Here is a 72,089-nt window from a genome sequence, read left to right as displayed (position 1 = left end):
CACACACGCGAACCCTACCCCTATGAGCACCTTCGAGAGAGTGGGCCAGCATATATGATCTTGAGATTTTACGAAGTCACCATAGGTGCCTCGTAGTCGAGTGGAACGTCTCCTCCCACTGAATGTACATCGCCGGAAAATACTGAAATTAACACAAGATAAATGCGAGCACCGGGACTTTAACCTTGGTGGGCTCGAGAAACCACTCTCCTCTAACCATCCAACCACATGTTGGTTAGCACGACAAAATGTATGTGGTGACCGTGATGAGCTTATTCTGAAGTCCAGTGACCATATCGTGCTTTCGCTTCAAATACAATGACTGTAAGTGTCGTCAACAAAATACGGAGCACGCATCAAATGCAAAGTCCGTCAGTGTCATCAACAAAATATGGAGACGTATCGTGAGCTAGATACCGTTGTACTATTGTATATGCTTATTTCCTTAGTGGCCGATTGCGTGTGTGGTGTGGTGGGCACATCATTTCTAGTTGTGGTGGGTCAACATGAAGACTCATGGGTCGGTTCCATCCTGCGCCACATATAGGTTGGACCGAGACGTGTTATACGAAGACCCATGTGGAGGACTCGGCGTACAACACGAAGCTACCAGAGTCGCGGAGGACTCTATCCCCACTGGTGATAAGCCGACTATATATGATTTGTAACCCTAGGCCCTTAGTATGTTATACAAGCTTGGGGGCTAGTTCGTCGATAGTATACACACACGCACAATGCCTAGTATTCACGTGTACTTTGTACACACTCCTATCACTAATATACAGTACCAGGAGTAGGCTCTTTCTTCAACTGCAAGGGTCCGATCCAAACTAGGGTAAAACTTTGCCTCGTATTACCATCCAGCCTAACAGCCAGGGGTATCCTACCGAATGATATGATGAAATCATATCTGCCAACTACTAAGAGAGAGGTGTGTCGGGGGGGCAATGTGTGCGAGAGAGGCCTAAAGATAATGTGTGTGCGGGAGACACGTAGGCACATATATGTGCGTATAGAAGGCTAGTAGAGACCGTGCATGTGTATATATGCATGTGAGAGCAATAGTGTTTTCCAACTGAGATTAGTGAAAAGAGTGGTACATAGTAGTCAGAAAGAGGGAGAGAGAAACAGAGAGAGCATGTGTGTAAGACACCCCGACACCCTGAGAGAGATTGTGAGCATGTGTGAAAGAGAAATGCCGATGCATATAAAGTGTGTGCACTTATGCGTTAGATAGAGAGATATATAACGCGTTTGTGAGAACGGGGCGAGGCATAGTGCATCTACGTGTAAAAGGCGGTTATACGCATTAAATTAAAATATAAATGGCATTATTATTTTTGGATGAGATCATGAATTTTGCAAATTGCGTATGGACGAAAATCGGTCTATCAGACACCCATACTCTATTGAATTCTAGCATGTGCATGTGTTTATTTCATATTATCGATCCATAGAGTGAGAGCGGTTTGAAATACAGGCAATGGATGCTTTTGCAATTCATATATAAACATTAATTAGTCCACTCCATGTTGTTAGTGTGAAGCAGTTTATACATTTATCACTTGCATGGATACATTCCAAATTGCTAGCTACGAAATAGAATACATGTCGAATTCAACATAAAGGGGGTTTCGAAGATTCGAATTCATAGGAAGTGCATTCATCTATTTGAACCCGAGATAATGGTATTTGTAAATCAGATGTAAAAGGGGGCATCAATCTTTGTTGTGAGTTTGAACATGCTATATATATTCATATGCATATCTAACTCTTTTTTTTTGCAACCAAGGAGATTATATCTGGAACCAAGCATGAACTGAGGTAAGTTGCATATTTTTTAATATATACTCGTGTACAATGTATATTCAAATGTACCCCCTCCATTCCAAAATAATCGTAGCTTTAGGATTTTCAAGAGTAAAGATTTGTGAAGTTTGACAAATCCTGAAAGTTCAATTCAAGAGAACCGAAAAACGTTAATGCTTCTGCTCCCAAATATTGAACGAAGCGCCAAATAGGCCTCTGGTCACCCGAAACCGCGCGAGACTAATGTTTTGGTGGTAGGAAATTACTGTCCTGACTCTGGCCCGTGTAGCCTATCGGCCCGATGTCCAAAGGTCTAAACCGGGGTAGGTTTGTAACTTCACCAAGACGCCAGTCTCAACCGCCTCCGAGAAGCATTCATACGCCGTGGGCGCCTACCCATGCGCTCGGCCGAAATCTATCCCGCCCACATTTGGGACACCTGACATGATTGTCCTACCCCCAACCCGCAATATGTCCGAAATTTTAGATGGGGGCAAAGTTTGTAACTTTCCCCAAATTTCAAACAAGTGCGTCTCAAACCAAAACATTGTTCCCCCTTAGTTCCCCGCCTCCCTCCGTTTCCCCATTCATACTCCGTGGGCGCGAAAACGCCCTCTCCACCAGCCGCGAAACCCCAGCCTCCTCCGTCCTCCACCCCATAGCGGCCAATCCACCGCCGCCCTCCTCCATCACGCCGGAGCCGGTACCCCGACGTCGTCGTCCAACGCAACCGCAACCGCAACGCCCTCAAGGACTTAGCAGCTGAAGCCGAGGCAGAGCTGCCTCCACGACGCCGACGCCGACGTGCGCCGTACCAGAACCACTCCGACCACGCCGTCCTGCGCCTCACTGCTGCGGCTCCACTGTCGCAACCGTCCACCGCACTGGAGCTGTTCCCGCTACGCCGTCGTTCGCCGCCTCGGATCTGCTTCCCCGCCGCCGACAGACGGCCACCGCACCACACTCAACAACTTGGCCATGGGTTCGTCCAAGGCTGCACCGTCCTCCACAACTTCTGGTTTCCGGCGAACAACAAGAAGATCGTCGGAAAAACAGAAGGAGGACACAGCACTGCCAGCAGAAAGAGGTACTCCTCTTCCCTTATTCGTGCAAATCTTACGTCTCCGCTCACACCGTATTCATCCCACGAAACAAACTAGTTGAGCACTTCTTACTGCATCTTCTTCGTGATACTAAATGCACAAGGTTTCCTCCCTTTTACTATTTCACCTTTACTAGAGGTCAGTAGCCCGCCTGGATTTCAATTCAAGGTCAGTCGAACCGCAATTAAAAGAAGCAGCACCCGCTTAGGTGCACGGAGCACCTAGTCCGCCTGTTCCCCGGGGAAGCGGCGCATCGGTGTCTATCATAGGGGTGTGGGTCGCAGGAGCTGCTTGCGCCCGATCTGGAGGTCGGCGGGGCTTGAATGGATGGCCGGGGGGCGGTGCCAAGCACGGCGGTGCGGTGAGGTCGAGGGGAGCGCGCAGGCAGGGGAGGAATACTGGGCCGGTGGTCGCTGGCGTTTCGAGGAAGATCGTCAACACTGACTGGCTGGAGGTAGATGAAGGCGATCTACCCGTTCTTTGTACATCGGACGGTGCAGAAAAAATGGACTGACCTATTTGCTTTCAGTCGACTGTTATTTTCATAGAATCCTGTAGTAATTTAGTGTGCCATGCATGTTGTAGAGCTATCATATGTCTCCCGTCATTTATTTCTCACCGACCTGCTATCTGCTACCTTTACACTGTACTAATTGTGCACACACTTCACCCATACTCACACTATTGTTTTTTTATGCATGGGTATTTCAGACTCTGACGCAGTGTTGATGAATGCAGAAAAGAAAAGACAGAAGTCGCTCCAGTGTAATTCGAAGATAAGCACTAAGCGTTTCAGCGCTCTAATGGGTGCAGTGTCAGCAGTTGGAGACAGTAAACGTAGCTCTGCAGTTGATGATCTCAATTGCCACACACAACCATCCCAGGTGCTTGCTTTAACTTCGCGCTGTCAAATGTGGTTGCATGTTGCATATGGTGTCTAGCTTGTATTGCTTCCAATTTGGTTAAATTGCATCTGCTTACTTTACACATTATACCTTTGATAATGACATGCCTTCCTGTTTTTGATACATACTACATATGTCTATTAACCATGTTCGTACATCAAACTAATGCTCTTTTGTATCCCTCGTCAATCACTTATGATGAGACAGTCACCCGAGTGGGTTACTGTGAGACGCCCTACTCGTTTAAAGAGTGCAGTGTCATCCTCCCCACATGATTCTCAAGAAACAGCAAGGCTAAATGAAGATAGTCAACGTAGCTCTCTAGTTGATCACCGCAATTCCCCCACACCACCATCGCAGGTGCTTGCTCTTACTTGGCAGTGTGATATGTGGTTGCATGTTGCATATGGTGTCTACCTTGTAATGCTTCTAATTAGGGTAAATTGCATCTGCTTAGTTAACACATTATACCTGTGAATATGACATGCCTTCCTGTTTTTGGTACATACTACGTCTTTCTATTAACCATGTTCTTACATCAAACTACTTTTCTTGTGTATCCCTCATCAATGCTCCTAATTTGTTAAATTGCATCTCCTTAGCTTACACATTATACATGTGAATATGACATGCCTTCCTGTTTTTGGTACATACTACATCTGCCTATCACACCATGTTCTTACATCAAACTAATGTTCTTGTGTATCCTGCGTCTATCGCTTATGATGAGACAGTCACGCGCGTGGGTTAATATGAGACGCAATACTCTTATAAAGAATGCAATTTCATCCTCTCCACATGATTCTCAAGAAACAGCAAGCCTAAATGAAGATATTGAACGTAGCTCTGTACCTGAAGACCGCACTTCCCCTACACCACCATCACAGGTGCTTGCTCTAACTTCGCAGTGTGATATGTGGTTGCATGTTGCATACGGTGTCTAGCTTGTAATGCTTCTAATTAGGGTAAATTGCATCTGCTTAGTTTACACACTATACCTGTGAATATGACATGCCTTCCTATTTTTGGTACACACTACATCTATGTGTTAACCTTGTTCTTACATGAAACTACCTCTCTTCTGTATCCTGCATCAATCACTTACGATGAGTCACCTTTATTCGTTGCATATTGCATATTATTTCTAGCCTGTTGCCATGTATTGCTTCTAATTTGGTCAAATACATTTGTTAGGGCACCCTTTTAATTTGGCAGAGTGATATTGGTTTCATCTTTCATATGGTTTCTAGCTTGCATCGATTCTAACAAGTTCAAGCACCTTGTGCTTAGTTTACACTTTATACATCATACATGTCAATATGTCACGTCGTCCTGTTTTTCATACATATTCCATCCTCCTATCATGCGGTTGCCTTACATGAAAGTAGTGTTCGTCAGTATCATGCATCAGTGAGTTCTGAAGAGCAAATTTTATTCCTTTTTCTTGTCGGTTTGACTTGACAAGGCAAAATCAAGAAAGAGGAAGGAAAAGAGTAAGGAAGGCGATGATGGTGGTCCTCTGCAGCAACGTAAACGGAGCATCTGTACCCATTCTCCTTGTACTGATAGTGCATTACAAGGTCCAAGTCTCCGCTCCCCTACTCCACCATCCAAGGTGCTTGCTCTAACTTGGCAGTGTGATATCTGGTTACATGTTGCATATGGTGTCTAGCTCGTATTGCTCCTAATTAGTGTAAACTGCATCTGCTTAGCTTACACATGATACATGTGAATATGACACGCTTTCCTGTTTTTGGTACATACTATATCTGTCTATCACACCATGTTCTTACATGAAACTACTCTTCTTGTGTATCCTGCATCAGTCACTTATGATGGGACACCTTTAAGTTGGTAGTGTGATATTGGTTTGCGTCTTGAATATGATTTCTAGCATGTATTGCTTCTAGTTTGATGAACGCCACCTATGACGAGACAGTTTTAACTTGGCAGAGTGATATTGATTGCACCTTCCATATGGTGTCTTGCAGTGTTTCTAATTTGTTGAAGTGCCTTCTGCTTAGTTACCACATCATAGGTGTGAATATGTCAAGCCGTCCATTTTTTCGTACATATTCCATCCTCGTATCATGACTTTGCCTTTCATCAGAGTAGTGTTCGTCAGTATCATGCATGAATGAGTTCTGAAGAGCGAATGATATTCCTTTTTCTTATCGGTATGACCTCACAATGCAAAATCAATAAAGCTGAAGGAAATTGGCAAGGCATTGGATGATGGTGGTCCTTCCAAGCAACTGAAACGGAGGTTCTCTACAGATTCTACTCTGCCATCCTCCCAACAAGATTCGCAAGACAAAGCAAGGCTAGACAGTCAACGTAGCTGTGTAGATGATGAGCACATCTCCCCTACTCCACCATCACAGGTGCTTGCTCTAACTTGGCACTATTATATGTGGTTGCATGTTGCGTATGATGTCTAGCTTGTATTGCTTCTAACTTTGTTGAATTGCATCTGCTTACTTTACATATAATGCCTATGAATATGACATGTGTTCCTGTTTCTACATCAGACAACTATTCTTGCATATCCCGCATCAGTCACTTATGATAAGGCACCTTTAAGTCGCCACTGTGATATTGGTTGTGTCTTGCATATGATTTCTAGCATGTACAGCTTCTAATTTGTTAAAATGCCATACAGTTTGAACTTGGCAGAGTGATATTGGTTGCATCTTTCATATGGTGTCTAGCTTGCAGTGCTTCTAATTTGTTGAAATGCCTTCTGCTTAGTTACCACATCATAGGTGTAAATATGTCACACCATCCTGTTTTTCATACATATTCCATCCTCGCATCATGTGTTTGCCTTTCATCCGAGTAGTGTTCGTCAGTATCATGCATGAATGAGTTCTGAAGAGCGAATTTATTCTTTTTCTTATCGGTTTGACTTCACAATGCAAAATCATTACAGCTGAAGGAAATTAGTCCGGCAGTGGATGATGGTGGTCCTTCGGAGCAACTCAAACAGGGGGTCTCTACATATTCTACTCCGCCATCCTCCCAACAAGATTCGCAAGACAACACAAGGCTGGACAGTCAACGTAGCTGTGTAGATGATGAGCACATCTCCCCTACTCCACCATCACAGGTGCTTGCTCTAACTTGACACTATTATATGTGGTTGCATGTTGCGTATGATGTCTAGCTTGTATTGCTTCTAACTTGAATTGCATCTGCTTACTTTACACATAATGCCTGTGAATATGACACGTGTTCCTGTTTCTAGAACATACGTGTACATGATGAGCACATCTCCCCTACTCCACCATCACAGGTGCTTGCTCTTACTTGGAACTGTTATACGTGGTTGCGTTTTCTGTATGATGTCTAGTTTGTATTGCTTCTGATTATGTTGAATTGCATCTGCCTAGCTTACAACTTATACCTGCAACGATCACTTACCCATAAGACACATTTAACTTGGGACTGTGATGTAGGTTGCATCTTGCATTGTCTTCTAGCTTGTACTGCTTCTAATTTCTTGAAATGGCACTTACGACGAGACACTTTTTACCTGATAGAGTGATATTGGTTGCATGTTCATATGGTGCCTAGCTTTCATTTCTTCTAATTTTGTTGAAATGCCTTCTGCTTACTGTTTTTTCATACATATTCCATCCTCCTATCGTACGTGTGAATATGAAATGCTGTCTTTTTTGTATATATTCCATCCTCCTATCCTGCACTTGCCTTACATCAAAGTAGTGTTCGTCTGTATCATGCATCAACCAGTTATGCAGAGCTAATTTTATTCATCTTCTTGTGGTTTTGACTTCATAAGGCAATATCAGAAAATAGGAAGGAAAAGAGTAAGTTAGGGGATGTTGGTGGTCCTCCGGACCGACGCAAACAGAGACTCTAAATTTGCCACTGCTACTGCTAATGAAGTTGAAGTCCCAAGTCTACATGACGAGTTCATCTCCCATACTCCACCATCGCAGGTGCTTGCTCTAAGTTGACAGTGTGATAATTGGTTTCATGTTGCATATGTTGTCTAGCATGTATTTCTTCTATTTTGATTAAGTTGCACGTGCTGAGTTCATACGTTATACATGTGCATATGACATGGCTTTATGTGTCTAGAATACACTGCATCTATCTATCATACCATGTTCTTACATCAAAGTACTGCTGTTGTGTATCCCCCATCAGTCACTCATGATTGGACGCTTTTAACATGGCAGTTTGATATTGGTTGCATATTGCATTGATTTCTACGTTGTACTGCTTCTAATTTTTCGAATTGCCACTTATGACAAGACACTTTTAACTTGGCAGAGTAATATTGGTTGCATCTTTCATATGGTGTCTAGCTTGCATTACTTCTATTTTCTTGAAAATCCTTCTGCTTAGTTTGCACATCGTAGCTGTGAATATGTCATGCCGTCCTGTTTTTCTTACATATTCCATCCTCATACGGTTGTCTTACATCAAAGTATTGCTTGTCTGTATCATGCATCAATGAGTTCTGAAGAGTGATTTTATTCTTTTGTGTTGTGGGTACAGCTTGACATGGCAAAGTCAAAAAAGAGCAAGGAAAATAATATAGTAGGGAGTGCTGTTACTCGTCGGGTGAAACGGAAAAGGTTATGCCGTCGAGATTCTGCTGGTACTTATAGTGCAGTAGAAGGTCCAAGTCCACCAGCTAAATCTACAAACACAGTATCACCTGCTCCACCAGCTGCAGCATCCGCTTCAACTGTACCATCTCAACCAGTTACTCGTTCGTTTGCTCCGGAACTGGCCAGTTCCCAAGCTGCCTTCACACCTAACACTACTTCCGAAGCACTGCTGACACAACAGGACTTGGCAAGATCAGATGAACCTCATGAGCATCAACACCAAGGCGGTACCTGACCGAGTCAAGTTGCAGTTGCATGCTCCTTTATATGTACTCTCACAGTTTGATGTACACTAACACTTTCCATATTCGTTGTTGAACTAGCACCACGGCGCAAGCGGAAACAGACATCAGGGACAATGCTTGACAGATTAACAAAATCTAAAGGAGGAAGAATAGAGATCCATTTTGAGGCAGGTTTAAAAAGGCCACATGATGCTACAGAGTCAGCGAAGTTAGTATCAGAGGCAGCCGTTGCCGTTAGGTGTCATGCACGTATCCTCCCAACGTGGATCCAGTATAGGAATGAGAAAGACAATACCCAGTTTAACACCTTCCTTGACCATTTATCCGTAAGTAATGTTATTCATCGCAATTAGTAATATTGTCTTGCTCTGTCCCATACTTTCTAGCTTCCTCCTAATAAGACTCGCATTCTTTTTTCAACAGATGAGGTTCAAGTTGGATCCGAAAGATGATGCAACTAAACAAGCATGCACTCATGTTTTTTAGTCTGCTCCGCGACAGTATCGGTACCACCTTAGAAAATCTCACTTTGAAGGCAAGGCTAACAATGAAATCGCCCAAACATCTCCAGTGGAATATATTACAGATGAAGACTGGACAGGCCTCGTTAAACACTGGTCTGATCCAAAGTATCAGGTAGGCCATATGTATTTCATCAGACCACATATTGAACTTGTATTTATGTATGTGCCTTACAAGTGTATCTTCTTCTAGGCTAACTGTTTGAAGAACAAAACCAACCGTTCTAAAGTGAAATTCCAACAGACAACAGGATCTCGTAGCTACATTGCACACTGCGAGGCTCTTGTAAATAGCTGCTACTTTCTTCTTTTTTGTGCCATATTATCGTATCTATATTGACTTGTTCCAAATACAGAGAAAAGCCCGTGCGGACCAAAAAGAACCTAAACCGAATGCAGTGTAAATCTTCAAGGATTGCCACACCAGCAAGATGAAGGGCATGAGCACACCAGTTCAAGCCGCTGTTGTAAGTCCTTACTCCTCCTGCCTTGAACTGATTGGTACTGTGATGTGTTCATTTAACTACTTGGTTTGCAGCCAATGTCAGTTGCTCTGTTCACTTTTATTCACAGTTGTCTTAACGTATCATTTCACCTTACATGGTTTAAAAGAGATGAAGGATATTCTTTTGGTCTTGATCTGTAATCTAGTTGTTATGTTCACGTGCGCACACAATGATAAAATAGCCTGTTTGTTTTATATCTGTTTGCTCATGATATGAATGATGTCATACTATGTTCATCCTACTTTAAACCATGTCTCTTTATCCTTAGATGTCAACGAATGTGAGGAAATAGACAATACAGTAGGCATGCTACATGGACATATGTTCCGAAAGTGATTTTATTATGTAGTTGGCACTACAATACATGCTAATGTATTACAGTAGTTCACCAAAATAAGTTATGTATAAACGTTTAACCTACTTTGTTTGTTTTTGTCTCATTAGTAACTTATCTGGTACACTAATCTACAAGTTCAAACTTTCAGGAAGCTATGGAACAAATGATTGAACAGCCACAACCACCTGAAGGTGACGAGGCTGCTACAGGCACAATGTCACCTCTTGCTGCAGTGCGTCAGTATCTCTCCACTAACAGTGCAAAAAGCACCTTCCTGCGTAATTCTGGGTTGGTTGTCAAGGTAACCTCGTCCAAATCGCCTACTGAACAAAATCTTCCTGCTAGACAGAGTGATATATCTGTGCTCCAGACACAAGTCCAATCCCTAATGGACGTTGTTTCGGAAACAAGAATAGTGGTTGAGAAATGTCATCAAGATATAAATGGTTTTGAAACCAGACTATCAGACATTCACTTCGTTGTTCAAGATCAATGGCGGAAAAAAGGTGGAGATCGTGCTGCTCCATCAGATTCTACAGCCTGAAACATTAGCACTCAGGTCAAATGATTTGTGCTTCTATACATCTGATGGTGCTTTTATCTAGAAGGACTGTAAACTTTATGCCAACAGGCCTTTTGTTGTATGGTTGGAATTTATTTTGCTGTGATACAACATTTATGATGCTGCCTCAGGCTGCAGTAATTACGACGCTATTTTTGTATAGTGTAGGTTTATCTTAGTAATGTATTCGGCCGAAAGCTTCGTAGGAGCCCAACTGTTGGGGAACGTAGTAATTTCAAAAAAATTCCTACGCACACGCAAGATCATGGTGATGCATAGCAACGAGAGGGGAGAGTGTTGTCCACGTACCCTCGTAGACCGACAGCGGAAGCGTTATCACAACGCGGTTGATGTAGTCGTACGTCTTCATGATCCGACCGATCAAATACCGAACGCACGGCACCTCCGAAGTTCTACACACGTTCAGCTCGATGACGTCCCTCGAACTCCGATCCAGCCGAGTGTCGAGGGAGAGTTTCGTCAGCACGACGGCATGGTGACGATGATGATGTTCCACCGACGCAGGGCTTCGCCTAAGCTCCGCGACGGTATTATCGAGGTGTAATCTGGTGGAGGGGGGCACCGCACACGGCTAAAATATCGTATATCAAGTGTGTCCATGGGGTGCCCCCTGCCCCGTATATAAAGGAGCAAGGGAGGAGGAGGCCAGCCCTAGGAGGGGGCGCACCAAGTGTGGAGTCCTACTAGGACTCCCTAGTCCTAGTAGGATTCCACCTCCCATATGGAATAGGAAAAGAGGAAGGGAAAAAGAGAAGGAAGGAAGGGGGCGCTCCCCTTCCAATTCGGACCAGACCAAGGGGAGGGGTGCGGCCACCCTTGAGGCCCTTTTCCTTCTTTCCCGTATGGCCCAATAAGGCCCAATACGTATTCCCGTAACTCTCCGGTACTCCGAAAAATACCCGAATCACTCGGAACCTTTCCGAAGTCCGAATATAGTCGTCCAATATATCGATCTTTACGTCTCGACCATTTCGAGACTCCTCGTCATGTCCCCGATCTCATCCGGGACTCCGAACTCCTTCGGTACATCAACATACATAAACTCATAATAAAACTGTCATCGTAACTTTAAGCGTGCGGACCCTTTGGGTTCGAGAACTATGTAGACATGACCGAGACAACTCTCCGGTCAATAACCAATAGCGGGACCTGGATGCCCATATTGGCTCCCACATATTCTACGAAGATCTTTATCGGTCAGACCGCATAACAACATACGTTGTTCCCTTTGTCATCGGTATGTTACTTGCCCGAGATTCGATCGTCGGTATCTCGATACCTAGTTCAATCTCGTTACCGGCAAGTCTCTTTACTCGTTCCGTAATACATCATCCCGCAACTAACTCATTAGTCACAATGCTTGCAAGGCTTATAGTGATGTGCATTACCGAGTGGGCCCAGACATACCTCTCCGACAATCGGAGTGACAAATCCTAATCTCGAAATACGCCAACCCAACAAGTACCTTTGGAGACACCTGTAGAGCACCTTTATAATCACCCAGTTACGTTGTGACGTTTGGTAGCACACAAAGTGTTCCTCCGATAAACGGGAGTTGCATAATCTCATAGTCACAGGAACATGTATAAGTCCTGAAGAAAGCAATAGCAACATACTAAACGATCGGGTGCTAAGCTAACGGAATGGGTCAAGTCAATCACGTCATTCTCCTAATGAGGTGATCTCGTTAATCAAATGACAACTCATGTCTATGGCTAGGAAACATAACCATCTTTGATTAATGAGCTAGTCAAGTAGAGGCATACTAGTGACACTCTGTTTGTCTATGTATTCACACATGTATTGTGTTTCCGGTTAATACAATTCTAGCATGAATAATAAACATTTATCATGATATAAGGAAATATATAATACTTTATTATTGCCTCTAGGGCATATTTCCTTCACCAACATGCCAACATTCGTCAGGCCCATTCCAATTGGGCTAAAAACGATTACGGGCCGAAATTGGCATGTAGCCCACTAAAAATATCTGGGCCTAAATCAGCATAAGCTTTCATATTTTTCTGGTAGGCCTGTGCCCATAGTGGGCCTTTAACAGGCCTAAACATAATTTGGGCCCTCAGTAAAAATAGGTCGTTTACAGGTGTAAATATCTCGAGCCCATAAAAAACATGGGCCTTTAATAGACCGAAAGTGAGATTGGGCCCTGATTGTGCCAAATAACCCACTGGACTTAGCAGGCCGAAATGGTGGCCCATTTACGATGCTGATCTTTGACAGGTCGAAATTCGGATGGGCCGTAAATGCGCCGACCTAATACACGGGCCTTTAACAGGCCAGAACTTCGATCGTGCTAGATTATCGTCATTTTTATATGGGCCGTTAATGGGCCCGATATGACATTGGGCCACATATGGCCCATGGTTTACGTCCGGCGTTAACAGGTCGAAAATGACAACAAGCCGAAAGTGGCCCAAAGCTATAGTGGACCTCTAACAGGCCGAATGTCAGACATGGCCGAATATGACCCAAATCCTTCACGGTCGTTTATGGACCGAAAGTTTTGATGGCCTGTAAATGGGCCCAAATGAAGCCGGACCTTTAACAGGCCGGAAATACACCGGGTCGTAATTCGGCCCAATAACTTAGCGGACTGTTAACGGGCCAGAAGTGACCATGGGCCGCGTTGATGACAAGTTTAGGACAGGCCGTTGACGGGCCGATTTGACAGAGAATGTTGGGCCTTTAGCTGGGCCGGCCCATTATGGTCTGCAGAATCTTATGGGCCTTTAGTTGGGCCGGCCATTGTGGTCCGCAAAATCTTATGGGCCTTTAGCTGGGCCGGCCCATTATGGTCTGCAAAATCGTGTGGGCCTTTAGCTGGGCCGGCCCATTATGGTCCGCTAAATTTTGTGGGCCTTTAGTTGGGTCGGCCCATTATGGTCCGCTAAATCTTATGGGCCTTCGGTTCGGCCGGCCCATTTAAACTTTGTGGGCCACTTTTGGGCCGGTCCACGTGTCGGTCCGTCAGCCAATGAGAATTTTACACGTGGAAAATCGGCATTGGTCGTGGCTGTTAACGGGTTATCGGATCCAAAATCCGACCCGATAGCTTAACGGCGTTCCGTTACGGTGAATGTCCACATGTCGGTCACCCTTGACGAAAGCACTTCTGTGACGCGCGATTTATCGTCATGGAAGTGGACACTTCCGTGATGATAATTTTGGCAATGTTATGGAACACTTCTACGACAGCACAGGTATGACTATCTTGATTCTGTCATAAATTTGTCATTGATGTACATGCATGACAGAAAACGTGACCTACTGTGACAAACACGTATCATCACGGAAGTGTATTTTTTTTGTAGTGCAAACGCCGTGTGAGAGATAAGAATTCAGGGTGACATCTGCCTATACAATTAGTTTTCAAGGTAAACTTTTGAAGCAAGATTGTGACATAATCACATTCCATAGAATGAACATGTGATACTGACCGAAGACTTGATCAACTGCTTAAATATGCCTATGATAAAAATAGTTTATTCAAAACACATTTATCTAAGAAAGTAGTACGATTTGTTTAAAGTCAAAAATGAGAGATTTGGGTACATCCTAAATTATCATATATATTGAGGAATAAATTTCATCAACTCATGATCTAAAATGAAAGGACTTCTTATTAGTGGCATAAAGTCGTGAGAAAGCCATGTTATATGCACTCTATTATGTGTTGGAGCACAAGTGTGCTCTTTATCCCTCCCATCAAGTTGCCCCGGGATTTACAGCCCAACACACATAGGCCACTAATAATCTATGTATGCTCCTTTTGAACAGTGAATATGGCCCACATCCGAAGTCCATGAAACATGACTATGTGAGGCACTTTCACACCGGATCGAATGTCAGTCCACCATATGGGTCGTCCAAGACGAGATTCTGGACTAACAGAGTCATTTTCGAGCCGATTTATTATGTCTGACTCATGCAGGTGGCTTCCCTTCCCCTACACAACTCAAGCTCGTCCCTCACTGGCTAAAGCGAACTCCACCTAGATCCACCATTCCCCAGTAGTCAATTCTTCCTCATCAGCCATTCCCGAAGAGATCTTGCCGCTCATTCCTGGCTTCGATTGCGGAGAGCAGATCATCACATAGATTGCCCATAGTGGGGCGAATGCCGGCAATCTGCCCCCGGTCACCTGCAACCACAAGAGTCCCTTTAGTATGAATGAGATTCACACCATAACCATTTGCAACATTTCCAGTCCTCTAATCCAAGCACATCATAATTCTCAATAGTCATTAAAATATGGAATCAAAACAGCTAACAATCTATCATGTATCCAAAATTGACACCTATGCTTATCATACATGCCGGAAAAAAATAGCTATAATGTTGCTGTCAAGATAACATTTTGGAAGCATTTTCTCTCAAATCAGTATTAATAGATCAGGCACTGACAAAATGATTATGGTAGTGTAAACCAAACGAAATGACATGGCACACACACCAATCTATTCAGGAGTGTTACATTAATCCAACAATTTGTTAAGTTGGTTGCTCGCTCCATTGTTCCGGAGAACGGAGTCTTGGTCATCTTACCCATGAGGCATGGTTCGCACGTGTCAAATGATTCGTAATCAAGAGACTCCAAAAGTCCATCTGGATGGAGCTTCTTCATGCGCTTGACACCAATATGACCAAGGCGGCAGTGCCACAAGTATGTGGGACTATCGTTATCAACTTTACATCTTTTGGTATTCACACTATGAACATGTGTAACATCACGTTCGAGATTCATCAAAAATAAACCATTGACCAGCGGGGCATGACCATAAAACATATCTCTCAAATAAATAGAACAACCATTATTCTCGGATTTAAATGAGTAGCCATCTCGAATTGAACGAGATCCAGATACAATGTTCATGCTCAAAGCTGGCACCAAATAACAATTATTGAGGTTTCAAACTAATCCCGTGGGTAGATGCAGAGGTAGCGTGCCGACGGCGATCACATCGACCTTGGAACCATTCCCGACGCGCATCGTCACCTCATCCTTCGCCAGTCTCCGTTTATTCCGTAGTTCCTGTTTTGAGTTACAAATATGAGCGACCGCACCGGTATCAAATACCCAGGAGCTACTACGAGTACTGGTAAGGTACACATCAATTACATGTATATCACATATACCTTTGGTGTTGCCGGCCTTCTTCTTGTCCGCTAAGTATTTGGGGCAGTTCCGCTTCCAGTGACCACTTCCCTTGCAATAAAAGCACTCAGTCTCGGGCTTGGGTCCATTCTTTGACTTCTTCCCAGTAACTGGTTTACCGGGCGCGGCAACTCCCTTGCCGTCCTTCTTGAAGTTCTTCTTACCCTTGCCCTTCTTGAACTTAGTGGTTTTATTCACCATCAACACTTGATGTTCTTTTCTGATCTCTACCTCAGCTGATTTCAGCATTGAATATACCTCAGGAATGGTCTTTTCCATCCCCTGCATATTGTAGTTTATCACAAAGCTCTTGAAGCTTGGTGGAAGCGACTGAAGGATTCTGTCAATGACCGCGTCATCCGGGAGATTAACTCCCAGCTGAGTCAAGCGGTTGTGCAACCCAGACATTCTGAGTATGTGCTCACTAACAGAACTGTTCTCCTCCATTTTACAGCTGAAGAACTTGTCGGAGACATCATATCTCTCGACCCGGGCATGAGCTTGGAAAACCAATTTCAGCTCCTCGAACATCTCATATGCTCCATGTTTCTCAAAACGCTTTTGGAGACCCGGTTCTAGGCTGTAAAGCATGCCGCACTGAACGAGGGAGTAATCATCAGCACGCTGCTGCCAAGCGTTCATAACGTCTTGGTTCTCAGGGATTGGTGCATCACCTAGCGGTGCTTCTAAGACATAATCTTTCTTGGCTACTATGAGGATGAGCCTCAGGTTCCGGACCCAGTCCGTATAGTTGCTGCCATCATCTTTCAGCTTGGTTTTCTCTAGGAACGCGTTGAAATTGAGGACAACGTTGGCCATTTGATCTACAAGACATAGTGTAAAGATTTTAGACTAAGTTCATGATAATTAAGTTCATCTAATCAAATTATTCAATGAACTCCCACTCAGATAGACATCCCTCTAGTCATCTAAGTGATACATGATCCGAATTTTAACTAGGCCGTGTCCAATCATCACGTGAGACAGACTAGTCAAGATCGGTGAACATCTCCATGTTGATCGTATCTTCTATACGACTCATGCTCGACCTTTCGATCCTCCGTGTTCCGAGGCCATGTCTGTACATGCTAGGCTCGTCAAGTCAACCTAAGTGTATTGCGTGTGTTCCGAGGCCATGTCTGTACATGCTAGGCTCGTCAACACCCGTTGTATTCGAACGTTAGAATCTATCACACCCGATCATCACGTGGTGCTTCGAAGCAACGAACCTTCGCAACGGTGCACAGTTAGGGGGAACACTTTTCTTGAAATTATTATAAGGGATCATCTTACTTACTACCGTCGTTCTAAGCAAATAAGATGCAAAAACATGATAAACATCACATGCAATCAAATAGTGACATGATATGGCCAATATCATTATGCTCCTTTCATCTCCATCTTCGGGGCACCATGATCATCTTCGTCACCGGCATGACACCATGATCTCCATCATTGTGTCTTCATGAAGTCGTCACGCCAACGATTACTTCTACTTCTATGGCTAACGCGTTTAGCAACAAAGTAAAGTAAATTACATGGCGTTATTCAATGACACGCAGGTCATACAAAATAATAAAGACAACTCCTATGGCTCCTGCCGGTTGTCATACTCATCGACATGCAAGTCGTGATTCCTATTACAAAAATATGATCAATCTCATACATCACATATATCATTCATCACATCTTCTGGCCATATCACATCACATAGCACTTGCTGCAAAAACAAGTTAGACGCCCTCTAATTGTTGTTGCAAGTTTTTTACGTGGTTTGTAGGTTTCTAGCAAGAACGTTTTCTTACCTACGTATGACCACAACGTGATTTGCCAATTTCTATTTACCCTTCATAAGGACCCTTTTCATCGAATCCGTTCCGACTAAAGTAGGAGAGACAGACACCCGCTAGCCACCTTATGCAACTAGTGCATGTCAATCGGTGGAACCTGTCTCACGTAAGCGTACGTGTAAGGTCGGTCCGGGCCGCTTCATCCTACAATGCCGCCGAAACAAGAAAAGACTAGTAGCAGCAAGAAGAATTGGCAAACTCAACGCCCACAACTGCTTTGTGTTCTACTCGTGCATAGTAACTACGCATAGGCCTGGCTCATGATGCCACTGTTGGGAATCGTAGCATAATTTAAAAATTTTCCTACGTTCACCAAGATGCATCTATGGAGTCTACTAGCAACGAGGGGAAAGGAGTGCATCTACATACCCTTGTAGATCGCGAGCGGAAGCGTTCCAATGAACGTGGATGACGGAGTCGTACTCGCCGTGATCCAAATCACCGATGACCGAGTGCCGAACGGACGGCACCTCCGCGTTCAACACACGTACGGTGCAGCGACGTCTCCTCCTTCTTGATCCAGCAAGGGGGAAGGAGAGGTTGATGGAGATCCAGCAGCACGACGGCGTGGTGGTGGATGTAGCGGGTCTCCGGCAGGGCTTCGCCGAGCTTCTGCGAGAGAGAGAGGTGTAGCAGGGGAGGAGGGAGGCACCCAAGGCTATAGGTTGCTGCCCTCCCTCCCCCCCCCCCCTTTATATAGGCCCCCTGGGAGGGGGGGCGCTGGCCAGATCCCATCTAGGGTGGGGGGCGGCGGCCAAAGGGGGAAGGGGTTGCCTTGCCCCCCAAGGCAAGTGGGAAGCCCCCCAACCCTAGGGTTCCCAACCCTAGGCGCATGGGGGGAGGCCCATGGGGGGCGCCCAGCCCACTAGGGGCTGGTTCCCTTCCCACTTCAGCCCACGGGGCCCTCCGGGATAGGTGGCCCCACCCGGTGGACCCCCGGGACCCTTCCGGTGGTCCCGGTACAATACCGGTAACCCCCGAAACTTTCCCGGTGGCCGAAACTTGACTTCCTATATATAATTCTTCACCTCCGGACCATTCCGGAACCTCTCGTGACGTCCGGGATCTCATCCGGGACTCCGAACAACTTTAGGGTTTCCGCATACACATATCTCTACAACCCTAGCGTCACCGAACCTTAAGTGTGTAGACCCTACGGGTTCGGGAGACATGCAGACATGACCGAGACGCCTCTCCGGTCAATAACCAACAGCGGGATCTGGATACCCATGTTGGCTCCCACATGTTCCACGATGATCTCATCGGATGAACCACAGTGTCGAGGATTCAATCAATCCCATATGCAATTCCCTTTGTCAATCGGTATGTTACTTGCCCGAGATTCGATCGTCGGTATCCCAATACCTTGTTCAATCTCGTTACCGGCAAGTCTCTTTACTCGTACCGCAATGCATGATCCCGTGACTTACGCCTTAGTCACATAGAGCTCATTATGATGATGCATTACCGAGTGGGCCCAGAGATACCTCTCCGTCACACGGAGTGACAAATCCCAGTCTCGATCCGTGCCAACCCAACAGACACTTTGCACCTTTATAGTCACCCAGTTACGTTGTGACGTTTGGCACACCCAAAGCACTCCTACGGTATCCGGGAGTTGCACGATCTCATGGTCTAAGGAAAAGATACTTGACATTGGAAAAGCTCTAGCAAACGAAACTACACGATCTTTTATGCTATGCTTAGGATTGGGTCTTGTCCATCACATCATTCTCCTAATGATGTGATCCCGTTATCAATGACATCCAATGTCCATAGTCAGGAAACCATGACTATCTGTTGATCAACGAGCTAGTCAACTAGAGGCTTACTAGGGACACGTTGTGGTCTATGTATTCACACATGTATTACGATTTCCGGACAATATAATTATAGCATGAATAATAGACGATTATCATGAACAAAGAAATATAATAATAACCATTTATTATTGCCTCTAGGGCATATTTCCAACACCTCCATCCTCGAGTTACCTGCCCACCATATGGTAGCTCTTCTCCTCCATTTTGCTGCTCCATGTGGTATCCTTGAAAATGCTAAATTAGATTGTGTCTTTGCTTTGTATGTAGTCCTGAACAATCACACAAATACCTAAAAGCAAAGAAGAAAACTAAAGTGAAATTGCTAGAAAAATGAGAAGAAAAATAATGATCATAACCTAAATAAAAACATTGCTATGTATGTACTTCTTGTACATTTAAGGTAGTTTTCTTCCCGTCCACCCCAACCCATCTCTCTCTCAAGATTTGGCTGATCAATAATGCCCATAACCTAAATAAAAGAAGAATAGTCAATGCCAACTAATATAGACGCACTTAGGCAACATGTCCAGAAGAGGCTTTAGTATATAAATGGTATGCTGAAATTAAAACAAAAAATAATTTACAGATTGCAACAAATATCATGTAGCGGTAGTTCGCTATTGACAGTATCAACATAATCTTTGCTAAATCTGGGTACATGTAATTATATATGATAGGCTGCTATCCAGTAGAGTTACCTTCAGGTAGTACTGAACAAAAATGGACAAAAACAAGGAGAGCTGGTTTCAGAAAGAGAAAATTAGCATACCGGCTTTCCATTGTGAAGTAGCACAATAAGCGTGCCAAAAATAGGCTTGCCTTTGAATAACAAATCAACATCCATCATAGTTGGTTGAGCTGAAATTAATTGGCCTGCACACTGTTACATTTCAATAACAGTTAATGAAGCTCTTTGTTCCATCTATGGGGTCCAAGAACCAAACATAGTTAGCAGAGTTCTCCGCACAACTCCAACCGTTCTCCTCTCCGAAACTGCATGAAGCCAGTAAAGGTAGCATTATTTATCATGCAACGCACGTTGAAAGTGAACTGCATATTGGGATTGGGAGTACACGCTCAGACAGCATGAGTAGGAAAGCTCTTCAGTATGATTAACATCATTGCCTCTTCTGCTTCTCTATCAATGATCATGTCTGGGCCTGGGAAAGATTCAGTAAATCGATTTCAACAGCACAGATAGTCTGGGCCTGGGCGACGCGTTGAGCTCGCTTCGGTCGCACAGGAACAGCACCGGCAGCTCGCCGGCGACCAGGTTGTGGGCCAGGCGGAAGGAGGCGGCTCGGCCGCAGCGTTCCTCAACGCGAAAGGTTGGGCTTCTCCAGGCGGCCGACGGGCTGGGTCCAGGCGGAGCTCCTTGCCGGCCGCTGCCGCTTCTCCTGGGCGCGGCGCGGGGCTCGCGGCAGCATGTGCTCCTGGGCGCAGCGGCCCATGCCCCTGGGTGCGATGGCCTTTACTCCTGGGCGCGGCTCGCGGCGGCCGGCCCTTGCTCCTGGGCGCAGGGCATGGTGGGGGTGGCCGTCGGTGAGTGGTGGATGCTGGAGCTTGGGCCTTTGCCAGGAGGAGGAGACGGGAAAGAAAGAGACAAGGAGAGAAGAAATGGTAGAAGGAAGAAGAGATATCTTACACGTGGGTCCCCATTAAGTTAACGGTCAAACGAAACGGTCAACTAACGGATTGTTTAGGAGTGGGCCCGACCTGTCATAAATCGGTTTAAAATGTTAGCAACGCGGGATTTGGGTTTTTTGAAACAGCCGACCACCCATTTGATAGTTATATGAAAAAAATTAAAAATCAGTAGTTTTTTGGAACCCTAACCTGTAAAGTAGTAGTTTTATGCTATTTACTCCACTTTTCTAGAACAATGTACAAATATGATTACGACAAACAAAAAATAATACATAGGGCACAACAATGACAAGGCATTTCTAGATGCGAAAATTGTAGTGCAATTAGATGCAAAAATATGAGCCGGACATGAACACTCGGTAGGCTAATTAACCAAAGGAAAGAAACGGCCACGACCTAAACTTTGAATCTCACTTACGTCTCTGTTCCTCGCCCTTTTGCTGGCTGTATCTCTACCTCACATCCCAATCCTGCTTCCCTTCCCTCTGTATCTTGCCACACGACCATGACGGATTGCGGTTGTTCTTGGCCAATCTCTACAAAAATCAATAAGCAGAGAAGCTGAACCAATCTCTACAAAAACCAAAAGAAAAAAAATGTGCACACACAAGCACATAGTTCTAGCATGCATCGATCCATCAAAGCATTAAGCCATCAGCCACCCATTAGAGAAGTGAAAAATGAAAGGATTCAAACTTACGCATCAATCCATCTAAGCATCAGGCCAAAGGCAGCGGGAGCGAAGTGCTCTGATGAATCCGCTTTGCACAGCTCTGATCCCCTCGCGCATCTCGGCGGCGACGCAACTCCGGCCCCTTCACTTACCTCTACTGCGGCGCTAACCTGACCCCCTTTCTCTACCTTGTCCCTCCTCACGTCGCCCCCGATCGACATCCAGACAAAGGGCGCATGCGGCTTGGGCCCAAGCTGTGCGTGGCAGTGGATCCACGGCGGCGGCGGCGGCGTCCTGGGGATGCTGATCCGTGACGGGCGATGTATCCTAGGCTAGGTGGGAGAGATTGCTCTTGCTTTACACATTGAGAGAGACAGACACAAGGGCTTGATTCGTTCCTCACATGCAGGCTAGGCGGGAGGATTAGATAGCTGCTGTTATTTTCAAACTCCCATCAAGTGTTGTGTAGACTGCTAGTGAGATTTAATCAAACTGCGTATATATGCTCAACCAAACATGGCCAGTTCAAGCTGCCGTAGGAAATAATCTAATCCATGATGGATTATTCGCCAGTTTATCCTCATCCTAGATCCATCACTACCACTAATCGACACATCAGCAAGCTACAGTGTTGATAGGGAGGGGAAAGGAAGGAGGAGGAGGCGTACCTTGGGCGTACAGGTCCTGCAGCCCGACGGGAGGGAGATGCTGCAGATGTCGCCGGCATCGAGGTCCACCGCGGCAGCAAGCACCCCCATGTGCCTTGCCCCAGAACCGAGAGCAGGGGTTGGATCCCGATGCTGACAGCTAGGCTAGGGTTCGTCGTCGGCCTGCAGCCCGACGGGAGGGAGATGCTGCAGGTGTCGCCGGCGTCGAGGTCCACCGCGGCAGCAAGCACCCCCATATGCCTTGCCCCAGCACTGGGAGCAGGGGTTGGATCCCGATGCTGACGGCTAGGCTAGGGTTCGTCGCCGGCCTCCATCCGGATGCTGCGGGTGCGGATCCGGCGCCGTCGTCGCCGTAACAGATCCGTGGCCATCTCTGCCGCCCCATCATCCGGATCCTCGGGAGAGGAGGATCGGATCGGAGGGTGGCGGCAGCGAGATCGCACGAGAGGACGGCGGCTCTGTGTCGTCTAGGGGATCGATAGGTATGGTTTTTTGCGGGTTGGTTTTTTGGCTGCGTAGGTGGGAGGGGTGGTGGTGGTGGGAGGGGGACGAAAAAAAACCGGAGGTGGGAGGATGACGAAAAAACCAGCGAAAATAAACCGTGCAGACTATTCACCAAGTCGTCCATTAGGAGTAGAGATAAAAACACGAGAGGGCGAAGAACCGAATCATCTCATCCATTGAAGCATATGATCTGATGGTCTAAATCACTCCAACATATCAAACGCATTTTACACTTTAATTACCCACCCTGCCACTCCTAAACTCCTCCGTCTCTTCTAAGAAAAACTGCCTAGATTGATCGCACGCATGTCTCAATTGCGTTTACCACAGAACTTATCCCGCGCCGCGCACCACTTCCTCCTCGCACGTTCGCACGCACAGGAGCGCTCCATCCCCAACCTCCCTCCTCTCCCGCTCGGCGCCGCCCCCTCGCCCGCCCCTCGCCTCGACCCGCCGCAGCTTCAGCGAAACCACCACCATCGCCTCGGCCCTCGGCCCACCGCAGCTTCATCGACGCCGCCCCTCACATCTCCGTGTCGCCCCCAGCCATCGCCTCGCCAGGCCTCGGCCGTCGGGGACGCCGCCTAGACCGCCTGGCCGGACTTCGGGGACGCCGCCCGTGATTGCTGGCTACCCCATCATCGTCTCTCCCCGTCCTCAACATGTGTGCAGACGCGGCACCACGGGTCTGCCGTCTCCAGGCCTTCCTGACGCGGCGGCCCTTGGGGCGAGGGACGAAGGAGCCTCGCCATGGCTTCGTCCTCTTGTTCGTCCTCTCATCCTGCACCATCATGTGTTCGCCAGCGACGAAGGAGCAGCCGCGGTTGATCCTGCACCATCCTGTGGCCGTCACGCATGTAGCCGCCGTCCACCACACCGGCACGCCATCTAATGTGCAGGTACGGCGAACAACCCCATATCCCTCCTAATCCTTTTTTTTTTTGCCCTCACATGGATGCGCAGAGGTAGAGATTAGAGAGCGTGCACTTGCAAGCTTTTCGTCTAGAAAAATGTCTCAGAATCAACTGATTCATGGTGTTACTGTCTATTTAGACATCTCCATATTACTGTCTCACTGAAACTTACACTCCTTGATTCAATGCCGCACCCGGGAGCTGCCGCCTCCACCGGGGACATGGACACACACAGGGCGACTGCTGGCGAACGATGCCGTACATGCCATCGCGCCTCTGCGCTGCTGCACCGCGGGCGCACAGGGGATGTCCATATCAGTTGTGCGGTCGTGTCGAACTATGAGTTGTACTGAATTTTTCTATATCCAAACTGAATTGGTCATTAACCGCCTTCCTATCACTCGCTATTGCGGGTGAGAGCAGAGCGGATGCAACCGTGGGTCAAGTCAATTGATCTTTGGTGGTGCGGGAAGACGCCGGGGCGCTGGACTCGGCGGGCACGGCCACTCCCGCATACCCGGTTGTGGGCTAGGACGCGGACTCGGGTGCCGCTCCCGACGATGAGGGACATACCGCCGTTGGCTGGGCGATGTGGTTTTTTTCCCGGGTCCTAGGGATTTTACAAGAAGTTGTTTGTCCATGCTGATTTCTGTCGGATGCACATATTTCAGAGGACAGTACTCTTCTTATGGTTCTACTTGCAGGGATCACCGTGCATTGAGGACACCGAGTCAATGGAGTTGTGTGCGGCCACGACAACGACACGCATAAGGTTTTCTAGGCAAGTTTAAGAGGGGTTCCTTGAAGGTACTGAAACGATCTGAACATCAAACTCTTTTTGTGCTTGCTTGGTAGTATAATCTACACTACTTAACAAATCTTCTCATTTCTTCAGTTATAGGCACATCTTTTAAGAAATCTTGTCAGAGGAAGAGACGACAGTCTTTAGAGAATTTGAATCATAGGATATTGATAAATAAAGGGATAATTAATCTTGAGGTACTAAGGGCTGGATTATAGAAGTTTGGTACCAAATTTACCCAATTAGAAATAACAGTTGATGGAGCTGGTTGCTGGTATGTTAATCTGATAGCCCAGACGTTAAACAATATCTTCTTTTGTCCTGTATATGCACACTTACATTCTTCTTCTTGCAATTGTATTTATTAACTATCTTATTGCCTTCACATATACACTCATGGATGATTTTTATTTAAGAGCATAACTTCATGAAAGGAAGAGGTTATAAAGTTTACTCACATATTCTGGTTTCGAAAACAAAATAAGAAAGGCCAATCTGCAGGACCTTGCTGTCCATAGCGGGGGTGATATAGTCAAAGGCTCTTTTCGCTTGCTCATTTCACAATGGCTATGAAGTAATGTGGTGCACACTATACTCTGTTAAATGCGAATTTACTCGTAATCTACATTTACATGCTGCTTCAGCAATTATCAGTGTGATAGTGTGCGCTTAGCGACGCCAGAGAAGTGAGAGAGGTCGCCGTTTGGTGTGGGTCAGAATACTCACGCATCTCTCTACGCTTATTTCACTTGTTGTGTTGTCTCCAATTGTTGCAATACTGTCATCTCATTCAATTTTGTTTTTCAGAGTTGAGAAATGATGGATAAATAACAGAATTATGTTCATATTTTCATTAGTTTGTGCAATTCATTTGGAGAAAAAGTTGTTACGCTTAATTCATTAGTTTGTTATAGTGATATTTTGAGCAGAATGGAAAAGATTTGGTGCGGATCTCAATGTGCTGATGAAATTACGGTCCAATAGAGGAACCAATGTGCTTCTGGTCTGTTCCATAATTGTGAAGATCTTTTTTGGGTGGTTATTCATGGGCTGGACTTCACCTTCAGGTCAATGGTCTTCTTTCTAGCATGAAGCAGAGGATTATAACTACCGGGAAGCATAGGATGTTGTTCATGAATTCGACAGTAATTTTGGTGAGGATGTGAAATCCCTCCTTCTGCTCATTCCAATCTTTCAAATTGATTTATTCATTGTTGTACCTTTCCTTGATCTTCTCTTCATTCCGATTAAATTTCTCACCGCTTCTCCTAATGGTCCAGCCAATTAATAAGAGAAAAGAGGGAGAAGAAAAATGTATGACACAAGAAGTGGAAATAGGTATTCCTTATATTCTAGAGATCATGCATGATCATGAAAAATCTTGAAACATGTACTGACAAGAGAAAGGAGGAAGTGAAGAAAAACTCTTCACATGACATCATGATAAGCTCTGTTCTGTTGTAAACATGTTTGTAGTATCATTTATCATCAAGCACTTAAAGTGTTATTAAGAGTAAAATGACATTCTCTATGTGCTCTAGGTAAACTTTCAATGGATGAAGTTATTCTGGAAAATGAAAATAGAGGGTTTTCGATTCTCCACAGGATGTCTAAGGTAGGCGACCACGCGGGCGACAGCACTGGTGACGCGCCTGCTGCGGTGTGGCAGCCATCCGCGGCGGGGACGGCGGGCTGGTCTATGGTCCGGCGCAGCGCGAGCAAACACCGGGTGAGCGGCGGGGAGGGCCGCGCCGGCTCGCCTGCAGCGGGGAACGGCGGCCGCCACAATCGTTTCTGGGCGCTGGCGGCGGAGGACTCGGAGGAGGAGGACGATGGCGGGGAGCTGGATCCGGAGCGGGGCCTGTGCGCGGTGCCTGCAGGGCCGTCGATTGGAGATTTCGTGGCCTTTGCAGCGAAGCAGAGCGGTGCGGCTTCGAGCTCGGGGCGTGGGAGACGCTTCGCGCCGGGCGGCCGTGGCTCCAGATCCATGGCCTCACGCATCTGGCTGTCGTCGAGGGCGTGCAGCTCGGGCTCGGGTGCTGGCGGTTCGTCGGGGGCGGCGACGCTTATTCGAGCCAAGGCGGCGGCGAGCCTGATGGTGGAGCAGACGGAGTGGACCAGGGAGGACTGGCCGTGCCTGCCGGCGCCCCTGTGGTGGCGGCGGCAGAGGCGGCGGGGTGCCGTGCGGTCCGGAGACGATGCGCCCTAGGGTTGGGACGGATGGGCCGACGGTGGGGGCCCTTCCTGGGCTGACGTCGGGTGTGGGGCTGGATGAGGGCTCTGGGCCTGGGCTGGGGGGACAGTCTGGGGCCTTTTCTGACCCTCCAGTGGGGCTGGGCCTGGAGACGGCCTCGGACTCGCGGCCTCAAGTGCCACATCGGCCCAACGCGCCTCGGCACGTCACTCGCCCGACCACTGGCTATAAGTGGGTGAGGAGGGGTTGCCTGGATCCCCTTTTAGGGTTTCCAGCCACCACTCGCGAGGTGCGGCGCCTCGCTCACTCCGCCCGCACGATCAAGATCTGCCCCCCTCCTCCCCCTCTCCTCCAATCTTTCGCGGCGGTGGTGATGGGAGATCGGCGTGCGGACAAGAGGCCGATGGAGGTGTCAGATCCGGAGGCGGAACGGCGTAGGGAGCGGGAGCTGCGCGACAAGGCGAAGCGCGTGATGCGCGAGCGTTCGGGTGGCCGCGAGGCCAGAGAAGAACGTGGCGGAGCTCGCGACCATGGCGGGCGTGAGGGGGATTGGGGTCCTCCCCCGTGGTGGATCCAGCAGCAGGAGCGCAAGAAGAAAAAGAAGGTTCAGCAGCGGCGACGCGAGCTTGAGAGGAAGCATGAGACGCATCCCTACTGTGGTGGGGGCCACGGGGACCCAATGGCCAAGAAGCCGCGTGCAGATCCACTGGCGGTGGCGCTTCCCTCTGCATCTAAGGGTACGGCGGAGGAACCCATCCGAGTGGAGGAGGCACCGGACGTGGAGTGCTTCAAGTGTGGGCGCCTCGGCCACTTCCAATCCAAGTGCAAGTTCTTGCCCCTTTGTGTGCTCTGCAAGGAAGAAGGGCACGCGTCCGCTCACTGTCCGACGAGGGGCCGGCAGCTTCACCTTCAAATCATGGGAAGTGCCATATCTGGGGAAGGATTTTTCTGCCTAGAGTTCGAGGACGCGGACGAGACCGAAGCCCCCATCGATGCTCGCATCAAGAACGTGGCCATCCTATCTGCGGAGCCGGGGAAGCTTAATCTTCGGATTCTCAAACAAGAACTGAAGCACATGGTGACAGGAGATTGGGATTGGCAGGTAACACAAGTGGGCGATGACGATTTCGTGGTGGTCTATCCTTCTGCAGATCTGTTACATATGGCGAAGTCAAGTGGTAAGTTGTTTTTGTCCATCAATGACATTACTGCGCGTGTGCGCGACATGCTACACGAGGAGGTCCAGCCCATGGCGATGCCGGAGACTTGGGTGCGGCTCCATGGCATTCCAAAGAAGCATAGGCGTGAAGACCGCGTCAGGGAGGGGTTCCGGATGCTGGGCCGGCCAATTGTGGTTGATGAACTATCTTTGATCAGGTTGGGGCCTGTTCGGATGAAGCTTGCTTGCAAAGCCCCGGAGAAGCTGAATGGTGTCGTCGAGGTGTGGTTCAACCACGAGGGATATCAAATCAAGGTGGAGCGCGAGACCTTGCCCAAAAGGGGTGGTGAGCGGGCCGTGTTGGGAGCCGGCCCTTCCAATCCTCCTGCCAAGGACGCGAATCCAGGCGCTCGGACGCTGGACAATGGCAAACATGGCAGGGCTGAACCAGGCATTGAGCCGCACAGGCGCGAGGGCGGCCCTACTGGTGCGGTGAACCAGGACACCAAGATGCAAGACAGGGGAGAGGATCAAGACGACAGCATCCAGGACACATCCATCGACACGGAAACTTGGGATAAGCTGGGTGCGTTGTCGGCTGAGACTGGTGCCATGGGGGTGGCGACTCAGGACACCGCGGTGAGCGTGCCTCCGCTAGCCAGGTCGCTGGAGCTTTCCTTCAATGAGTACGGGACCAACCTTGCCCCGACCCAGGTGGCGGCGACTCTGAGTGGCGCGGGCAGGGTCTCCTCTGCTGCCTCTCTTCCAGCCTCTTCCTCTCCAGTGGCCGTGGGGACGGACTCTGGTTGCGTGGTGATCGAGGGTGCTGACCTTACGCCTGCTCCGCGTCGGGGCTCCAACAGCGGTGGCAGGCAACCTAAGAAAACGGTGGGGAGGAAGCTGGCTAACAAGCAGGCGATGGTGGTGGCGGAGGTGGAGACTTCTGACCTTGGTGGTGAGTTGGGGGCGGCGCTGGGGGCGACGGGAACTAACAACAAGGCCAGGCGCACCAAGGCAATCCCGGTGGTGCAGCGCGCTCCTAGCGTTCGGGCCAAGGCCAAGCTCGGCGATCTCTCTTCCTTGGAAAGCGCCAAACTCCGCATCGCCGACAAGAACATGGACGCCGCAGGTAATCCCTTGCCATCTTTCCGCATTCTAAATGCCTTCTCGGATGAACACCTGGTGAGCGTTCTAGACGACTGCGGTGTGGAGACCCGAGGGTCCCAGTCCAAAATTATATCTCTTGTGCATGCTAGGGAAGAGGCGCAGGCTGCGCTGGCGGCCGCCGCCGTGCGCTGCGCTAACAACAACGAGTTAGCCATTGTGCCAGTAGAGGCTGGTGACGAGAGAGTGCCCGACGAGGTGACACAAGCTAGGGAAGCTGGTGTCCTTCCTTCTAATGGCCGAGTGACGGCTAGGAAGAGAGTGGCGAAGGCGGTGACCTCTAGGGGTGTGCGCCTACGTAACAGGGTGATTTAGATGAGATACATGTTCTGGAATATCCGTGGCTGTGGCCACGGTGGCCGGCGCACGCAGCTTAAAGAATACATGGCCAAAGAACATATTGACGTGGTAGCGATACAAGAGACGATTAAAACTGATTTTACCTTCAGAGAATTGCTTGCTTATGACCCCCTTCAACGTTTTGATTGGCATTGGGTTCCCTCTGTCGGTCATTCTGGTGGCATTCTGTTGGGTTGTAATAAGGATGTATGTGATGTTCTGCATTGGGATGTTGGTGTTTTCCTTTTATCTGCTACTATTAAACATCGCGTATCTGGTTTGTCGTGGGTGGTCGTTTGTGTTTATGGGCCTGCCGACCACTCCAGATCGCCGGCGTTCCTGCTAGAACTGACCAGCCTGGTCGGGGCCAAAAGGGCTATCAACCTCCCTGTGGTGGTAGGGGGTGATTTTAACTTGATCCGCTCGGGGGCGGATAAGAATAATGCTAATATTGATTGGACGAGGGTGTCCTTATTCAATAATGCCATTGCGGCAGCAGCATTGCGGGAAGCAGCACGGACTGGTGCCAGATATACCTGGACTAACAAACAAACGCAGCCGGTCGTAGCGTGCTGGATAGGGTCTTTTTTACGCCTGAGTGGGAGGTGATGTTTCCCATGTGCTCTCTAGTGGCGGAGACGCGCATTGGATCAGACCATGTTCCGCTTATATTTTCCTCAGGGGAGGACCGCATCCGTCATAGCCCTAGGTTCTACTTCGAAACGGCTTGGTTCGAAGCGGAGGGTTTTGACCAGATGGTGGTAGAGCGTTGGGGTGAGATTTGCTCTCACCTGGGGCCCCAACGCGGTCCAGCAGAGAGCTGGAACGCGGCTGCTGGCAAGCTGCGTGCCTTCCTTCGCGGGTGGGGCGCTAACCACGGTAGCGAGTCCAAGAAAGAGCGCGCGCGCATTGTAGAGGCAATTGCGCTGTTAGATGCGGAGGCAGATCGCCGTCCCTTCTCGGAGGCTGAGTGGGCACATAGGTACGCATTAGAAAATCAAGTGACAGCGATTTTGCGCGCGGAAGAGGAATATTGGCGACGCAGGGGCGGAGTCAAATGGGTCACGAAAGGAGACGCAAACACAGGATATTTCCATGCCTACGCAAACGGGCGGAAAAGGAAGTGCACCATTCTGCGTCTCCAAACAGACCACGGTATCCTGTTGGCGCAGGATCAAATTGTGGCTCATATCTACGAGTTTTTCATAGGTCTTTTGGGGACGGCCGTTGAAAAACCTTTACGCTTGCGCGGAGATCTGTGGGATCCTGTGGGATACCGCGGAGCGTGTCTCGCAGGAGGAGAACGACAGGCTAGCCCTTGCTTTCCTACCTGAGGAAATAGACCAGGCCTTACACGGCATGAAAACGAGCACGGCGCCTGGGCCGGACGGCTGGCCTGTTGAGTTCTTTAAGAAGTTTTGGCCCTGCCTTAAGCACTTGTTTTATGATATTGTCAACGGCTTCGCTTTAGGCACGGTGGACCTATCCCGTTTGAACTATGGAGCCATTAGCCTTATACCTAAGGTGAAAGGGGCGGATAACATTAAGCTTTTTAGACCCATTACCTTGATCAACGTCCCGTTCAAAATCTGCGCGAAAGCTTATGCCTCGCGCTTGGCTCCGGTCGCTCAACGAGTTATTAGCTCTAGTCAAACGGGTTTCCTCAAACACCGCAACATCCTCGAGGGACCAATTGCGTTACAAGAGATCGTTCACGAGTTGAAACGGACCAAGGCACAGGGAGTGCTGCTCAAATTAGACTTCGAGAAAGCGTACGATCGCGTGAACTGGGAGTTCGTGCGAGAGGTCTTCCTCAAAAAGGGTTTTGAGGCAGGATTCGTACATCGCATCTTGCACCTCGTGTGTAGTGGGCACACGGCGGTCAATATCAATGGCACAATGGGCAAGTTCTTCCGTAACAAACGTGGTCTCCGTCAGGGAGACCCAAGCTCGCCGCTCATTTTTAACTTTGTTGCGGATGCCCTGGCGGCCATGATTAATAAAGCAAGGGTAGCGGGGCACATTAAAGGGCTGGTAGCCCACCTTATTCCGGGTGGGGTCACGCATCTGCAATACGCGGACGATACGATGCTCTTATTCGAACCCGACGACCACAGCATAGCTACTACCAAGCTACTTCTACTTGCGTTCGAGATTTTATCGGGACTTAAGATCAACTTTCTGAAGAGCGAAGTGATCACCATTGGGATGGATGATCTAGCTAGCACTCGGATTGCGAATCTACTTAATTGCAAGCTAGGGAGCTTCCCGATTAAATACTTGGGCCTCCCGATCTCGACCAAGAAACTTACCATAGCGGAATGGGAACCGCTGTATGGGAAAGTCGCTAACAGAGTGAGCCCTTGGAGGGGTAGGTTTATGTCCTCGGCGGCGAGGCTCATCCTAACCAACTCAAGCTTATCTTCCCTTCCTATATTCACAATGGGAATGTTCCTACTCGCGGACGGGGTTCACGCAAGACTCGATACTCCGCGTTCCCGGTTCTTTTGGGAAGGAGCTGGGACCAAGCGCAAGTACCACTTAGTGAAATGGGCAGCGGCGTGTAGGCCAAAAAAATTTGGCGGCCTAGGTATTACGAACTCTAAACTCATGAACGTGGCCCTGCTTACTAAGTGGTGGTGGCGTCTCGCCCAAAACGAGTCGGGACTCTGGGCAGACATCCTCCAAGCTAAATATTTCCCGGAGGGGAATTTGTTCAAGGCTAAAATCAACGGTTCGGCCTTTTGGAACGGGATCCAAGCGGTCCGACCGGCGTTTACAGTGGGTGCACAGTTCCGGGTAAACGATGGTAAGTCCACACGTTTCTGGCTCGACCATTGGTGGGGTCAGGAGCCGTTATGGCAATCACACCCGGAACTGTACCAATTGGCAACGGACACCAACATTATGGTGGCCGATGCTATGCGCGTCCAACCTCCAGCCATCTCTTTCATTAGGACTTTAGAGTCTACGGAGGCCGCTAGCTGGGTCGCTTTGTCGGCTAACTTGGGAGGGCTGACTCGTAGTAATGGGGCGGATACGATATCGTGGAAGTTGACCGCCTCAAATAGGTTTACGGTCAAGTCCCTATACGACAAGCTCTCCAAGGGTACCACGCTAGATATAGCTAGGGGGCTATGGAAGGCTGGCATTCCTCTCAAAATCAAGATTTTCCTATGGCAAATGTTTCGCAATCGCTTACCTACGTCGGATAACGTTGCCAAACGAAATGGGCCGGTGGACGGAACGTGCACCACTTGTGGTTTAGGGGAAAACGTGACCCATGTGTTCTTTGGCTGTGTGCTCGCTAGATTTGCGTGGAGTGCGGTGAGGGACGCCTTCAAACAAAATTGGAATCCACAGTCTTGTCACGACGTGCTGTCTATCTTAATGTCGCAAAGAGGGGCCAATGCTAGGATTGTTTGGAGATGCATTGGGGCGCTACTTTGGTCCCTCTGGACGGTTCGAAACAAAATTACGATTGAACACAAGTTCCCGGCCCACCCCGCTGATATTATCTTCAAATGTCATATTTTCCTTCAGGTATGGGCACCGCAGGGGAAGAAGCGTGACGTCGAACGCATGAACGAGACTTTGGAGCTGATCAAGACAACCATGGTGAAGGCTCGGCAAGGGATGATGGCTGCATCATGAGACCCCTTCTTTTTTGCTAGCTTTTGCCTTGATGCTCCGCTTTTGAGATATTGAACTTGTGGCTGCGCTCTACTTAGTTATATCCTGAGCCATGGGCTCGTTGACTGTTTTTATTCGGTTTGTAAGACTTTATGTGTGGATGCTGCCTAGTGGCTTTATTAAGTTAAAGCCGGACGCTTCTAGCATCTATGTTCCAAAAAAAACTTTCAATGGATACACAGTTCTTGTTTTTCTGTATTTGGTCAAGCAGAATCATGTATGAGAAAATAAAGCTCTTTCCTGTATTCGTGTTATATCTGGGAAGATTATTACTGGTTTTGCTACCATAACATGCAAAATTTGGTTTTTGTGTGTGTGTGTGTGTGTGTGTGTGTGTGTGTGTGAGAGAGAGAGAGAGAGAGAGAGAGGCCATGGGGTTGTCATATCGGATGTTAAAGAATATGACCTCTAAGACGTATGACTACTTAATAGGTGAGCTCCAACCAAAGAATTGGTACTTCAACATGGAATTTATCACCTTCACAAAAAGATGAAATAATGTCATTTTTTAAGCTTTTTTTTTTGCTTTTATGTGTATATTGGATTATTTGCAAGCTATGGTATTATTATTTTTAAATAATGAATTCCATGCAAAGCTCTGTACCCGCACTTGAGTAGGAGAAAGTTAAGAAGAACATAGTATGTGATTTTCGAATGACGAATAAATTTAAGTTGACAATGTTATTGATGGTTGGCACTGCTAGCCCCAATGCCCTTGCTCTTAGAAGATCATCACTCAATCTTATTTTTGGTTGCAGCTAGAAAAAGGATGTTGATTGGTGGAGGAGTTCTTGCAACTAGCAAGGTATTCTGCTTATAACCTGATTGTGAACTTTCTTCAAAGATCATCACTCAAAGTGAAGGATATTCAACAAGTCTCCTAGGAAGTTCTCTTCTGTTCCTTTCATATTTTATATCTACTGGTAGCATGGCGGTTATAGCTCTCATGTGTATGGACTACTATTGATGGCTATCCTTGCTTTTCTTTATGTTTTCGTGTTAAAATTGTTGTGTAACTGTTTCATCTTTCATTACAAACATTGCCTTTTTCAAATCCAGTGAGCATTCATGTAAAACAGTGGCCACTCACATCGGTGGAGTAAATTATGTAAGATAAGCTACATTGTCTATAACCTACTTTCGTTTCAGATGAAACATGTCCTTTTTGACATCTCAATTATTGTGTTGAAAACAAATATTTCCCTACCCTACATGTATTTCCAAACATCACCCTGAAAGGAAAAAAATCTTGCTCTTCGCTCCATTGACTGAATAAACAAGAGCATCACAGTAGGTAGTTCAATGATACTCCCTCTGTACATTACTTTACAGAGGAATATTTAGGTACTGGTAATTATTTTTTGGCATAGTGTTTGTTTTGTCGTATATGAGCCCATTATTGACTTCTTAAAATGTCGAGACCATTTTTTTGTGGAGTTTGATGCTCTTGCTGTTATCTAGCCTAACATGATTTGACAGTTTGATGGAATTTAGGTTGATCCTTTGCTTTCAGATTTGTTAGCAAGTAATTCATATCCTATTTGTTTCTTGTCAGTTAGAGAGAACACTGAACAAGTGTACTCCAGTTGCTTATGTTTGTAAAACAACTACTCCCCCTGTTCCTAAATATTTGTCTTTTTAGAGATTTCAAATGGACCACCATATACGGATGTATATAGACATATTTTAGAGTGTAGATTCACTCATTTTGCTCCGTATGAGTCACTTGTTGAAATCTCTAGAAAGAAAAATATTTAGGAACGGGGGGAGTAGAATGTAATTAAGCGCTGTGTAGTACTAGCATATGATAGATTACTAATCACAGATCACGGTGAAAGGCATTAGAACACCAATTTACAGCTGTGAGTAATCTCTTTTGAATACAGTGTCATTCATTACATGGGTGCATACTCACTATAGTTTGGCACATTTGAATAGTCAATGCCCCTCCCCCTCTCAGGCGCAAAAAAATGACAATGTCCAAAATGCATATACTTTTATCTATCACGACAATTTGTGCCATCACTGTAGATGCTATTACTATGCAACTACAGCTTCTAATTATCGAGTTCTTTTAGAATGATGGATCTACTTAATGAGTTCAGCTTCTAAGAAATGTATTTATATGCCTATTTAACAATTTTCTTTTGAGTCTGAATGAATCATAGGAAATGGAGAGTTTTACTGAGAGTATGCGGAAAATCTACATGCTATTGTCTGGAAAAGTGGTAACAATCTATAGTATAGGATATCGAAGAGTGTAAATAGTAGTTGTATTTTGCTCTCCAAACATATCTTTCTCGGGATAATACATGCCGTGTAGTGAATCATGTTGTATTGAGACGTATCACACTGGAATTAGCTTGTCGAATGACTCAATATATTTTACAATGGCGATTCAGAGGATCAATTACTAGATTTAATGCTATAAATTTACAACATATCAGAGACCGAATGAATGAAAGAATATATTATTATCTCTATGCAGCAACATGACATTGACATCCCACCTTTGAAAATATAACTTGAGCAACATCACAAATATTGTGTATCTATTCAATTCATATATATCGAGAATTATTTTTCTATATTAGCGTGCATCTCATTTGGTTAAGATTTGAGACGTGCGTTGCACGTGCAAGCTTACTAGTGTCAAAAAAAGAAACAACAAATCAGATAGGTTTGGCCGCCAATGGTGTGGGCCAACCTGCGCCAGGGTGCACGTTTGCTCACTATCCAGCGCACTACGCATTAAATAGAAGGTCCATTTAGTGCCACCTATAAAGAAACTTGAAACTCGAGATGAAAAACCTTGAACCTGCAGCATGCTCTTATTCCTCCCTTGAAGCTCAACCGGTCAAATTCAAACAGTATACTACACAAATCACAAGAGCGACTGTGTTCCTGACAAACGACAGACCTCGGATACCACTAGCTACTACTAGAAGGAGAACTTAAACACCATGTCATGCCTGTACACCTTCCCCGGCCGGACGATCTGCGACGGGAAACTCGGGCGGTTCACGGCGTCGGGGAACCCCCGCGTCTCCAGGCAGAGCGCGCCGTAGCGGCCGTAGACCTTGCCGCCCTTCCCCCTCACCCCGCTGAGCCCGTTGACGGTGTAGAACTGCACCCCGGGCTGGTCCGCCCACAGCTCCATGGCCCTGCCGGACGCGCCGTCCCGGACGGCCACCACCCGCCGCAGCCCCACGCCGTCCACGACGTAGTTGATGTCGTACCCATCGACGCCCCGGTTCAGGAGGCCGCCGATGCGTGAGCCTACGGCGGCCGGCGTGCGGAAGTCGTAGGGAGTGCCGGCCACGGGCGCCAGGCGGCCCGTGGGGATGAGCGCGGCGTCCACGGGCGTGTACCGGGAGGCGAGGAGGCGGACCTCCTCGCCGAGGACGCTGCCGCTGCCGTGGCCGCCGAGGTTCCAGTAGGCGTGGTGTGCGAGGTTCACGGGGTGGCACGCTTAGCGCATGCGGACCCGAGATCTGGTATGTCACGTGCACGTCCACGTCGCCTGGAAACCCTGTTCAAGTTCTGCTACTTCATTAAAATCGGTTATGTTTTGAAATAAAATGAGAAGCGAAGAGCTCCTCAATTTGATGAAAAGAGGAAATTGCACAAATATGCTTATGTTTCTTCTTCTGCTCCTTCTATAATTTGTGGAGACAGTTCATTCAGGTTCCCAGTACCATCTCATAGACCTAAGATTGGAAGGAGGATGGGAGCAAACCTCAGACGCTGGGGGAATTACGGTGAGGCCAGGTAGCAACGGTAACGGCGGCCGGGGCGAAGAACGGGATGAGTTCTCGTCGTCCCCGCCTCCGTGGGCGGTCGCCGGTTCCCCGTAACCGTGCTCGCCCCCGCCTCTTCCTCCTGGCGGCATTGCCACCTCCGGTTCGGCGCCCTCGGCAGGGGACCGTCACCGGCCGTCGGCGCAGGCCGGCTCATCGAGGGTTTGGGAGGGGCGGCGGCGGTTGTTTCGTCGTCGGCGCCGTCATTGCGACCCCGTGAGAATAATGGGATCGTTAGACGGGCTCGGCTGGTGAGTTCTAATTTCAGCCCAAATAATCAACATGTTCTGGGCCCAAGTAATTAATTCGGAGAAGTTGAGTTCTGAGACCGGGAATCCTATTAATCATGCGTGTCGGAGAATAGCAAAGCAAACGCGCACTACCTCCCCGACCGCTCGCATATGGGCCGGCGCATATTCAGAAAACGAATTTTCTTTTTCTATGTGTTTACTTTCTTTTGAGTATTTTATTTTTATTTGTTTCATATTACAATTCAATTTAATTTATTGAATTTTTCGTAATAATTTTTAAATTCGTAAACACATTTTGAATTTAAGAATAATTTTTGAATTTCGGGAATAATTGTTGAAACTCATGCACATTTTTTGAATTTTGGAACAATATTTGAAATTCATGAATATTTTCTAAATTTGTGGTTTCTTTAATCAACGGTCATTTTTTCAAAATTTCGGAATTTTTTTTAAATTCGAGATTTTTTGACTTAGAAACATTTTTTAAAATTTGGGAACATCTATGAAATTACCAAAAATGTATTGAATTCATGAATATATTTTGAATTCTAAATTCATGGTTTTTTTAAAACTGAGAAAGAATTTTTATACATTTTTAGAATAAAAAAACATTTCTTGAAATTTTGGAACAGTTTTTTATTCATGAACATTTTTTTGAAATTCATAAACATTTTTTGAATCAACGTTCATTTTCTAAGTTGCTACAGTAACATGTTTCTTTTCTGAAAAAACAGACTCAAAGAGGGTCTAGTTTATTTTTTTTCGGAACTAAAAAACCAATCTAATAGTCTGCTTCATGCCAGGAAAAGAAACAACAAATTGGGTAAGTTGGCCAGCCCAAGGTGGGGGCCAACTTGCGCCAGGGTGCAGTTTTGCGCACTATCCGGCGCACTACACGCTAAATAGGAGGTCCCTTCTGAGACACCTATATAAAACGCCTGCAGCGTGTTTGGCAATATTTGGGAAGGAGAATGCAAGTTTAGAGTAGGAAGTTATGTTGAGATTTGACATGGGACGAGTCATTCTATTCTCAATCCTCTGTTTGATGCATGATAGGAAATACGTGTGAGAATTTGAGAAGAAATTGTACTCCCTTGTTTGGTTCATGGGAATTGACAAAGGACTAGACAAGAAAGTTTAGGATGAAGGGTAAAGATATACTCACTGAAATAATTCCCTTCTAACTCTCACCCCTCCCCTTTTAATAAAATGGTGTGAGTTGAATTACCAAGTCTCATGTCTATCCTCTTATGAGTTCACAATCCCTCCAACTAAATAATAGATTTGAAGTCTCATATCCCTTCAATTCTCATTCTCTAGTTCTAATTACCACCAACAAAACACGCTGCTAAAGAAAGTTGAAGCTCAAGATGAAAAAACCTTGAACCTGCAGCATGCTTTTATTCCTCCCTCGAAGCTCAATCGATCAAATTCAGACAATACACAAAACACGAGAGCAACTGTTTTGCCTGACAAATGAGCGAGCTCGGGACCTCGGATACCACTAGCTACTAGAAGGTGAACTTGAACACCATGTGATGCCTGTACACCTTCCTCGGCCGGACGATCTGCGACGGGAAGCTCGGGCGGTTCATGGGCACGGCATAGGGTAACCCCTGCGTCTCCAGGCATAGCGCGCCGTACCGAGCGTAGACCTTGCCGCCCTTTCCCCTCACCCCGCTGAGCCCGTTGGCCTTGTAGAACTGCACCCCGGGCTGGTCAGCCCACAGCTCCATCGCCCTGCCGGACGCGCCGTCCCGGACGACCGCCACCAGGCCCCCGCCGTCCACGACGTAGTTGATGTCGTACCCATCGACGCCCCGGCTCAGGAGGCCCCCGATGCGCGAGCCCACGGTCGCCGGCCTGCGTAAGTCGTAGGGCGTGCCGGCCGCGGGCGCGAGGTGACCCGTCGGGATGAGCGTGGCGTCCACGGGCGTGTACCGGGAGGCGAAAAGGCGGACCTCCTCGCCGAGGACGCTGCCGCTGCCGTGGCCGCCGAGGTTCCAGTAGGCGTGGTGCGCTAGGTTCACCGGGGTGGCCTTGCCCCGCGTCGTTGCATTCATGCGCATGCTCAGCACGTGCGGTCTCGAGAGTTGGTACGTCACCTGCACGTCCACGTCACCTGGGAACCCTGTTCAAGTTTAGCTACTTCGTTAAATGTTATGAAATAACATGAGAAGTGAAGAGCTCCTCAATTTGATGAAGGAGGAAATTGCACAAAGGGTGTGGCTAGGTCTCAGTCAATTGAGATTTAACCAAGTCCCAACGAAGTGACGTAATATGCAAGGAAAAAAAGCTAGAAGAAAAAAATTGCATGGATCTCAACATGTGATCTCATGGATATAGCATCAAATGAGACTTAACGAAGACTCGGTCGACTGAGATTTAGCAAGACTGTTGCACAAATAACATAACTATTGGGACTGAGGTAACACAAAACCACAACTCTAGGGGATTTTAATAGAAAATCAAAACTCTAGAACTAATCAGTAACAAAAAACACAAATCCATCAGTTTTATCTTACAAAAACTCTAAATTTCAAATGGTTGGGCTAAATTGGCTGAAAATTCCCCAGATTGACCATTTAACATGTTTTTTAGATGATTTTCTGAAAATTTGACCGATTCTTACAAAAAAATGTCCAAATTTTAAAATGGTTGGCCTAAATTGTCTGAAATTTTTCCAGATTGAAAGAGTGACCTTGAGTGCATTTTACTCTTCAATAAAAAAAAAAGCTTGAACCTGCAGCATGCAAGCTTTTATTCCTCCATTGAAGCTCAACCGATCAAATTCAGACAGCACACAAAACACAAGAGCGGCTGTGTTGCCTGACAAACGACCAAGCTCGGGTACCACACTACCACTAGCTATACTAGAAGGAGAACTTGAACACCATGTGATGCATGTACACCTTCCCCGGCCGGACGATCTGCGACGGGAAACTCGGGCGGTTCACGGCGTCGGGGAACCCCTGCGTCTCCAAGCAGAGCGCGCCGTATCGGCCATAGACCTTGCCGCCCTTCCCCCTCACGCCACTCAGCCCGTTGGCGGTGTAGAACTGCACCCCGGGCTGATCCGCCCACAGCTCCATCGCCCTACCGGACGCGCCATCCCGGACAACTGCCACCGGGCGCAGGCCCCCGCCGTCCACGACGTAGTTGATGTCGTACCCATTAACGCCCCGGCTCAGGAGACCACCGATGCGCGAGCCCACGGCGGCCGGCGTGCGGAAGTCGTAGGGCGTGCCGGCCACGGGCGCCAGGTGGCCCGTCGGGATGAGCGCGGCATCCACGGGCGTGTACCGGGAGGCGAAGAGGCGGACCTCCTCGCCGAGGACGCTGCCGCTGCCGTGGCCGCCGAGGTTCCAGTAGGCGTGGTGCGCGAGGTTCACCGGGGTGGCCTTGCCCCGCGCCGTCGCGTTCATGCGCACGCTCAGCTCGTGCGGGCCGGAGAGCTGGTACTTCACGTGCACGTCCACATCGCCTGGAAACCCTGTTCAAGTTCAGCTATTTCGTTAAAATTGTTTGTGTTTTGAAATAAAATGAGAAGCGAAGAGCTCCTCAATTTGATTTAAGAGGAAATTGCACAAATATACAACTTTTGGGACTGAGGTAACAGGAAACCGCAACTCTTGGGAATTTTAACAGAAACCAAAACTCCGGGACTTATCAGTAACAAAAAGCACAAATCAACCAGTTCTATCTTACAAAAACTGTCCAATTTTAAATGGCTGTGCTAAATTGGCTGAAAATTCCCCAGATTGATCATTTAAGACTGAACCCACATGTGCAATCCCTCTCTCGATGAAAATATCAGAAATTGTAAGGGCTCAAAATTATTCCTTGCCTTGCTCTCCGTCGAAGCTATGATAGTACAGAGTGATGAATGGGGAGCTGCCGCCGGCGACGTGCTCCTTCACCGTCCATACGACCTTATCGAATCCCCGGTGACCACCTAGAGCACAAGAGCAGAAAGATGACCGATCGCAGCTCGTAGGAGGAGGGGAGGAGAAATTTCCTCTTGTACGTACCGTGTAGCGTGTTGTTGCCATCGTTGGGAACCAGCCGGTAGGCCTTCCCGTCCAGCGTGAACCGGGCGTTGGCGATCCTGTTGGCGACGCGGCCGATCAACCCTCCAAAGTAGGCGGTGCCATTCTGCACAGTACGCACGATCCAGATGCAAAAGCAGAAACCAACTTTGTCAGCGGCTAAAGAAAAACTGAACCATGTTGTGTTAGGAAAAGAAACGGAGGCATTTTTTGCATGATCTTACCACATACTCAGCAACCGTATCGTAGCCCAGGATCACATCCCCCAAGTTTCCTATACAAGCGAACAAGGGTGAGATGCCAGTTATTTTGCAGAAGTAACGGTAACGGAAGGGGAACAAAGAAAGAAGCGTGTCAGTTCATCACCTCTCGAGTCGGGGAGGATCACGGACATGAGGGTGGCACCCCAGTTGGTGACCTTGATGGAGAAATCCCCCTTCTTGAGCTCGTAGACACCGACGGTCTTCGTCTCGGCCGCCGCATCGGCGCGGCCGGACAGGCCGAGCGCCACAAAGCACGAGGCGAGAAGAGGAGCGACGAGCAGGGCTCTCGCCATTTTCATCGCAAGGTGCTGTTCTTCTACGGAGTGTGGCCTTATCAAGAAGAGCTGGAAGAAGGGGAGGCCCAGGAGAGGAGTTCCGGTAGGTACCGGAAGAAGGTCATGCATACGCGCGCACGTCAAGGCAAGGAAATATAAAGTGGCCACATCAACTGTTCCTTGGTATGTGTGGCAACCCTCAACATATGGATATGGCCTGCCTCCCTCGTGACGCGCAAATTGGCCGTACGCTAGCTTCTTCTTCTCCGGTGCCTAGCGGTGCTGTGCAGCGATACTTCGGTTGGAACCAACGGACGAAGCTGGTCTGGATTGTAAAAGCTCATATCTCTCGTTTTGCCACATTAGTATTGATGCGTGCCCCTGATATCGATCCGGCCAGGAGAGAACACGTTGTATTGGTGTTATCTACGGCGTTTACCGACGGAACAGACAAAGGGTGTGAACACGTGAGGGCGATCAGGCAAAGCATGTGAGCATCGATCGGTAGCAAGCCAATGCATGCACAAACTTCACCAACAAACCTGCATGCTGCCTCAATCCAAGCTGCATGCATACCCACACGTTTTTTTGTTGGATGCAGCTACCTGCTGCTGCCTCCAGGCAAGCCTCCGCAGGCCGACGTGGCCAGCTCCCTCTCCCTCCTCTCGTCCTCCCCAGCGTGACCCTAGTAGAAAACTGGGCTTTGGTCACAGGGCAATATTCACATTAGTCCCGGTTCAGTCACGAACCGGGACTAATGTGAGCATTGGTTCCGGTTCGTGCGGCCAGGGCCTGCCGGGCCTCGTGGGGCATTGGTCCCGGTTCGTCCGGACCCTTTGGTCCCGGTTGGTGGGACAAACCGGGACCAATGGGCCACGCTCCTGGCCCACCACCCTTTAGTCCCGGTTCCTACCGCAAACCGGGACTAAAGGGCTGGTCCTAGTTGCGGCCAGTGTTTAGTCCCACCTCGCCAACCGAAGGGCGCTCACACCAGTTTATAAGCCCGTCCCTCTCTGCCTTGTTGAGCTCGTCTTAAAGTGAAAATAGATGCCCTTATACAGGGAATTTGACCTAAATTCACAGTAAATTTCATAGAAATTTATTATGAATTTAGGTTGAATTTCCTCTATAAGCGCATCTATGTTCATTTTTTTATATTTATAAATAAATAAACCTTAATAAAATAAATAAAACTAAATAAACCTTAATAAAATAAAATAAAATAAACTATAGTAACTAAAATAAATAAACCTTAATAAATTAAGTAAAAATAGCAGCAGTAAAATAAATAAAAATAAAATAATTAAAGTAAAATACATAAGTAATTAGAAATAAAATAAATAAGTTTTTTGTTGTAAGTAGAAACAAAACAAAACAAATAAAGCAAAAGAGAAAAAAAACAGAGGAAAAAAATTATGCCACCTACTGGGCCACCACGGCCTGAATACGACTAGAAACCCATCCATGGGCCAGGATTCAGGCCCGCAGAAGGCCTAGTAGGTCCCACAGGCAAAGAGAACGGTTAGGACCGAAAGCCTGCAGTTGAGAGGAGTTCGAGAGGGTGGGTGCAGCAGCGCTTATAAACCACTCTCGAGCTCTCTCAACTAGCGAGGTGGGACTAAACTTTTGACGCGGGGCAGCACAAGGCCTTTGGTCCCGGTTGGTGCCACCAACCGGGACTAAAGGGGGCATTGGTCCCGGTTCGTGGCACCAACCGGGACCAAAGGCCTTTAGTCCCGGTTGGTGCCACGAACCGGGACCAATGAGTTCCCTATATATACCCCATCGCCACAGCAGAGCACTCCAGAGTGCTCTATTTTTTCTGGCCGGCGAGGGGAGGGCATTTGGGTGCTCTAGCTCACCTCCTATGCACATGAGGTGTTCGATGAAATGTCTGAGCCACACTAGTTAATCTTTCTCCTCTCGAAACTCGACCTCCGAGCTCCATTTTCCCCGAGATTTGTCTAGGTTTAGCGGTCCGTCACGTCCCGTCCCCGTCTTCACCGCCGTCGATCGCCCGCGCCGATCTCGTTGCCAGCACCACCGTGGTGAGCCTATTGTTCTTATCTTCTTTCTGAAAGGAAAAAAATTCTTACTTTAGATAGTTACTTGTCTAATTTTGTTACTTTTATTATTCCTTCTTATTACATAGTGCGATGGTTTTGGTATCCGCCCCCGTCGGCCCTCGTCCTGTCTATGATTCGGATGTGGTATATATTATCTTTTTATAACTATTTGGTTCATTTATTGTTTATGACAAATATACCGACCAACGTGACATAGATTTTATTTATATAGGAGGTGGTTGAACCGGAAATTCTAACCGACCCTATTGTCGAGAGGTTAAATTTAGTTGAAGAAGAAAACAATTACTTGAAGGAAAAAATAAAAAAAATTGAGGAGGAGAAGATGATATTGGAGTTGCATGTTGCGGATGTCGTCGATGATCACAAGATCAAGATGGATGCAATGCGCTTGAAGATTAAAAAGATTAGAAAATATGCCATTCATACCGAGGCTTGGTATCATTATGCCGTTGGATCAATTGTTACCTCGTCGTGATCGAAATCACCGATGACCGAGCGCCGAACGGACGGCACCTCCGCGTTCAACACACGTACGGAGCAGCGACGTCTCCTCCTTCTTGATCCAGCAAGGGGGAAGGAGAGGTTGATGGAGATCCAGCAGCACGACGGCGTGGTGGTGGAAGTAGCGGGGATCTCGGCAGGGCTTCGCCAAGCGCAAGCGGGAGGGAGAGGTGTCACGGGAGGGAGAGGGAGGCGCCAGGGGCTAGGGTACTGCTGCCCTCCCTCCCCCCACTATATATAGGGGTCCTGGGGGGGCGCCGGCCCCCTGGAGATCCCATCTGAGGGGGGGCGGCGGCCAAGGGGGGTGGCTTGCCCCCCAAGCCAAGTGGGGCGCCCCCCACCCCTAGGGTTTCCAACCCTAGGCGCAGGGGGAGGCCCAAGGGGGGCGCCCCAGCCCACTAGGGGCTGGTTCCCCTCCCACTTCAGCCCATGGGGCCCTCCGGGATAGGTGGCCCCACCCGGTGGACCCCCGGGACCCTTCCGGTGGTCCCGGTAAAATACCGATAACCCCCGAAACTTTCCCGATGCCGAAACTGGACTTCCTATATATAATTCTTTACCTCCGGACCATTCCGGAACTCCTCGTGACGTCCGGGATCTCATCCGGGACTCCGAACAACTTTCGGGTTTCCGCATACTAATATCTCTACAACCCTAGCGTCACCGAACCTTAAGTGTGTAGACCCTACGGGTTCGGGAGACATGCAGACATGACCGAGACGCCTCTCCGGTCAATAACCAACAGCGGGATATGGATACCCATGTTGGCTCCTACATGTTCCATGATGATCTCATCGGATGAACCACGATGTCGAGGATTCAATCAATCCTGTATACAATTCCCTTTGTCAATCGGTACGTTACTTGCCCGAGATTCGATCGTCGGTATCCCAATACCTTGTTCAATCTCGTTACCGGCAAGTCACTTTACTCGTACCGTAATGCATGATCCCATGGCTAACTCCTTAGTCACATTGAGCTCATCATGATGATGCATTACCGAGTGGGCCCAGAGATACCTCTCCGTCATACGGAGTGACAAATCCCAGTCTCGATCCGTGCCAACCCAACAGACACTTTCGGAGATACCCGTAGTGCACCTTTATAGTCACCCAGTTACGTTGTGACGTTTGGTACACCCAAAGCACTCCTACGGTATCCGGGAGTTGCACGATCTCATGGTCTAAGGAAATGATACTTGACACTGGAAAAGCTCTAGCAAATGAACTACACGATCTTTTGTGCTATGCTTAGGATTGGGTCTTGTCCATCACATCATTCTCCTAATGATGTGATCCCGTTATCAATGACATCCAATGTCCATAGTCAGGAAACCATGACTATCTGTTGATCAACGAGCTAGTCAACTAGAGGCTTACTAGGGACATGTTGTGGTCTATGTGTTCACACATGTATTACGATTTCCGAATAACACAATTATAGCATGAACAATAGACAATTATCATGAACAAGGAAATATAATAATAACCATTTTATTATTGCCTCTAGGGCATATTTCCAACAGTCGCCCACTTGCACTAGAGTCAATAATCTAGTTACATTGTGATGAATCGAAGACCCATAGAGTTCTGGTGTTGATCATGTTTTGCTCTAGGGAGAGGTTTAGTCAACGGATCTGCTACATTCAGGTCTGTATGTACTTTACAAATATCTATGTCCCCATTCTGAACACTTTCACGAATGGAGTTGAAGCGACGCTTGATATGCCTGGTCTTCCTGTGAAACCTGGGCTCCTTGGCAAGGGCAATAGCTCCAGTGTTGTCACAGAAGAGAGTCATCGGGCCCGACGCATTGGGAATCACCCCTAGGTCAGTAATGAACTCCTTCATCCAGATTGCTTCTTGCGCTGCTTCTGAGGCCGCCATGTACTCCGCTTCACATGTAGATCCCGCCACGATGCTTTGCTTGCAACTGCACCAGCTTACTGCCCCTCCATTCAAAATATACACGTATCCGGTTTGTGACTTCGAGTCATCCAGATCTGTATCGAAGCTAGCATCGACGTAACCCTTTACGACGAGCTCTTCGTCACCTCCATATACGAGAAACATATCCTTAGTCCTTTTCAGGTACTTCAGGATATTCTTGACCGCTGTCCAGTGTTCCATGCCGGGATTACTTTGGTACCTTCCTACCAAACTTACGGCAAGGTTTACATCAGGTCTGGTACGCAGCATGGCATACATAATAGACCCTATGGCCGAGGCATAGGGGATGACACTCATCTTTTCTCTATCTTCTGCCGTGGTCGGGCATTGAGCCGTGCTCAATTGCACACCTTGCAATACAGGCAAGAACCCCTTCTTGGACTGATCCATATTGAACTTCTTCAATATCTTGTCAAGGTACGTACTCTGTGAAAGACCAATGAGGCGTCTTGATCTATCTCTATAGATCTTGATGCCTAATATATAAGCAGCTTCTCCAAGGTCCTTCATTGAAAAACGCTTATTCAAGTAGGCCTTTATACTTTCCAAGAATTCTATATCATTTCCCATCAATAGTATGTCATCCACATATAATATGAGAAATGCTACAGAGCTCCCACTCACTTTCTTGTAAACACAGGCTTCTCCATAAGTCTGTGTAAACCCAAAACGCTTTGATCATCTCATCAAATCGAATGTTCCAACTCCGAGATGCTTGCACCAGTCCATAGATGGAGCGCTGGAGCTTGCATACCTTGTTAGCATTCTTAGGATCGACAAAACCTTCCGGCTGCATCATATACAATTCTTCCTTAAGAAAGCCGTTAAGGAATGCCGTTTTGACGTCCATCTTCCATATCTCATAATCATAGTATGCGGCAATTGCTAACATGATTCGGACGGACTTTAGCTTCGCTACGGGTGAGAAAGTCTCATCGTAATCAACCCCTTGAACTTGTCGATAACCCTTAGCGACAAGTCGAGCTTTATAGATGGTAACTTTACCATGCGCGTCCGTCTTCTTCTTAAAGATCCATTTGTTTTCTATCGCTCGCCGATCATCGGGCAAGTCTGTCAAAGTCCACACTTTGTTTTCATACATGGATCCTATCTCGGATTGCATGGCTTCAAGCCATTTGTTGGAATCCGGGCCCGCCATCGCGTCTTCACAGTTCGAAGGTTCACCGTTGTCTAACAACATGATTTCCAGGACAGGGTTGCCGTACCACTCTGGTGCGGAACGTGTCCTTGTGGACCTACGAAGTTCAGCAGTAACTTGATCCGAAGCTTCATGATCATCATCATTAACTTCCTCCCCAGTCGGTGTAGGCACCACAGGAACATCTTCCCGCGCTGCGCTACTTTCCGGTTCGGAAGGGGTGACTATCACCTCGTCAAGTTCCACTTTCCTCCCACTCACTTCTTTCGAGAGAAACTCTTTCTCCAGAAAGGACCCGTTCTTGGCAACAAAGATCTTGCCTTCGGATCTGAGGTAGAAGGTATACCCAATGGTTTCCTTAGGGTATCCTATGAAGACGCATTTTTCCGACTTGGGTTCGAGCTTTTTAGGTTGAAGTTTCTTGACATAAGCATCGCATCCCCAAACTTTTAGAAACACAGCTTAGGTTTCTTCCCAAACCATAATTCATACGGTGTCGTCTCAACGGATTTCGACGGAGCCCTATTTAAAGTGAATGCGTTAGTCTCTAAAGCATAGCCCCAAAATGAGAGCGGTAGATCGGTAAGAGACATCATAGATCACACCATATCCAATAGAGTGCGATTACGATGTTCGGACACACCATTTCGCTGAGGTGTTCCAGGCGGCGTGAGTTGTGAAACTATTCCACATTTCCTTAAGTGTGTGCCAAATTCGTGACTTAATATTCCCCTCCACGATCTGATCGTAGGAACTTTATTTTCCTGTCACGTTGATTCTCAACCTCACTCTGAAATTCCTTGAACTTTTCAAAGGTTTCAGACTTGTGTTTCATTAGGTAGACATACCCATATCTACTTAAGTCATCAGTGAGAGTGAGAACATAACGATAGCCACCGCGAGCCTCAACACTCATTGGACCGCACACATCAGTATGTATGATTTCCAATAAGTTGGTTGCTCGCTCCATCGTTCCGGAGAACGGAGTCTTGGTCATCTTACCCATGAGGCATGGTTCGCACGTGTCAAATGATTCGTAATCAAGAGACTCCAAAAGTCCATCTGCATGGAGCTTCTTCATGTGCTTGACACCAATGTGACCAAGGCGGCAGTGCCACAAGTATGTGGGACTATCGTTATCAACTTTACATCTTTTGGTATTCACACTATGAATATGTGTAACATCACGTTCGAGATTCATTAAGAATAAACCATTGACCAGCGGGGCATGACCATAAAACATATCTCTCATATAAATAGAACAACCATTATTCTCGGATTTAAATGAGTAGCCATCTCGCATTAAACGAGATCCAGATACAATGTTCATGCTCAAAGCTGGCACTAAATAACAATTATTAAGGTTTAAAACTAATCCCGTAGGTAAATGCAGAGGCAGCATGCCGACGGCGATCACATCGACCTTGGAACCATTCCCGACGCGCATCGTCACCTCGTCCTTCGCCAATCTCCGCTTATTCCGCAGCTCCTGTTTTGAGTTACAAATATGAGCAACCGCACCGGTATCAAATTCCCAGGAGCTACTACGAGTACTGGTAAGGTACACATCAATTACATGTATATCACATATACCTTTGGTGTTGCCGGCCTTCTTGTCCGCTAAGTATTTGGGGCAGTTCATCTTCCAGTGACCACTTCCCTTGCAATAAAAGCACTCAGTCTCAGGCTTGGGTCCATTCTTTGACTTCTTCCCGGCAACTGGCTTACCGGGCGCGGCAACTCCCTTGCCATCCTTCTTGAAGTTCTTCTTACCCTTGCCTTTCTTGAACTTAGTGGTTTTATTCACCATCAACACTTGATGTTCCTTTTTGATCTCCACCTCCGCTGATTTCAGCATTGAATATACCTCAGGAATGGTCTTTTCCATCCCCTGCATATTGAAGTTCATCACAAAGCTCTTGTAGCTTGGTGGAAGCGACTGAAGGATTCTGTCAATGACCGCGTCATCCGGGAGATTAACTCCCAGCTAAGACAAGCGGTTGTGTAACCCAGACATTTTGAGTATGTGCTCACTGACAGAACTATTTTCCTCCATTTTACAACTGAAGAACTTGTCGGAGACTTCATATCTCTCGACCCGGGCATGAGCTTGGAAAACCATTTTCAGCTCTTCGAACATCTCATATGCTCCATGTTTCTCAAAACGCTTTTGGAGCCCCGGTTCTAAGCCGTAAAGCATGCCGCACTGAACGAGGGAGTAATCATCAGCACGTGATTGCCAAGCGTTCATAATGTCTTGGTTCTCTGGGATGGGTGCTTCACCTAGCGGTGCTTCTAGGACATAATCTTTCTTGGCAGCTATGAGGATGATCCTCAGGTTCCGGACCCAGTCCGTATAGTTGCTGCCATCATCTTTCAGCTTGGTTTTCTCTAGGAACACGTTGAAGTTGAGGGCAACGTGGGCAATTTGATCTACAAGACATATTGTAAAGATTTTAGACTAAGTCCATGATAATTAAGTTCATCTAATCAAATTATTCAATGAACTCCCACTCAGATAGACATCCCTCTAGTCATCTAAGTGAAACATGATCCGAGTCAACTAGGCCGTGTCCGATCATCACGTGAGACGGACTAGTCAAGATCGGTGAACATCTCCATGTTGATCGTATCTTCTATACGACTCATGCTCGACCTTTCGGTCTTCCGTGTTCCGAGGCCATGTCTATACATGCTAGGCTCGTCAAGTCAACCTAAGTGTATTGCGTGTGTTCCGATGCCATGTCTGTACATGCTAGGCTCATCAACACCCGTTGTATGCGAACGTTAGAATCTATCACACCCGATCATCACGTGGTGCTTCGAAACAACGAACCTTCGCAACAGTGCACAGTTAGGGGGAACACTTTCTTGAAATTATTATAAGGGATCATCTTACTTACTACCGTCGTTCTAAGCAAATAAGATGTAAAGCATGATAAACATCACATGCAATCAAATAGTGACATGATATGGCCAATATCATTTTGCTCCTTTGATCTCCATCTTCGGGGCGCCATGATCATCGTCGTCACCGGCATGACACCTTGATCTCCATCATCGTGTCTTCATGAAGTTGTCACACCAACGATTACTTCTACTTCTATGGCTAACGTGTTTAGCAATAAAGTAAAGTAATTTACATGGCGTTATTCAATGACACGCAGGTCATACAAAAAAATAAAGACAACTCCTATGGCTCCTGCCGGTTGTCATACTCATCGACATGCAAGTCGTGATTCCTATTACAAGGACATGATCAATCTCATACATCACATATATCTCATTCATCACATCCTTTTGGCCATATCACATCACAAGGCACATGTGCAAAAACAAGTTAGACGTCCTCTAATTGTTGTTGCAAGTTTTTACGTGGCTTCTATAGGTTTCTAGCAAGAACGTTTCTTACCTACGTAAAACCACAACGTGATATGCCAATTCCTATTTACCCTTCATAAGGACCCTTTTCATCAAATCCGTTCCGACTAAAGTGGGAGAGACAGACACCCGCTAGCCACCTTATGCAACTAGTGCATGTCAGTCGGTGGAACCTGTCTCACGTAAGCGTACGTGTAAGGTCGGTCCGGGCCGCTTCATCCCACAATACCGCCGAAACAAGATAAGACTAGTAGTGGCAAGAAAAATTGACAACATCTACGCCCACAACTACTTTGTGTTCTACTCGTGCATAGTAACTACGCATAGGCATGGCTCATGATGCCACTGTGAGGATCGTTGCAGAATTTTAAAATTTTCTACGCATCACCAAGATCCATCTATGGAGTTTACTAGCAACAAGAAGGAAGGAGTGCATCTACATACCCTTGTAGATCGTGAGCGGAAGCGTTCAAGTGAACGGGGTTGATGGAGTCGTACTCGTCGTGATCCAAATCACAGATGACCGAGCGCCGAACGGACGGCACCTTATCCGCGTTCAACACACGTACGGAGCAGCGACGTCTCCTCCTTCTTGATCCAGCAAGGGGGAAGGAGAGGTTGATGGAGATCCAGCAGCACGACGGCGTGGTGGTGGAAGTTGCGGGGATCCCGGCAGGGCTTCGCCAAGCGCAAGCGGGAGGGAGAGGTGTCACGGGAGGGAGAGGGAGGCGCCAGGGGCTAGGGTACTGCTGCCCTCCCTCCCCCCACTATATATAGGGTCCTGGGGGGGCGCCGGCCCCCTGGAGATCCCATCTGAGGGAGGGCGGCGGCCAAGGGGGGTGGCTTGCCCCCCAAGCCAAGTGGGGCGCCCCCCACCCCTAGGGTTTCCAACCCTAGGCGCAGGGGGGGCCCAAGGGGGGCGCCCCAGCCCACTAGGGGCTGGTTACCCTCCCACTTCAGCCCATGGGGCCCTCCGGGACAGGTGGCCCCACCCGGTGGACCCCCGGGACCCTTCCGGTGGTCCTGGTACAATACCGATAACCCCCGAAACTTTCCCGGTGGCCGAAACTGGACTTCCTATATATAATTCTTTACCTCCGGACCATTCCGGAACTCCTCGTGACGTCCGGGATCTCATCCGGGACTCCGAACAACTTTCGGGTTTCACATACTAATATCTCTACAACCCTAGCGTCACCGAACCTTAAGTGTGTAGACCCTACGGGTTCGGGAGACATGCAGACATGACCGAGACGCCTCTCCGGTAAATAACCAATAGCGGGATCTGGATACCCATGTTGGCTCCTACATGTTCCATGATGATCTCATCGGATGGACCACGATGTCGAGGATTCAATCAATCCCGTATACAATTCCCTTTGTCAATCGGTACGTTACTTGCCCGAGATTCGATCGTCGGTATCCCAATACCTTGTTCAATCTCGTTACCGGCAAGTCACTTTACTCGTACCGTAATGCATGATCCCGTGGCTAACTCCTTAGTCACATTGAGCTCATCATGATGATGCATTACCGAGTGGACCCAGAGATACCTCTCCGTCATACGGAGTGACAAATCCCTGTCTCGATCCGTGCCAACCCAACAGAAACTTTCGGAGATACCCGTAGTGCACCTTTATAGTCACCCAGTTACGTTGTGACGTTTGGTACACCCAAAGCACTCCTACGGTATCCGGGAGTTGCACGATCTCATGGTCTAAGGAAATGATACTTGACACTGGAAAAGCTCTAGCAAACGAACTACACGATCTTTTGTGCTATGCTTAGGATTGGGTCTTGTCCATCACATCATTCTCCTAATGATGTGATCCCGTTATCAATGACATCCAATGTCCATAGTCAGGAAACCATGACTATCTGTTGATCAACGAGCTAGTCAACTAGAGGCTCACTAGGGACAGGTTGTGGTCTATGTGTTCACACATGTATTACGATTTCCGAATAACACAATTATAGCATGAACAATAGACAATTATCATGAACAAGGAAATATAATAATAACCATTTTATTATTGCCTCTAGGGCATATTTCCAAAAGTTAGAGGATCACAAAAAAGGGTTGTACTCCAATTGCGAAGATGGCAACACAAAGCTCGGTACCGTACTGGAATTGCTGCAATGGAAGGCAGAGAATGCTGTGCCTGACAAAGGATTTGAGAAGCTATTGAAAATATTGAAGAAGAAGCTTCCAAAGGATAACGAATTGCCCGATAGTACATACGCAGCAAAGAAGGTCGTATGCCCTCTAGGATTGGAGGTGCAGAAGATACATGCATGCCCTAATGACTGCATCCTCTACCGTGGTGCGTACAAGGATCTGAACGCATGCCCGGTATGCGGTGCATTGCGGTATAAGATCAGACGAGATGACCCTGGTGATGTTGACGGCGAGCCCCCAGGAAGAGGGTTCCTGCGAAGGTGATGTGGTATGCTCCTATAATACCACGGTTGAAACGTCTGTTCAGAAACGAAGAGCATGCCAAGTTGATGCGATGGCACAGTGAGGACCGTAAGAAAGACGGGAAGTTGAGAGCACCCGCTGACGGGTCGCAGTGGAGAAAAATCGAGTGAAAGTACTGGGCTGAGTTTGCAGCTGACCCAAGGAACGTATGGTTTGGTTTAAGCGCGGATGGCATTAATCCTTTCGGGGAGCAGCGCAGCAATCACAGCACCTGGCCCGTGACTCTATGTATGTATAACCTTCCTCCTTGGATGTGCATGAAGCGGAAGTTCATTATGATGCCAGTTCTCATCCAAGGCCCTAAGCAACCCGGCAACGACATTGATGTGTACCTAAGGCCATTAGTTGAAGAACTTTTACAACTGTGGAATGGAAACGGTGTACGTACGTGGGATGAGCACAAACAGGAGGAATTTAACCTGCACGCGTTGCTGTTTGTAACCATCAACGATTGGCCCGCTCTCAGTAACCTTTCAGGACAAACAAACAAGGGATACCACGCATGCACGCACTGTTTAGATGACACTGAAAGTATATACCTGGACAAAAGCAGGAAGAATGTGTACCTGGGCCATCGTCGATTTCTTCCGACCAACCATCAATGTCGAAAGAAAGGCAAGCATTTCAAAGGCGAGGCAGATCACCGGAAGAAACCCGCCATGCGTACCCGTGATCACGTACTTGCTATGGTCAATAATTTACACGTAATCTTTGGAAAGGGTCCCAGCGGACTAGCTGTTCCGAATGACGCTGAGGGACACGCACCCATGTGGAAGAAGAAATCTATATTTTGGGACCTACCCTACTGGAAAGAGCTAGAGGTCCGCTCTTCAATCGACATGATGCACGTGACGAAGAACCTTTGCGTGAACCTGCTAGGCTTCTTGGGCGTGTATGGGAAGACAAAAGGTACACCTGAGGCACGGGAGGACCTGCAACGTTTGCATGAAAAAGACGGCATGCCTCCGAAGAAGTATGAAGGTCCTGCCAGCTACGCTCTTACGAAAGAAGAGAAAGAAATCTTCTTTGAATGCCTGCTCAGTATGAAGGTCCCGACTGGCTTCTCGTCGAATATAAAGGGAATAATAAATATGCCAGAGAAAAAGTTCCAGAACCTAAAGTCTCATGACTGCCACGTGATTATGACGCAACTGCTTCCGGTTGCATTGAGGGGGCTTCTACCGGAAAACGTCCGATTAGCCATTGTGAAGCTATGTGCATTCCTCAATGCAATCTCTCAGAAGGTGATCGATCCAGAAATCATACCAAGGCTAAGGAGTGATGTGGCGCAATGTCTTGTCAGTTTCGAGCTGGTGTTCCCACCATCCTTCTTCAATATCATGACGCACGTCCTAGTTCATCTAGTCGACGAGATTGTCATTCTGGGGCCCGTATTTCTACACAATATGTTCCCCTTTGAGAGGTTCATGGGAGTCCTAAAGAAATATGTCCGTAACCGCGCTAGGCCAGAAGGAAGCATCTCCATGGGCCATCAAACAGAGGATGTCATTGGGTTTTGTGTTGACTTCATTCCTGGCCTTAAGAAGATAGGTCTCCCTAAATCGCGGTATGAGGGGAGACTGACTGGAAAAGGCACGCTTGGAGGGGACTCAATAATATGCAGGGACGGATATTCTTGGTCTCAAGCACACTACACAGTTCTACAGAACTCTACCTTGGTGACCCCGTATGTCGATGAACACAAGAACAGTCTGCGCTCCAAACACCCGGAGCAGTGTGACGACTGGATTACATGTGAACACATCAGGACTTTCAGCAGTTGGTTGGAAACACGTCTCAGAGGTGACACCACTGTTTGTGATGAGTTGTACTCGTTGTCCAGGGGACCATCTTCGACTGTATTGACTTACAAAGGATACGAGATAAATGGGAATACATTTTACACGATCGCCCAAGATCAAAAGAGCACCAACCAAAACAGCGGTGTCCGCTTTGATGCAGCAACCGAGAGGGGAAAGGACACATATTATGGTTACATAATGGACATATGGGAACTTGACTACGGACATGATTTTAAGGTCCCTTTGTTTAAGTGCAAATGGGTCAATCTGTCAGGAGGCGGGGTACAGGTAGACCCACAGTACGGAATGACAACAGTGGATCTGAACAATCTTGGGTACACTGACGAACCGTTCGTCCTAGCCAATGATGTGGCACAGGTTATCTATGTGAAGGACATGTCTACCAGACCGAGGAAAAGAAAAGATAAGGAAGCGAATACATCATACGATGAGCCAAAGCGCCACATAGTTCTTTCAGGAAAAAGGGACATTGTGGGAGTGGAGGGCAAGACAGACATGTCTGAAGATTATGAAAAGTTTCATGAAATTCCTCCCTTCAAAGTCAAGGCTGACCCAAGCATCCTGATAAACGATGAAGATTATCCATGGTTACGGCGCAATAAGCAAATGACACAAGCGAAGAAAAAGTGAAGACTTTCTCCCGCAACTATTATGATGATACCATGCCAACTTTGTAATAGACGAGTATGATACCATTGTCCGTTTTGTACAAGAAGTGCATCTAGTTTTTGCCGTAACCCTCTCAACTTTCTTGCACATGCTATGTGGATGAAATGATGATACCATGCCAACTTTCAACCTTTTCAGAGTTCATTTGAAATGCTTTTCAATTTTAGGGTCTTATAGCTCAAAATAATTAGTAAATGCATGAAAAATAACAGGCCAAAAATTAAAAATTATGCCACCTACTGGGCCACCACGGCCTGAATACGATTAGAAACCCATCCATGGGCCAGGATTCAGGCCCGCAGAAGGCCCAGTAGGCCCACAGGCATGTACAGAGAGGTTAGGCCCGTAAGCCTGCTTTAGAGAGGAGCTCGACAGCTCAGGCGCACCGCACCTTATAAACAGGTGCGGCTCTCTCTTAGCTAGCGAGGTGGGACTAAACTCACCACCACGCCGCTGTGCAAGGCCATTGGTCCCGGTTGGTGGCACGAACCGGGACCAATTCCACCCTTTGGTCCCTGTTGGTGCCACGAACCGGTACTAATGAGGCTGTGGCCCCACGAGCACCTTTAGTACCTGTTCGTGGCACGAACCGGTACTAGAGTTTCTTACTAAGCAGTTTTTTAGTCCCACCTCGCTAGCTGAGAGGCACTAGGAGCGGTTTATAAGCCCTGAGTGCAGAGACGATGAAGAAGAGGCGCAATGCTCACGTTGCTTAGCTTCAAGCCTTGAGGAATAAGGTAGACTGCATGGAGCTATGTGCAGTGCAGTCTACACTATTCCGAAAGGCTTGAAGCAAATCAACGAGCATTGCGCCTCTTTTTTATTTTTAATAACTTATTACAACTCCGGACTTCTTGTGTTCCGACAAAATAAAATAAACTTTAATAAAATTTATGAAACTAAAATTAACAAAGTATTTTCTGTTCAAAACATTATAAGAAACCTCTATTATTATTGAAACTAAAATCATATAAAATTGATGCAACTAAAATTATCGAAGTATTTTCTGTTCAAAATCATTAAAAGCAAAAAGAATTTTCATAAAGAACTTTTTTTGATAGAAACTTTAATAGCAAAAAGAATTATCATAAAGTAAAATAAATAAGTAATTAGAAACAAAATAAAATAAAATAAATAAGTTTTTTGTTGTAAGTAGAAACAAAACAAAATAAATAAAGCAAAAAAGAAAACAAAAAACTAAATACAGCAAAAAGAATTTTCATAAAGAACTTTTTTTGATAGAAACTTTAATAGCAAAAAGAATTATCATAAAGTAAAATAAATAAGTAATTAGAAAAAAATAAAAAAATAAGTTTTTTGTTGTAAGTAGAAACAAAACAAAATAAATAAAGCAAAAAAGAAAACAAAAAAACAGGCAAAAAATAAAATTATGCCACCTACTGGGCCACCACGGCCTGAATACGACTAGAAACCCATCCATGGGCCAGGATTCAGGCCCGCAGAAGGCCCAGTAGGCCCACAGGCATGTATAGAGAGGTTAGGCCCGTAAGCCTGCTTTAGAGAGGAGCTCGATAGCTCAGGCGCACCGCACCTTATAAACAGGTGCGGCTCTCTCTCAGCTAGCGAGGTGGGACTAAACTCCCACCACCACGCCGCTGTGCAAGGCCCTTTGGTCCCGGTTCGTGGCACCAACCGGGACCAATGCCCCCCTTTAGTCCCGGTTGGTGCCACCAACCGGGACCAAAGGCCGCCGGTTCCCGCCCTTTGGGCTGCTGAAAAGGGACCTTTGGTCCCGGTTGGTGGCACCAACCGGGACTAAAGGGTGGCATTGGTCCCGGTTGGTGCCACGAACCGGGACCAATGCCCTTGCTATATAACCAGGACTTGTGAAAATTTCACATCTCCCTCGCCTCCCTCGCCAGTTGCCCCCGCCGCCAGGCTGCCCAAATCGCTCGCGCGCTCCTCGTCGCCGTCGCCGCCGCCGGCCGCCATCCCCGTCTCCCCGTGGCCCCTGCCCCGCGCCCGAGCCCACGCCGGTCGCCGCCCCGTGCCCCTGCCCCGTCCCCGAGCACGCACGGCCGCGCCCCTGCGCCCCGGCCCGCCCCCACCATTGTCGTCGTCGCCGGCGCCCGCCCCCACTGCCGCCCCTGCCTCGACGCCGCCCCTCCTCCCCGTTCGGTCCGGCTCCGGCGACCCCCTTTCCTCCCTGTCCCCTCGATCCTCTTCATATAATTTTTTCATATTTTTTTTTCATATGCATATGTTGATTATATGGATGGATGGATGATGTATATGTTCATTATATGGATGGATGGATGATGTATGTTTTTTTTCATATAATTTTTTTAGGCAGATTTTTAGAATTTTTTGTGTATGTATGTTATGTTTATATGTATGTATGTATGTTCATATGTATGTATGTTTATATGCAAAGCATATGCAAAGAAAATGTATGAATGGTCATATGCAAAGAAAAATGTATGTATGGTCATATGCAAAGAAAATGTATGTATGTATGTTCATATGAAAGAAAAATGTATGTATGTATGTTCATATGCATATGCAAAGAAAATGTATGTTCATATGCATATGCAAAGAAAATGTATGTTCATATATATGATGATATGTTCATGTATGAGTATATGTATGTATATATGTTCTCTGTGTATATATATGTTCATGTATATATGCAAAAGATAGATTTTTAGAAAAGTTAGGATTTTTTTCTGTTCATAGATTTTTTTGGTGATATTAATTATTGTAGAATATGCAAATGTTTGTATATTCATATGAACAATGCATTAGGCAAAACCTTTACTGTTTTCGAAATTTTCTATTTGAACATTTTTTTATGAATGAGAGGAAAAAGGAAAATAAGAAGAGGAAGAAAGGAGAAGAAGAGGAGAGGAAGAAGAGGAAAAATAAATAAGAAGAGGAAAAAAGAAGAAAAAGAAGAGGAGAAGAAGAAATGAATAGAAGAGAAGAAGAAAAAATAGAAAAAATTCTATTTTTTCTTCTTCTCTCCTCTATTCCTTTCTTCTTCTCCTCTTTTTTTCTTCTTTTTTTTCTTCGATCTTCTCCTCTATTCCTTTTCTTCTTCTCCTCTTTTTATTTCTTCTTCGTTTTCTTATGTTTTATCGGGTCTGTCGTCGTCGATATACCCCTCTCCCGCTAACTTCAACACGAGGGGGGGTTGATATACCCCCTCCCCGATAATATTATTTTCCCATGTACGTATGTCGTCGTTGTCGATATAACCCCCTCCCGATAACTTCAACACGTGGGGGGGGGGTCGATATACCCCCTCCCCGATAACATTATTTTCCCATGTATGTATGTCGTCGTTGTCGATATATATAACTCCCTCCCAGATAACTTCGACATGATGGACGGTCGATATTTATACCCCCTCTCGACCGTGATAACTTATACCACGGGAGCACCCCCGGCCCTCTCGCTCGACCAAAACTCTCGAGGACACCCAAACCCTAGAAAAAAACGATGTCGGTCTCCTACCCCCTCCCGCCGCGCCCCTACCCTTGAAGCGTTGCCGAGGCCACCCCAAACCCGGAATAAGCTAGGTCTACGTTTGCACTAATATATCCACCTGCTGTCATGTTTGTGTAATAATTGCCATGTTGTAATATTTGCAGAAACAATGGAGCACGGACGAGACGAGCAAGCAGAAGAGGTGTTGGGGGACATAATCTTAGCCGGAGGTGATATCTTGTCGTATCTTAACGACAATGATGGTCTGGAAGAACAGGGTGAAGAAGCAGGCTACGGTGATCGAAGAGTGGAGGAGGAAAGACATGATTATGATGGCTCCGGTGACCCAATGCTGGTGCAAGAAGGAGCCCGTGGTGACGGCTCCGGTGACCGAACAGAGTCCGGCCAGGTAAATATATTAGTTAAGCCTGTGCTGACTAGCTAATTGATGCATTCATTGTTTTGGTATGTACACATATTAATTAACACTCGTCTTTCTTCTTTTTTCTAGCCCTCCGGATCGAGCACAACTGCGGTAAAGAGACGAGGCCCGAAGAGAAAGTTGCGCTCGGATGAAAGGTTTGAGATCACAGCAATCGCGCGCGACGGCCAACCGATTGAACCCATCCGGACAAAGGATGCATTTGCTGCTCAGTGCGGGGTTCTAGTTAGGGACAAGATCCCGATCAGCATCCACCAATGGTATAAGCCTAAGAAGGAAGACCCTGAGGTGTCTTATGTCAATGATATGCAGAAAGATGATCTTTGGACTGAGCTGAAGGCAAATTTCACCCTACCGCCAGAGGAGGATCCGGAGAAGCCAGTTAAAGAGCAATTAATCAAGTCTCATGCTCTTAAGAAGATGGCAGACCTATTCAGGAGGTGGAAGAATGAGCTGAAAACGTTTGTCGACAAAGAAGAGACACCAGAATTCATCGGCCGGTATGAGAAGATCAGAGATCACTGGCCCGCATTTGTGGCCCACAAGACATCGGAAAAGAGTAAGAAGATGTCAGCGACAAACAAGAAGAATGCTGCGAAGAAGAAGCTTCACCATCGCACGGGGTCAGGTGGCTACCTCAAAGCCCGACCTAAGTGGGCCAAGGCTGAGAATGATCTGCTTGAAAAAGGGATCGAACCACAGACAATGAACTGGACAGACCGTTGCCGGACTTGGTTCTTCGGGGCTGGCGGAACCTTGGACCCTGTATCAGGGAGGTGCGTTTGGACGAACGAGCTTTTGAGAATACCAGTCAAGAAGATTCAGCAATATATCGATGCAGCGCAGGAAGGGACGTTTGTTCCAGACAGAGAGAACGACGAGCTCACAATGGCCCTCGGGAATCCTGAGCACCCTGGACGGACACGAGGCACGCCAGGCTCCGTTCCGTGGAAGGCTGGTTTTCCGGACGCGGGCGGTTACAAAAGCCAGGAGAGGAGGAAAAAAGTGGAGCAGATCCAAATTCATAAGCTGCACGAAAGGGTTCAAGCGCTAGAGGAACGAGACGGCAATCGACATGCCGAAACTGCCCCCGAAGCTACACCGCCATCTCCGCGGAGAAGCAGCGTGGCTTCCACCGAGCTGCTTCAGCTGGAGCATGCGGCTCCTGCTAGCTACCCCGTGGATGCTATCACGGAGTCTCAACATTGCCACCTTATGGCGGAATGGCAGAACTTCAAAGTCAAGGCGGCTGTTGGCTCTGTTTTACCTCCTGAACCAGGCGCAACCTACCATTGCCGGCCGATTCCAGAAGGATATCCTAGGGTGACGGTGGATGAAATAACGGAGGGATTTGAGGAGCTCCAGCTTGACCACCCTACCGGTGAAGGGGAGACTCGGCTGGGTTCTGCTCTGAAGACTCCATGCCTATGGCCGAAGGAGCTCATCAAACTTCCGAACTGGACGGCTCCGGCGAGTAAGGGCACTCTGCCTCCTCCTCCTCCGCCTCCTCCTCCGGCGAGTGATCAGGGCACTCAGCCTCCTTCTCCGGCGCGTGGCGGCACTCCGCCTCCTTCTCCGCCTCGTCAGCAAGGGCGGAAGAGACCCGCCGCCGCTGCGGCTGCTCCGGCGCGTCATAGTCCTTCTCCTCCGCCTCGTAAGCAAGGAAAGAAGACAGCCGCAGCCGCTCCGTCTGCTCTGCCGGCATCTAGCAGTACAGCTGCCAGAGGCGGGAGGCAATACAAATTCGGTCCTTCTCTGAAGACTCCAGAGAAGTTACCATACGAGAGGACCGAGGAGGACACCAGGAAGATCGTGCGAGCCGAAGTGACAAACTTCTTTGAAGGGGTGAAAGCAAAGAAACATCCACCTCCGGAGGAGAAGGTAGATCCGGTGAAAGCAAAGCGCACTCTGGCTGCCCTAACAAAACCACCAAAGTCTCCGCCGAGAGGCAACTATGAGCGCATTCTTGCAAAGACATATGCCGAAGCGGAGCGGTCGGGAAGTACTGTCAGTGATCAAAGGTTAAAAGAACGACGAGCTGGGAAAAAAATTGCCCAGCTCGGCTAACAAGCGAACCAATCGTGCCCCCCGCTCAAGGTGTCAAAAGACATCGTCGCTAATGATCCGAGGATGGTGCCCGGTTATAGCAATCTTGGAGATTACCTGCCCGACGATGTACATTATGAAATCATGGAGGTGGACGAACACAAATACCATTACGGGAAGCCTCTCGTCAAAGATGAAAGATCTCTAACAACGATGATGCGAAGATTACATGATTGGTACATGAAAACCTGCAGAGAGTCTCATGGGACGAGTACTTTGACGCTGAGAGTTAAACCGGAGCATGACCTCGTTGGAATTGAACTGCTGAATGTTCCATTTGAGGATTTCTTCCAGTTTTACAATCAAAAGGCCCTCGATAAAACAACGATCACTTGCTACTGTCTGTAAGTAGTACTACTTCTGTCATTAAGTCTCTCTATATAGGTCAACTCTTTCATTGCATGTATTTATAATTATCCTCACTATATTATGCAGATTGAAGATCGCCGAATTGAAGAAAAGACAAATCGGTGATATTGGGTTCATTAACACAAATCTCATAGATGCATATACGGTTGAAAAACATCCCAAAGAAGCCGAGGCCAACTTGCTACAATCGTTGGTATTAAATCAAAACAAAGATATAATACTCTTTCCTTACAACTTCAAGTGAGTGTTACTGTCTTGTGCATATTCGGTTTCCCTTATTAGTCCAGGTTATGGTAATGTAATTGATGACTTATGCATGCATGCGCAGCTTCCACTATATTCTCCTAGAGATTAAGCTTGAGCAGGGAGTAACCGTCTTAGACTCGAGACGAAAAGATCCCCAGGACTATGCGAACATGACTCAAATGCTCGAGAAGTAAGTTAAATCGATCATTATCCACCATATCAGCAACTTTGTTCATTTCCTGATATCAAGTAATTGTTTTCTTTGTCTGGCAGGGTTTGGAGAAAATTCACCACAAAAGCTCCGGGACTGCCGAAGAAGCTGCAATTTAAACACCCGAAAGTAAGTACTATAGTAGCATGTTCCGCGCATCTCCTAGTGATTCAAGCGCTAGTTTCATCAATACCATTTAGCATGCTTGCTTATCAGTTTGATTGACCTCTATTTCTTGTAAAGTGGTTGTGGCAGGAACCCGGGAATAATTACTGTGGATACTACGTTTGCGAGTCCATCCGCTACACGACCTGTGAGCGGGGCTACACTGAAGAACAATATGAAGTGCGTAAGCAATAATATTCACAATTTTATTTTATTACCATCATTTGTGTTGAGTTTCATTTATTCATATATATATGTATTGACCCCCTTCTTCAAATTAGATGTTTCGGAAGCGGGATGAACTCCTAGCACCAGATCGTATGCGAGGAATTCAAGAGGAATTGGCGGCATTCTTCCTTGACCACGTGATCGCTGAAAACGGAGAATACTATGTGGACCCTGTGTTCCTACAATTTAATTAGGAGATTGTATTGTAAGAGATAATTATTGTATATATGTAGCCGGTAGTGTCGGATAGATATACGAGAACTTGTTGTTCGACCAATCTCTCGGAGAAGGAGAGGTGGTCGATATCACTTCTCTCCGTATGCATATGTTCATGACGATCTTCTGTTTTCTTCATTTGCTTACTAGCTAGCGTGTCTAGTCCTCTCCATACGTATATAGTACGTAGCGTCGACCAAGTACGGAGATAAGAGAGGACACTTCTCTCTATTAATTAGCTAGCTAACACAATATATGAAACACCTAAATTAACCCCCCAAAACCCCTAAACCACCCCCTTTCAAAAAAAACAAAAACCTCAGCTCCTGCCAGCTGCTGACGCGTGGATGCCTATTGGTCCCGGTTGGTGACACCAACCGGGACAAAAGGCCCTGCCTATTGGTCCCGGTTGGTGGCACCAACCGGGACCAAAGGCCCCCCTGCCTGGGCTGGCAGCAGCAGCCACGTGGAGGACCTTCTGTCCCGGTTCGTGTAAGAACCGGGACTAAAGGGTTAGGGCTTTAGTAACGACCCTTTAGTCCCGGTTCAAAAACCGGAACAAAAGGCCCTTACAAACCGGGGTAAAAGCCCCTTTTCCTACTAGTCTGAGCTGTGAGCCGGCCGGATGAGTAGGGAGCTGCGACGGCCACCACCCGAGAAAAGCGGCCCTTTCACCAGCCAATGAATCGAAAAGGAAAAAGGAAATGGTGGATTTAGCAAGTGCTAATGAAACACTCCCTCCGTTCACAAATATAACTACATAAGATGTTTTGGACATTTCAATATGGCTTAACATACAGACTGAAAATGGAGGGAGTACTAATTAAGGAGTCAACAAACAAAGTGGCAAATCCGCAAAGCTAATGTGAAAAATGGCAATTGTGCAAAGCTACATGTTGGGAGTGGCAAATACTCCCTCTGTAACTTACTATATAAGACGTTTTTGGACACTCAAGTCATGAAATTCCTACCTTTCAATATTACTCCCTCCGTAAAGAAATATAAGATCGTTAAGATCACTACTTTTAGTGATCTTAACGATCTTATATTTCTTTATGGAGGGAGTACTCCACAAAACATGTGCTCCAAACGAACCCTCAGGTTCACCGTCGAATTGTCCATTTGGAGGTCCTTCCGGTCCACGACACCCATGATATTCAATGACACCCGTAGACATTTGATCATTCATACCTCACAGTACGCTTTCTTTCTTTTTTTTGGACTTCGAATTCCAAGCGAAGGAAGCTCAGTGAAAGATAGACTGGGATTTGACAGCAAGAAGAAAGCAATCATAGTACGCGGCTCCGGTTGACTTTTCGAATCCTATCCTCTGTTTCTGGTTAAACCAATTAAATAGGAATGGAAGAACCCTCAAAGCCTGTCCCCGGCGACGATGCCCCCTAGGCCAATTCACGGTTACAAAAAAAGAAAGGAACCGTCAATCCTTTAACACCGAGAGAACATGCAGCCTTGTGCAAATGTGATCATTTGTCTTCAAATCCATGTCGCAAAGCTTGCAAGCTTGATCATGGGGCCAAAACCTCCCTCCGTCAAGCGGTCTGTCATCAAAGCCCTCTTATGGAGGATGAGCCAAGCAAAAAGTTTGTAGTTCGGCTCCGCCTTTGCTTGCCAGATCTTATTAGCCACGAAAACATGTTGGGACACTGTCAAAGAGGAGTGCTCAGATTTGTGCACTGGTGAAATAAATCTCGAGAGCATCAATACGGGCTACTTTGATTAAAAAAATGATGCCTCACCTAAGACAGCTAAAGATTACCAGCCCAGCAGTTTGCTCAACTGATGCCTAAGAGTGATCACAAAACTTCTGGTTAATCATCTTCAGCAGGTTATCTTGATGATTATTCACCTGAATCGATTTGGTTCTCTCCGAGGCCGTAATATCCGGGACTGTTTAGCCTGGGGCTTTGAAGACATCCATCATAGTCAAGATTCTCAATGCCCCATTGTTGATCCAGAGAATTCAAATAAAAGTCTAACCAGAGTTAATGAACAAAAATAAAATGGTTTATGGACACAGCTCAATCCAAACAAGAATTAAAAACACACTAGAGGTGTGCATGAGTTAGAATGATAAGCTGGCTACTACCTCGGTATCAACTACAAACATACCGACTTAGTGAACTAAGTTCTCTAGTAGATTTATAAAGCTGCAGATTGTTTGATATCATCAATCGAAGACCATGCAAGTTTCATACTTGAAAGGAAACTAAGCCTTCTTTACACCCTTGTATATGCTGTAACATACATAGAAAAGCCAATCCAGAAGGACATAACAAATAAATCTTCCTAATGCATAAAAGCAGGGCAAATCAATATTCAAGGTTGGTGGATAGAGAGTTGCATACTAAAGATATATTTGTAGGAAAATAAACATTTCAAAGATAGATAATATTTTTGTCTCACATTTGTCCCTATACAAGAAGCTAAAAGAGTGACATCAACAATTATTACATGAAAGCAAATAGGGCAGTTACAAATTCTTCATGGCTACATAAGACTAATCCAACGCACATCTTCAAGAATTGGGAAATACCCGACAACTGATGTTTACTAAGATACTAGAGCCATGCCAAGTATTGCAAGCCTTTAGTGACCGTCTGATGTCCATTCCACAAAAGAGGGAGTGTAAGGTAGACCTTCCAAGAAATCTCCAGTAGCACAGATAATATGCACTTCCTGATTATCCATATCATATGACAATGTCTTCTCCTTATTGTCAGTAAGAAAAATCAGATTACATTCTGGATGAATTGCGAACATCGAGTAGGACTCGTAATTTTTGCGACAATCCCTTCCAAACAGTTTGGAACAGCTGACAGTACACTTTAGGGTCCACTTTCCGCTGTCATAATTTTCAAGAACCCAAATAGAGAGTTGATAATCACCTTCATCCTTTATATGCCAAGCAAACAAGCGTCCCTGGGACTTCCCAATGGAAACATCACCATATTCATTTGTCATGCCACGTGGCATCTTAATCTCGCTCCAATCTTTCCTTTCCATATCCACTGTGACTATTACCGAATAACGAGTAGGGAAATGCATAGTGTTATTCAGGAAGGTGCTTTCCAAATAACTAATTGGATATGTACTGAAATCATTGTGCTGTGTGAAAGTCCATCCTCCAGTATCTGATGAGTAGATCATGTCTGCGGACAGGCCATATGTCTGAGATGAGTTCAGGGGCACAAACACGACAAAGCGGGAAGGAGTGGCCGCGTCAAAACCTAAAAAGTATTTGCCTGGGCGGAAAAGCGGAAGGTGATCAAGCAATTCTATAGGAGGCAACAAAGTCCACTCCTGAGTGGCAGGATTGCAGACAACGTAATCGAATTCGTCGGCCTCGGGCCATTCAAAAAATTGCTCGGTTTTTCCTTTGGGAAGAGAATTCCAACCGAGTTGCTTTGGATAGGGAACTTTCCAGCATTTGCAGAGGAGAAGGCTGGTGCTGCACTGCGTGACACTGAAATGCTTATAGCTGCTGCGTAAGAAAGAGAGGTCGGGGTCGACCATGGGAGGACCTTTTCCGGACAAATTGTGGAAACGGCAACCGTGATCATTGTAGAAGAAGCCGGACATGGTCTGCAGCGACATCTTGCGGGTGTGGGAGTAGGAGCAGAGGGCGAGCCACTCTTTGGACACACACTTGAAGCGGCATAGCGGCCTGCAGGGCACCCGTGACAGGATCTCCATGAGAGCGTCCTCCGGAAAGCTCGCTGCTGGAACCTCGTCCTCCTCCTGCCGCACATCCTTCGGTTTCTTTTCCTCCTTCTAAAAATGGTAGTATAAAGAATTCATTCAGTGATTCAGGTTCCCGGTACCAACTCAACTTCTAGACCTAGGATTGGAAGGAGGATGTGAGCAAACCTCAGATGCCATGGGGATGACGGCGAGGCCAGGCAGCAACGGCAACGGCGCCGGATGCGGAGAACGGGATGGATCTTCCTCGTCCCGGCCTCCGCGGGCGGCTGCCGGCTCCCCGTAGCCGTGCTCGCCTCCGCTACCTCCTAGCGGCATTGCCTCCTCCATTTCGGCGCCCTCGGCAGGGGCCGTCACCGGCCGGCGGCACAGGTCGGCTCGTCGAGGGTTTGGAAAGGGGATGGGACGGGCGGCGCCGGCGTCTGTTGTTTCGTCATCGGCGTCGTCGCCTGCGTCCAGTGAAAAGAATGGGATTGCTAGACGGGCTGGGCCTGTTACTTCGGCCCATGTAATTGTTCTCGGCCCGCCCTTAAAGTGTTTTGCCTAAAATAAAAGTGTTTTGGTGGACAACTTGTTTGAAATAGGAGCAGCTCTCAAAAGTTGCTAAAAAACAGGAGTAGCTCCCAAAACTGTCAAGAAAAAGGAGTAGAGCTCTCAAAGGAAACGAGTTCATTGTCTTAAAAAAAGGGAAACGAGTTCATAAAAAAAAACTATCAAAGCCTCAAAGGAAAAAAAAACTTGTTTGCAATAATAAAGGGAAATCTTATCTGGCTGCCGTGAGATCCTTGTTACCGTTTGATGGTGTTTTGGACTAGGAGTGTACTTGATTATGTAGAGGGGGGTCGCTCAGTGCGGGAAGTATCAGTCACAAAACCTGCAGTACCCGACGAAGAAGAATCCGAAGCGGCAAATAGATGCTTAAGTCTCAGAATATCTTGCTCAGTCAACGTGGTGGCTAAAGGTGTCGTTGTAGAAGCACGAGTCCCTGAAGATGATGCCCACTCCTTACGCATGTGGCGCTTCTTAAGGAAGCACAGAGAGTCAAGATGACCATCCTGGTCGCAGTAGCCATAATGAGGGTGAGAGCAGTCTTGACCGTCAATGGGAGTGGGCAAGAGCAGCAGAGCACTGCAGCGGGAAAGAGTCGAAGCGGTGCAGCAGGCGACATAGCATGAGCTCGAGCAGTGAGCACAGAGGGAACCTCAAGTAAACCAGGGCCACGCAAGCGAGTCTCCTTAGCACGAATCTCAGAAAGCGCAACCACGAGGGAAATAAGGCCACACGCAATGAGCGCGTTAGGTCTCAAATTCCTTGCGAAGCCGAGATAGGAACTCGTAGACACGATGAAACTCCAAACCAACACGAACAACCTGGAAGACTGGCAAGTACGACAACCAGTAGTGCGGAGAGAATCAACTTGACGTCGGATAGCAGAACTATGTGCATAGAAATCATCAACACTGGAGTCACCTTGGCATCCTCATGGCGGAGCACAAATAGGTATAAGGCATCACCAGAGGGCTGATAGCACTAACAAAGACGGGTCCACATCTCAAATACGATAGGGAGGCCTAGGAACTCAGAGAAATACTGAAACAGAACAATACAAGTGAGAACAACAATAACAACACGAGCATTATCATCAAGCCAATGAGTGTAAGCAGACAGAGCCTCATGATAAGTGTGAAGAGCCTCCTCATAAGCCAGAACCTACTGATCATAAGCACAAACGACAATCTCATCAGCAAGCTTAGCTGGATCCTTCGCAACCTGATTAGCATCCACAGCAAGAACTGATGGCATCGGCGAAGTAGGAGCCACACGAGGAATTGGACATGAAGAACAGGGGACCTCGCCAGAAAGAACACCCCAGAGACGATGCCATGCATATGGCTTTGATGGCTACGCTCGCCGGAAAATACGCTGGAGGGAGGACGATTGGTCACTGGAGAAGATGAAATGCGGTGAAGGAAGATAAAAGAAAAAGGAGAACGGGACCGTAGAACGACCCGGCGCTAGTGTATATCAAGGATTCCGGGGCAAGTTTACGGGCCTCTCGTAAACGTTTGACGGGCCGGGCCGTTTTTAGCGGACTTGGTTGTCTTGCCGATTTTTTGGAGCGTCCCGGAAAAACGGGGCCCGGAGAGTTGCTCTAACCACCGGCGTTTTCAGCTTTTTAAACGTTTTTCTTCTGAGTTTTTTTGATGTTTCGATTTTCCATCGGTCTTCCTTAACTTTTGGAGCAAAAAATTATTTTTGGAAAACAAATTGCGCAAAAAAAACGCGTTTTTTTATTTCGCGAGAGTCACTGTTTTGCTTCCGCGAGAGGCATGGTTTTGCTTTCATGAAAGTCACGACCATGACTCTCGGAAACGGAAAAAAAACGTGTTTTCTGTTTTTTTTTCCTTTCGGGAGAGGCACGGCCGTGCCTCTCGGAAATGAAAAAAAACACATTCTCTATTTTTTTTCTTCCGAGAGAGGCACGGTTTTGCTTCCGCGAGAGGCACGGTTGCGCTTTCACGAGAGGCACGACCGTGCATCTCAAAAACGAAAAAAACGCATTTTCTGTTCTTTTTTTCATTTCACGAGAGGCACGGGTTTTCTTCCGTGATACGTCTCCGTCGTATCTACTTTTCCAAACACTTTTGCCCTTGTTTTGGACTCTAACTTGTATGATTTGAATGGAACTAACCCGGACTGACGCTGTTTTTAGCAGAATTGCCATGGTGTTATTTATGTGCAAAAACAAAAGTTCTCGGAATAACCTGAAACTCCACGGAACTTATTTTTGGAAAATAATAGAAATACTGGAAGAAAAATCCACGTCAGGGGGGCCTCCACCTGTCCACGAGGGTGGGGGCGCGCCTGCCCCCCCTGGGCGCGCCCCCCTGCCTCGTGGGCCCCCTGACGCTCCACCGACCTCAACTCCAACTCCATATATTCGTGTTCGGGGAGAAAAAAATCAGAGAGAAGGATTCATCACGTTTTACGATACGGAGCCGCCGCCAAGCCCTAAAACCTCTCGGGAGGGCTGATCTGGAGTCCGTTAGGGGCTCCGGAGAGGGGAATCCGTCGCCGTCGTCTTCATCAACCATCCTCCATCACCAATTTCATGATGCTCACCGCCGTGCGTGAGTAATTCCATCGTAGGCTTGCTTGACGGTGATGGGTTGGATGAGATTTATCATGTAATCGAGTTAGTTTTGTTAGGGTTTGATCCCTAGTATCCACTATGTTCTGAGATTGATGTTGCTATGACTTTGCTATGCTTAATGCTTGTCACTAGGGCCCGAGTGCCATGATTTCAAATCTGAACCTATTATGTTTTCATGAATATATGTGAGTTCTTGATCCTATCTTGCAAGTCTATAGTCACCTACTATGTGTTATGATCCGGCAACCCCGAAGTGACAATAATCGGGACCACTCCCGGTGATGACCGTAGTTTGAGGAGTTCATGTATTCACTATGTGTTAATGCTTTGGTCCGGTACTCTATTAAAAGGAGGCCTTAATATCCCTTAGTTTCCATTAGGACCCCGCTGCCACGGGAGGGTAGGACAAAAGATGTCATGCAAGTTCTTTTCCGTAAGCACGTATGACTATATTCGGAATACATGCCTACATTACATTGATGAATTGGAGCTAGTTCTGTGTCACCCTATGTTATGACTGTTACATGATGAACCGCATCCGGCATAATTCTCCATCACCGATCCAATGCCTACGAGCTTTTCACATATTGTTCTTCGCTTATTTACTTTTTCGTTGCTACTGTTACAATCACTACAAAACCCAAAAAATATTACTTTTGCTACCGATACCGTTTATTTCCATATTACTTTGCTACTAAATAGTTTGCTGCAGATACTAAATTATCCAGGTGTGGTTGAATTGACAACTCAACTGCTAATACTTGAGAATATTCTTTGGCTCCCCTTGTGTCGAATCAATAAATTTGGGTTGAATACTCTACCCTCGAAAACTGTTGTGATCCCCTATACTTGTGGGTTATCAAGACTATTTCCTGGCACCGTTGCCGGGGAGCATAGCTATATTCTTTGGCTCCCCTGCTAATACTTGAGAATATTCTTTGGCTTCCCTTGTGTCGAATCAATAAATTTGGGTTGAATACTCTACCCTCGAAAACTGTTGCGATCCCCTATACTTGTGGGTTATCAAGACTATTTTCTGGCGCCGTTGCCGGGGAGCATAGCTCTGTTCTTTGAGTCACTTGGGATTTATATCTGCTGGTCACTATGAAGAACTTGAAAGACGAGAAAACAAAAATTTATCCCTCAACTACAAGGGGAGGTAAGGAACTGCCATCTAGCTCTGCACTTGATTCACCTTCTGTTTTGAGTAAGCTTGCGACACCTAAACCTGCTTCTGCTATTAATTCTGATATGTCGCATGGTATTGATGATGCCACTTCTGTTATGCATGATACTTATGATGAAACCACTCCTATGCTTGATAATACTGTGCCACTTGGTGAATTTCTAGATGAACAACTTGCTAGTATTCGAGAGAATGAAATTATTGAAACTGATAATATTGAAGGTAGTGATGATGAAGACTCTCCCCCTAATAAATATGAATTACCTGTTGTGATTGAGGGTTATGTTCTGGATGAAGAATCTGCTAGAGCTATTTTAGCTTGCAATGATAGAAGTGATCTTAAGAAGTTATTAGCTAAATGGAAGCAGCAATCTCTTAATGCTAGAATGAAACCTGACCCTGCTTTTGCTACTTCACCTATCTTTGTTACTGATAAGGATTATGAATTCTCTGTTGATCCTGGTATAATTGCTTTGGTTGAATCTGATCCTTTCTATGGCTATGAATCTGAAACTGTTGTGGCACATCTTACTAAATTAAATGATATAGCCACCCTATTCACTAATGATGAGAGAGCTCGTTACTTTTATATCCTTAAAATATTTCCGTTCTCATTAAAGGGTGATGCTAAGATATGGTTTAATTC

The 72,089-nt window shown here is 47.0% G+C and overlaps 3 protein-coding genes, 1 long non-coding RNA gene and 1 pseudogene across 4 annotated transcripts; 1 reads left to right on the top strand and 4 right to left on the bottom strand.

Annotated features, from left to right (window-relative positions):
* The first annotated feature begins 23,341 nt into the window (after positions 1 to 23,341).
* On the top strand, positions 23,342 to 26,029 carry LOC123169933 (uncharacterized). Its single transcript, XR_006484986.1, has 3 exons — positions 23,342 to 23,895; positions 24,615 to 24,717; positions 24,806 to 26,029. It is a non-coding gene; the product is annotated as an uncharacterized lncRNA (long non-coding RNA).
* Positions 26,030 to 36,123: 10,094 nt separating this feature from the next.
* LOC123170936 (galactose mutarotase-like) lies at positions 36,124 to 37,153 on the bottom strand (annotated as a pseudogene).
* A 1,519-nt stretch (positions 37,154 to 38,672) lies between these two features.
* On the bottom strand, positions 38,673 to 39,902 carry LOC123169128 (galactose mutarotase-like). The gene has a single exon (XM_044586973.1). The coding sequence runs from the start codon at positions 39,379 to 39,381 to the stop codon at positions 38,824 to 38,826; it is 558 nt and encodes a 185-aa protein (XP_044442908.1). The 5' UTR covers positions 39,382 to 39,902; the 3' UTR covers positions 38,673 to 38,823.
* Positions 39,903 to 40,036: 134 nt separating this feature from the next.
* LOC123169127 (galactose mutarotase) lies at positions 40,037 to 42,303 on the bottom strand. Its single transcript, XM_044586972.1, has 5 exons — positions 41,728 to 42,303; positions 41,586 to 41,635; positions 41,344 to 41,467; positions 41,160 to 41,267; positions 40,037 to 40,805 (listed from the first exon to the last, which is right to left on the bottom strand). Exons 1-5 carry the CDS (start codon positions 42,026 to 42,028, stop codon positions 40,186 to 40,188), a joined length of 1,203 nt encoding a protein of 400 aa, XP_044442907.1. The 5' UTR covers positions 42,029 to 42,303; the 3' UTR covers positions 40,037 to 40,185.
* Positions 42,304 to 65,771: 23,468 nt separating this feature from the next.
* On the bottom strand, positions 65,772 to 67,582 carry LOC123168963 (putative F-box protein At5g52610). The gene is made up of 2 exons (XM_044586823.1): positions 67,272 to 67,582; positions 65,772 to 67,175 (listed from the first exon to the last, which is right to left on the bottom strand). Exons 1-2 carry the CDS (start codon positions 67,431 to 67,433, stop codon positions 65,991 to 65,993), a joined length of 1,347 nt encoding a protein of 448 aa, XP_044442758.1. The 5' UTR covers positions 67,434 to 67,582; the 3' UTR covers positions 65,772 to 65,990.
* Positions 67,583 to 72,089: the final 4,507 nt, after the last annotated feature.

The sequence above is a fragment of the Triticum aestivum genome, chromosome 7D (genome assembly GCF_018294505.1).
Source record: "Triticum aestivum cultivar Chinese Spring chromosome 7D, IWGSC CS RefSeq v2.1, whole genome shotgun sequence".
NCBI classification, from domain to species: Eukaryota; Viridiplantae; Streptophyta; class Magnoliopsida; order Poales; family Poaceae; genus Triticum; species Triticum aestivum.
The sequence above is the reverse complement of the archived record's forward strand: the minus strand, read 5'-3'. Positions and strand labels throughout refer to the sequence as shown.

Excerpts from the sequence above, each read along its gene's own strand:
- LOC123169128 (XM_044586973.1), bottom strand. The coding sequence starts at position 39,381 with ATGCGCATGAATGCAACGACGCGGGGCAAGGCCACCCCGGTGAACCTA.
- LOC123169127 (XM_044586972.1), bottom strand. The coding sequence starts at position 42,028 with ATGCATGACCTTCTTCCGGTACCTACCGGAACTCCTCTCCTGGGCCTC. Across the intron at positions 41,468-41,585 it reads ATACGGTTGCTGAGTATGTG|AATGGCACCGCCTACTTTGG; the intron begins GTAAGATCATGC and ends CGTACTGTGCAG. Across the intron at positions 41,268-41,343 it reads TGGCAACAACACGCTACACG|GTGGTCACCGGGGATTCGAT; the intron begins GTACGTACAAGA and ends CTTGTGCTCTAG.
- LOC123168963 (XM_044586823.1), bottom strand. The coding sequence starts at position 67,433 with ATGGAGGAGGCAATGCCGCTAGGAGGTAGCGGAGGCGAGCACGGCTAC. Across the intron at positions 67,176-67,271 it reads TCATCCCCATGGCATCTGAG|AAGGAGGAAAAGAAACCGAA; the intron begins GTTTGCTCACAT and ends TACCATTTTTAG.